Source organism: Sturnus vulgaris, chromosome 5, assembly GCF_052056855.1.
Source record: "Sturnus vulgaris isolate bStuVul1 chromosome 5, bStuVul1.hap1, whole genome shotgun sequence".
Classification (NCBI taxonomy): Eukaryota; Metazoa; Chordata; class Aves; order Passeriformes; family Sturnidae; genus Sturnus; species Sturnus vulgaris.
Window position 1 is genome coordinate 25693590 of NC_142247.1, and position 72089 is coordinate 25765678.

Consider the following 72089-nt stretch of genomic DNA (forward strand, 5'->3'; position numbering starts at 1 on the left):
TGGTCGTGGTTCTCTATAAATGTTACAGACATCCTTAGTAGAGGATAATGGGTCTTACCCACCTGAGCTGCTCACCACAGTATCCTGCTGGAAGGGACCCTGTCACAGCCAGCTAGGGATGCTGCTAACTATTTTGCTCCAAAATTGCTATTTTGATCCTGGGACACTGTACGACATCTCTGTCTTTCCTTCCAACCTTTTAGCTGCTTTTTCTGTTCATAACTCAGGCTCTCACAGGAGGTGAGTTAGCTCTATCTGTATGTCTGTGTGCTGCCTAGCAAAATATTGCTGCACACAGTATACCCACTCTGGAGCAAATGTATTGTCAGTAATAATCCAGGAGAATGAGGGAGGAGACCTGTGTGGTCTGACTTCAGCCAAAGTGAGAGTTCATATGAAAAAGACAGAGCATTACATAAGAGTGGTTTTTTCTTCACTTCTTTTTTCTGCTTTTCCACACCTTGACCTTACTGTACCAGAGCCTGGTGCAGTATATTTGCACTGGCTACTCACCAGGTTCAGCTGGGTGGAGAGCTGTCAGCCCACAAACTGGGGAAGCCAATGCAGACATGGCACTGCATTTAGCCCTGGACAGGCATGGAAAATATTCTTGCAGCAGTTGTTGCTCAAAGCACAATTTGAACCCTGGTAGAGGGGACTGAATAACTTCTAGTTTTCAAGAAATATAAGTGACAACCTATCAACCCTAGCAATTGGTTTCTATCAGCTTTTATTGGTTACATATTCAAAGCTATGTTCAAAAGGAAAAGGGCAGAAAACGTAATGCTTCAATGATACTGTCATTTGCTGGATTCCCTTAATAAGCCAGCTGTGAATAGATGAAATTGCTTTGTGAACCTGCTGCATGGAGCACACATTCTTTGTAGCTTTCTCATGCAGAGGAATAGCTGCTGAGGTTAGAGGAGCAACCAAACAATTCTGCCACCCATAGCCCAAGTTCAGGTAACTCCTTTGGAAGGGTGTGAAGAAGGAGTGCATGCAGTGAGGTTATTTTCACCTCTCTCTAGCCAGGCCATGCACCTATAGCAGTGATGAGGGCAGGAAGCTAAGCCAGATAGGGGAGAACAAAATAAGTGCCAGTTTGATATACGAGTATGTAGCAAGTTTTAAGCCTGGCTCCTGCCCTTTTCTGTGTGTAATAAATGAAATGACCTTCCAGTTAAAGTGTAAGAGATTGAAAAAGACAAAGCAGAGCAGTGAGGCCCTTTTTTCTCAGTGTATACCTACATTAGAATTCTGCTCTCACACTCTTGCAAAGGAAAACTGTAGCTTGAAGAGAAAACAACATAGCATTAAGCCATCCTGGTGTCAAATATTGTAAAAGAAAACAGTTAACGACACTGCATTCTCATTACCAGCGTTGCCTATAATAGCTTCCCTCCCTCATACCAAACAGGATTTCTTAGTGCTCTTTTGTGCTTAACTCACCAACTTGGCAATTCCACCCAGCCCGATGCTCATAAACTGTAACTCCTTTGTCATTCCCAGGTATTTTCTGTGGGTTTTGATTTTATTGTGACCTGAAACTATTTTATGACTGAGTTCTACTGTTGTTCTGTGTACAGTGGGTAATGAAACACCTTTATCAGTATCTGCATCTTTTGGTTCTTTCTTTTTTTTCTCTCAGCTTAATGACATTGCTGTGAGCACCACTGGGACTGTTATGCAGATGTGCTGCATACTAGAGAAGTTGCTGCTTCAGGATAAGTCATTACTTTTTGTTGCCCCCACAGGCCTGGGAAAGATAGCTATTACAAACAACTTCCTGCGACAGTTACCTCATGAAAAATATGTTGTATGTCAAATTAACTTCTCAGCACAGGTCTCAGCTAATCATACCCAGGGCATCTTCCTAACAAAACTCGAAGGGTATCCTGAGTTTTAATTAAAACCAAATATGTAATTGTGCTCAGTTTGCTCCACAGAGATCATCCACAAAATAACATGAAATGCTCGTCTTCCATTTATGAAAGAATAAATGAAAGCTGATTTGTTTCTCTATGTAATGTTTATTACTGGGGAAAATACATTTTAATTGACGTTGACAAAAAATCTGATTTATGGCATATATAGAACAGCACATAGTCCAGAAAGCACGTCTGCTTAACTTTATCTTCTTAGATGTTTTTGCTTTAGGAGAGTGAATCAGCTCCCTGTCCCTGGATATTCTTCAGTCTAAAGCATATTAAAGGGAATCACCAGATTGAGTCCCAACTAGTAAAGAGAGCCATCTGTTAGGGAAAGATCTGAGCAGTAGGCAATATATGGTACTTGCCAACCCACGGAGGGCAAAAAGATCAACTGGAAGAATGGCAGCATCCAGGGGATTATATCTAGAAAATGGCTAGCTCACCAGCATCTAAATCATGCATTTTTAATTCATCACATGGCAGACAAACAAGTCAAATGTTAATTGGCATGATAAAAGGGAGCTCATAGCATATTCTGCACCTTTCAATATGGAGAGCTTTGCTTGCCAGACAGCCTAGACAAAACCTCGAACTTCATATTTGCAATGAGAAATGAGATCACACCTCAATCAACGCAAAAAATAAATAAATAAATTTTTTTAAAGTGAAAGAAAATACTGAAAATGCTCAGTACAAGTATGAATCTTTAGGAATATTGGAGATTATATTTTTGGTGCTAAAATTTACTGTAATTGTAGCTTCCCTGGGCAAACAAAACTAAGAATTTGGCTCAACTGTGACATAAATAGTTCAAGTACATAAAGAATGCATTTTAATGCACACTGGAGTTTGATAAATGCTATTATGACAACTGGCAAGCTCTAGTGAATGGAGAAATATATCCTACCAATCATACAAAGGACTAGACATGCCATAAGGGTGTTTGCTGTGGGGCTCACAAGTCATGACCATTTTAATCTCTGAGTAGTCAAAACCACTTGCTCCATGTACTTTTGCTTTATATTTGTATTTTTCTATAAGCTATGTTTTCAAAGTCTGTAATAAAAAACCAAAATGTTAAAGCAGCCTAGACAGAAGATTTGGAATAACTAGATATCCAGAAATGATCTGACAAGGTCATCATAAACTGTCTGAGGAAGTTGCACTGTTTTAGCCTGTAGTAAAATAGGAATTTTCTCTCAAAAGAGAAAAGTTCTCAGAAGGGGATTGTTCTCTATTTATCAAAGTGCATATATAAGAGTAGAGCAGATTCTAGCAAGGTGTTATAGTGTAAAGTGCAAAGTGAAATATAGGGATGGTCAGTTTTTGATTACTAGCATTTTGATTTTCCAGTTCATAAAACTTATTTTAAAAGTCCATGTGTTTGGTTGACTGACTGCAGTGGATTAGCTACAAAATGAGTGAGATCATGCAGATTCTGAAAAATGCAATATACATCTAGAAAAATCTGTTAAATACTTTTTAAAGTGCCTTTCATGCTGTTTTCATATGTGTTTCTGAGCCAAAACCTGCCAAAGGACCTGAAAGGTGGTCTTCCAAAATGATATTAAAGAAATAGCCAGGTTTGGTTTCTTTTATGAGAAACACCAGCAATCCAGTTTAGCTAGTTTATAGCCTAGATGATTTTTATTCCGTGATTATCTCAAGATCACTCAGGATTATTTCTTAGACACCAGGATCATTTCCCAGAATTACTTTAACTTCTTCAACTGAAGCAGATAGTGAATATTGCAGAAGTGCATCTACAAGCATTCCTGGAAATGAAATCAAACTATATTATGGGCACTGCAAGCTTAATTTTAAGGTTTCCAGTTAGTCACAGAGACTTGTAAAAGTAAAGAACTGAGGAACTATTTTTGTAATAAAGGTCACTGTATTTTATTAACGTTTTAATTGCTACACATCTGCTACTAAGCTAGAAGCCCCAGCACTAAGGATGTTGTGTTTTATGTATTAATCAACACAATCTAGTGCTGTAAATGTCAATAATGGAATAACACAGCACCCAGCTTGGCCCACATGGTGTAGGTGGCTCTCATTTTGAGGTGAAAGTTAGGTGTGTGGAAACAATTTGAAAAATGCAGCCTGACTAGTAAAAGTAGGCTGTGGGTGGTCAAGGCACTAGGGAACCCCCCACAAAACCTCTCCAGTGCAGATACTGATGGGTGAGGACCAAGGGCGAGGCTGGATAGGGTGCAGGGCTCTCTTGGGGCACAGTACTGGAGTAAGACAAAGAAAGCCAAATGAGTACAAATCCATCTGGACAGTCATCAGCTGGGAACAGGGAGGTGGTAGCCCCAGAGAAAGAAGGAGAAGTGAGTTAGTCATGGTTTTCAGGCAGAGTGGAGGCAGCAGGAGGCTCTTCAGGCAGAGGTGCACAAGGTACCTTCAGCATAGCAAACAGTGCCAAACTGCCTGATCAAAGAGGCATTTAAGCTACATTCAGCTCAAGGCAACCTTCTAGTCTACAAAGAAATCAGCTAAAGGAGAACCCAACCTGGATCTGTCAGCGTGATTCAGCCACTGATTATTTCATTATTTCATTAAGTATGTGATCAAATGACTCAAACTTTCAGGCAGTTTGTCAAGTGACTGAAAATGAACACTAGACGTCTGACTGCATGACTAAAGTCATGTACTGAATTAAACAGTCAAATAAATAGGGAGTTTAACAGTGCACAATATGCTTTCAAAAATGAGATTTCTTTCACCCCTCATGACAAAGACTGGCTTTCCCCTCTTTCAACAAATGAGGAAAGACACCTTGTACTTCTTTGCCTGTGCCTGCTTGGTTCTTAACTTATCCAAATCCTCACTGCTGAAGAGCAGTGAGGGAAGGGCAAGGGTTGCAATGTACCCTCTTCTGTGTCAGTCTAAATACTCCAGCCTGGAACATGAGATGAGGAAGAATGCTCTTCAGGGGCTGGAGAAACAACTTCATCTCTTTCTGTGGAGCTTTTCTTCTGATGCCTCTGTCCAAGAGCAGATTGCATTTACCCACCTGCTGGAGCAAACATGGGTGGAGCGATTTCCATCTTTGATTACAGCTTCTGTTTTCAAGGTTTTTGCTAAGCTCTTTTACCATCCCTTGGTGACCATATTTAATTAATTCTTGAAAGGAAGAGGGATGTCTTTGCCAAGAAGCTTCTCTCACAGACAGATCTTTTCAGGGTGCACACTCAGATCCCTGAGTGGAAACTTAGCTGCATGCAGCAATATTTTCTCTCAGAGCTTATAGGCAGGTTGTACTGTTAAAGCTATGTCTTCATGCCTGCTTGGAGAATGTGAAATGCTGTACTGAAAGGCAAAGAGCAAACCAGCACCTTTTCAGGCTTGTCTGCACAGCCTTCTGGTGAGCAAAGGACCTCCAGGTACAAGCCCTGTCTGAAGAGTTAGTGACTAATGCAAACCTTTCCTGTGTTTCTTCCGAGACAAAGATGAAGGAAAGTGACCATCCTTATGAGCATCACTGAGCCCATCAGGCACTGCTGGAGCTGATATGTGTTGCTGGCCCTGAGATGCAACCTTATGAGAGACTAGAATATAGACAGAAGCTTCATGGTGGGTTTCCCAATCTGCAGAAATTCAAAAAGGTTCTCTGTGAACTGAAAAATGAAACATGTCTGTCTTTAGGAAAAGGCTTTTCCAAAGACTTCTCCATGTATATTCCTGTGGATTTCTTTAGTGCTCAACTTCAAGCAGAACACAGCTTGCAGGAATCCTCTGAACTCCCAATCTCCCTTTTTCTTTTGATGCAAAGAAACTGCTTGAGAATTCACGGCTGTCCAGCTGTTCCACATGGAGGAAAAATGACCTGCTCTGAGTACTGCAGGCGGTTCTCTTCATTGCCAGAGAGAAGCTGCTCACAAAAGGCATCCTGTTGGTATTTCTGCAGGGCGCCCTCATCCAGAAGATTTTAGAACATATCTTACTCATCTACATGAGTTACCACTTCCATTTATTTCAGGCAAGAGGCAGAAGTTAAAATGAAAATTAATGTGTTTGTTAACTTCCCTCTTATTTATGTTTGTTAGCTTTTCTCTTATGCACAGTGTACATTACAATGAATTAAAAAATAATAATAGCTAATCACGGCTTGGCAGGGATTTTTAATGGATTTAATTTTTCTCTATCATGCATACATGTAATCTTTAACATTCAGTGTTTTATGGGCTTGTTATCACTTGCAGTGTTTGCAATGTGTGCCTGGAGTGCTTCCAGAAAAACGGTGGGAATTACAAATTCCCTCAAGACCAACAGGTGCTGATTCCCATCCCCAGGCCAAGCAGCACGTGTCCTGGGTCTGGCTGGTTTAGTGTGATTCACTTCATGGGAGTTTTTGTCCTTCCCACAACCACTTTGAGGGAAGGGAGCATTTACTGCAATGACTTACATCACATAATCTGTAGGTGGCCTGGAAACGATGCTCAGGCTCGGCCCTTGAGCTGCCCTTGTTGTGCTGAAGCTGACAGACTCCGCATGCTTTTTGTCAAAATGAAAGGTGGCTGCCTTTCATCGCGTGGTGACATATTACATACAAAATCACCACATTATTACACATGAAATAGGAGAACCAGAACGTTGCCCTGTGTGGGCATGAGTGATGTACGTGTCAGCTGTGGAGGGGATCAGGGCAGGCTGGGGTTCATCATTCTACCCACACAGGTCCTGCCACTGTCCGGGGGGGGGGGTGGCTTTTTATAAAGCATGAATCCATTGTAATGCTCCAAAATAGTGAGGATCGTTGGCCCGTGCAGTGCAGAAAGCACTGTTGCTATGGTAACAAGTTCTGTATCATTTTTTGTGTGTTTCTGTAATAAAAAACTATATATATATGTGGATTATTTTTATTAGGTTATGGTACCTTCAAAAAGCATTGCTCAGCTTTTTACCTTAGAATCAAGAGTTTAATTTCAGACTGGGTCGGCACCAAAATGATGATGGTTATTATTCCAGATGTTTTTTTGGTGGCCTTTGTGAATTTACTGGCAGTCCCAGCTCAATAGATAGTGACAGGTGTCTACACTATTAGTGTCTACTACAATTAGTACTAATTGGTACCTCTATTGGCAGTAGAGGTTGGCTAGGGATTTAATGGAGATGAGAGATGAACATGCTCTCTCTGAGTTCTTCCCTTCTTTCCCCAAATAGGGAAGTAAACACATCTGAAATAAGTCTTCATGGTCAAAGTAAAGAAGAAAGTTTCAATATTTATTACTTGGTTTGTTCCTGAGTGGTGGCTTAATGGAAGTATTCAATCTCTGAGACTTCCAATTTGGCACTTCTCAGGTGAAATTTTCATTACTAGTCTAATTTTTTCCAGGTGCACTTCTGCAGCTGCGATGTATTGTGCCATAATTTAGCACCTGCAGTTCTTTCTAACAGCAAGAATTTCCAGCCAGGAAAATAAAGGTTGGGTCCAGCCTTGATTTAAATAAATAAGATTTTAAAAAACAACCCTATCACGAAAAGAGCAACAACAAAGTGCTTTTAAAGAAGGTTTAATCAAGCAAAAATGTTAGCAATACAATACTCTTTGTTGATAAAATTTAACAAAAAGAGGAAGGAATCTCCGTGTATTGCATTTAAAGGATTTTCTACAGGACCTTTTGTTTGCTTAATTGTTTCTCCCTTTTGTAGAGAAATCTCACCCATTTGTTAATTTGTTTCTTTTCTTCTTATGTCTGACAAACTGCTCTAACCATGTTAAATTGTTTGCTTGTGATAGGGGAAAGGGTTTTTTCATTTATGTCTGTGAAGTTAGTTGAAAGTCTTAGAAACGTGAAATTTATAGCAAGTTCAAAACAGGCGAATTACACTCCAAGTAAGTGTTGGCAGCTCTTTATCTTTTCCTTGTTTTCCATATTTAATTCCACCCTTGAAAGATGGAATATGCATCATTTCCCCATCGTCTCTCTCTGGTTCACATTGAGTGAAGTGTTTTGAATTAATTATGTTAAATTATTAATAGCTCAAGATTTGAAAACATTACAGGATTTGAGTAATGTTTTATCAGGCAGTAGCTGTATGATAATTCTGACGTTTTCATAGAGTAGAGTACACTTCCAGCTGATAGGTAAAAATTATGGCTGTGCTGAAAGCACTGAGTTCAGTTCATTGTGAAGCATAATAAAGTAATGAGTGTTTAAGCTGCATATTAGAAAAAAAAAGCTCCTGTTAATGAATAGACTCCAGGAGAAACAATGAAAGCAGGATTTCTTAGGCCGTGGAAAATGAACTGTATAGATATATAGAATACTAAACGGCTCCATATTGGGAGACATGAATGGCATAAGAAGTCTTTTCTGCATCTAATTCCTGTGATTCTCTGAAACCAGATATTATCTGATATATCACCTCTATCTGTCAATAATTAACTGATGGCTAACTTACAGTCCATTTGTCAAGGAAAATGGAAAATACTGTTAACACTAGGCCCTCAAAACATGGCTTTGAGCTGCTAGAATTATTCTAGCAAATACAAAGTTTATCTTCTGTTAAATCTCCCTGACATTTTAACTAGGGCTATAAAATAAATGGTCATCTAAATCAAACTGTATTAATTTCAAGTATTATTTTGAACCCATTTTATGGCTCTACAACCATCCAAGAGCATTTAAGGGAGAGGCGAGACAGCTGACAAAAGACCCTGGAATTAGTTCTATAATTATTTGCACGGGGAAAATGGCTTCTTTCCACAGTCAGACCACAGTGTACTTCTTGATACATTTCACCAGCCTCGGGTAATAAGCCCTGTGGAGGAATTAAAGAGCCAAGAAATATAGGTTAGACTCACAAAACACATGCCAGCACTTAGCACTCATTTCAATCCCCCCCAGTGTTTGCATCCTGCCTCCCCTGCTCTGACTCCGGCTCCCTGGCTGCCTGTGCTTCCCTGCTGGGAGCTGGGGACCCAGGTTCAGGCCACCCCTCCACTTGGGCAGGGACTTATGTCATTTCTCAGGAAAGCTGCCCTAACCAGGGGTTGACACAGTTTCTGTTTCTTGGGTTAAGCAGCCAGCTATTACAAGAGTGGAGGGGTGCCTAACTTTCCTTAAGCTGATTTTGCCTTGCTCTGATACTTGAAGTCTCCTGGTGTATAAGGTCTTTTATAGAAGTGTTGGCAGGCAGTGGCTTGGAAACTGTTTTTCTCACTATATGGAGAAGCCTCAAGCACCCAGCTTTGAGCTGTGGTTTCCTTAAGAAGGCAAAGTGCCTAAAAGCTGTGTGTGGCATGACCTACATCTTCACAGGGGATCCAGACCCATCTGAGTAACAAGCCTTAGTATAACAGACAAAATATGTATACATCTGTCCTTGTATATCTAACCATAGAGGATTGTATTTCCTAAGGTATTTAGACATCTGTTGAGTCATGTAACTGCTAAAGTGATTTTCAAATGTACCTTAGTAGGTTTGACAGCCAGTTCTTATTTCAAAGAGTTATTTAGACAGCCAGTGAGATATTCAAAGCATTTATCTATTTCTCTGAGTATTGCACTGAAAAATCTAGCCCAGACTCTTTTGCAGGGAGAAGCATGATGCTGTTAATATGCATCTATAACTTTAAAACACCCATTCACTGACCATTTATAATCTGTAAGTCTTGGCACATGATTCAGTGTTCACAAGGATTCATGCAGGACTGGGCTTTGCCAAGATGATCATACATTCTTCAAGAGAAGCAAATTCTTTATTCGTCTTCTAGCCTGCCTAGTAAATCCAGGTTGTTTCACCACTTTCACCCTTGGTAGCTGATATTTCAACCCTGCCTCCTGTCCTATTCCTAGACCCTCCTCTATGTTAGACATTTCCCAGGGACCTAACACAACCAGTTAAGCTTGAGAAGAAGGACCAATACCTTACTCTTGACTCCTTATCTTGTATAGTACCCACACTGGAGCATTATCCTTTTTTCTAATACATCCAACCTAACATTTTTGAGGGGGGAAAGAAAAAGGGGGGAATTTTTTCAAGGCCTGTAATTAAAATTTGTCATGTCATACTACATGCAGAAATGCAGCTAGCTCTCTTCCATTTATGTTGTTACTTCACAGTGTCCCAAGCATTTGTGATGCAATCAGGATACAGGCTGATAGAACTAAAGCAGTCTGCTCCGTGGTTGCCTTTAGTTCAAGTTCTCTCTGTCTTGTAATTAGCTGGAATGAATACATCCCCCCAGCAGCACACTGTGCACCAACACATGCTTTGGAATGAGATGCAGGACTCAAAATAAAAGCATTTTACTCAGGATGCCAAAGAGGCTACTGTAGATGCAACACCGAAATTCACTTATTATAATCCTTCTTGCCTAATTAATTCCATTGATACATTCAAGTTCATCAGAGTTCTGTTGACAGTCTTTAACAAAGGGTTTTTCTTTTCCTTTTTTTCTCTTTGTTTAAACTGGAATAGTTTTATTAGCTTGTTTACTTCAGAACAACATGCCACCTTTGATTAAACTCCATGTGGATTTATAACTATGTCCTCCCCATGTTTCTGTGACCTTTACGGCACATCTGATAAAAATAAAAGGTCATGGATTCCAAAAGAACTGGTTCTAATAATAATGTCAGGCAGGCTCCCCAGAAAGTGTGTGATTTTCTTTCTTTCTTTTCTTTCTTTTCTTCTTTTATTTTGTTTTATTTTTCCAATGTCTCTCTCTCTCTCTCTTTTTCTGCTTTTTCAAAGTAAGATGAAAATTAACATGAATAAAATTAATGGTTTAATTTTGCAGGAGAAAAGAAGAGGGTTTACAGTGTTCCACCAGGGAAAAGGGCTTTTGTCTTTGTTGATGACCTAAACATGCCTGCCAAGGAGAAATATGGTGCCCAGCCTCCCATTGAACTGCTGCAGCAATGGATTGACCATGGCTACTGGTTTGACAGGTGCAATAAATATTAATTAGTGTGCTTGGCTACAGAGGAGTAATGATATACACTGTTTCTCTGAAGCGTTAAATTGTAGTGTTAGTCTTTTATAATTCCTCATCTTCTCAGTCACAACAGGAAAACACTCTGAGTTACACGACTCCCTGTACAGGAAAAGGAATAAAGGCTTATATGTTGCAGTGAATTACAGCATGAGAAAGCCAAGCCTATAAGGGAGAAAGGGACAACATGCATTTTCATGTTTTTGAGAAAACACCATCAGTATTTAAGCCAGCACAAAACACTTTCAAATAAATTTTTAGTTCCTGGTTGTTAAGGACTGAAACAAAATAATTTGTCTTTCAGCAAATGACTTTGAGGTTGGAATGCAGCTGAAGATGCTTTTCTAAAGCACAGCCAGCATTTAGAAGAGTGTGTAATAGACTCAGGCATTTTTCTGCATGATTTGTGGTAATACTGTTCATTAGAAAGACTTCAAATTCTCCCTTGTTTATGTCTCATATATATGAACACTGTTTAAGAGTGAGCCTACTTAATCTGCAGCTTTAAAAAAAAAAAAACAAAACTAAATTGGAACAGGAAAAGTAAAATAGCACCTAGTCTAGCACTTAGCCTTTACAGAGCTCAACTATTAGAAAAATGTAACCATAGTTTATGATACATTTAATTATATACACCTAAGGTATAAAGCTGCTGCACTTTACCCAAAATAATGGGCTGTTAATTAAGAACTGGTGCTTCTTGCATGATTTATTATTACTCTAGTTCGCAATTATGCTTAAACCTCTCATTAGACACATTACTGTACTGAAAATCTTGTTTTCTAGTAATGCATATTTAACATTGTATTACAACTTTACATGGCAGTCTCAGACTGTGATCCCTCTGTGCTTTTCAGGAGAGAGGCATGAAAGTTGACAGGTACTGTCTGCATTTCAATTGGAACTCCTACCTTTCTCTTTACCCTAAATCAAATAAAATAAAGGCTTCAGCTTTTCTATAGTGCAATACAAAAGAGTAAGGAAATAGAAAATGAAAAATGTGGGTGTTTTCAAATCTGATGTTTTCTCAAAACTGTAGAAGGTTTCTTAATATTTTCAAAGTGAATTTGCACTTGAAGCTTAAAGCATTAGGTAGAACCCTTTTACCATTTTATACTGAACTTGGGATAGTGAAATTGAAATGCATGAAGTTTGGCGGGTCCAAAGTCCCTTGTTTTCTAACGAATACAGCAGAATTTCTTTCCTTTTAGGAGCAATGAGGCTTTCCATTGTCAGAAATGCTCATCCTCCCCTACCCTCTGTATAAGCCATGAGATGGAGGTTAGGAAGAAACAGATGAGGACAACGAGAAAACAAACTCATGCCATTTGAAACACAAAGGTTTTGCTCCTTTATATACTCAGAATTACTTGTGCTTGTGGGTGCATCTTGTCACTTGTCAGCCTGTCTGGATGAGCAATACACACAGAAAGAACAATTCGAGCAAGATGGTCTTCACTGGATAAAAACAACAAAGCATTAGTTACCTGGGAGGCAGGAAGACTAACATGTTTTCTACCCCAATGACAAGTTTATAACAAGCAAATATTTGCTGATAATGTCTGACAATATAGCCACAGGAAGAAGCAGATGAGGTAATTCTAGGAAGTATCCTTTAGTGTCAGAGGGAACCATGGCTTTCTAAGGTGATTAAACTGTTGGTGGCAAAGCCATTGTGGATGCTAAATAGGAAAGATTTGCTAGTAAAAGACCCACTACTGCCTCGGAGGCTGCTTTCTGTCACACTATCTGCGAGGTAACTGCAGACAAGGAGAAAAGTTCCTGATTTCATGCAGGTAAGAAGTCCCAAGGAAATCACGCTCCTTGTTTTCATTACCCGGCAGTTCCTGCTCCCTGAGAGCTTGTGAACCAGTTTTGACACAGCGATTGCACTCTCAGAGATGTCAAAGCACCCCAAACACGGAAAGTGTGACCCCAGTGAGGGATGGATGGGAGTGGTGCAGAAGCAGGGCCACAGGTTGTGTGGTGGGCTATTTGGGGTGGGAGGGCTATGGGGGACATGTTAGGAAACTTGAAGCTGTAGAGCTGGATGAAGGGCTGAAAGGTCCCTTGGTTCTCCAGTCTGTGAAACAAGTAATTTTTATTCTAATAAATATTCAAGAGAGCTTTGCAACTACTTGCCTGGCCATTCTGTTTCATGGCATGTTTTCATTTCTCTACTGGTCTGTCTTTCCATAATTTCCAGTCCCCTAAAGATCCCCCTCCAAACTGCTGGAGCCTAACATACCAAACTCAGACTACTTTGAACATTCTCAAACACTTGTGTCAGAGGGAAAAGCAGATGGTGTAAACTTATTTATACCAGAATTATCCCACATGAAGACTCCTCAATTAATTGCCAGCTGGATGTTAGTAGCTCCATAATCTTTGCACTACCTACACAGGGTGAAGGAGCAGGAGCCAGGACTTAATATCTGACCTCTGGAATAACCTTTATTTGGCAGAAGATCACAGTTGAGGCTCCTTTGAGGAAGCTCCTTTCGTGGCATGAGTAACACAGCACTCTTTAAAGGGGATAGTGAACAGCCAGAAGGAGTTAACAAACATGACTCATTTTCTTACAGCTAAGGGTGTCAAGACTTTTCATCTCCTTTCTGGGAATTTGTTTAAAACCTGTTGTGAACCCACAGATACACTTATGTTTGCTCATCTAGGTTTATTTGTTTGCATCTGTGTGTATCACTTTCAAGCCTACTGGGGGTTTGTCTTGAATAGGCTAATGAAATGCTTAGATGAACCTGTAGTTGCCCTGTGCAAATGAGGTGTAGGAGGGAGAATCACAGTGCAATAATGAGGGAAAGAAGATCTAAGCTTAGTTTTGGATGATGAAGCCTTGCTGGCTGGAGCCACATGTATCGCCAGCAGAAGACAGGTGTACTCCACAGGAGAAGCAGAATAAATCTGATTCTGAGCAGTATCATTATCCTTTTGTATCCACAGCACGTCCGACCGTGTGTTCATTTGTACATCTGTTGTATACCAAGGTCTTTGTACTCCAGCAAGCCTTGAGTTATGTAAGCAGTTGCAGGTCTACACCTAATAGACCATATGTTGCAAACTGGCTCTGAAGTGCCAAAATAAAGAACATGAAACAGAAAGATGGACTGTAATAGGAGTGAAGAAATGCATGGGACATGTGGAAATGAAAAGGAACAAATCCTGCCTTAAGATACATACTGCGAGGTGGTAGCTTTTCCCGTGATAACAGAACTCTGCTTTCCCTGATGCAAGGACAAAAACCAAACATTTGTGTGAACCTCTCCTTGTTTTGCTTTTTTTCTCATTTATCTTCCTCCCTATATATGAACCTTGATTGACCCATTTACCAGCACTGTCCCTGACAAAAATTGTATTAACAAGGTTAAATTTAAATGCAGTACAGCTGAGTCTGATTTTCACAATCAGGTCCTACAGCCAATGGTTGAACAGACAGTCTTATATCCTCAATTTATATAGCTTTAAAACTATGGCTTTTCCATGATGCAGTTTTAGTGATGAATAAGAAACTTAGTGGATATACTTTTTATATGGATCACTCCTGATTTTGGAAGTTTTTTTCATTAAGCAGGAATTGGCCTTCCAACTTGGTGGGAAGGAATGTGTAAGGGAAGAATTTGATAAAGGGAGGTGAGATGTGCTCACTGAGTCCTTTGTAGATCATATGGGTGAATTACTGAGCTGTTGGACTCTTGTTGGGGATGGGCAAATGAAAGTATGGCAGCCAGACAAAGATGACAGAAGGCTTTTCTGAGACACTTCTTTCCCAGGTATCCCATAAGACCCAGGAGATATTACACAAAATAAAGGTCAGAATTCTGTGCAGTTTTTTCCTTTCCTGTAAATATCACACAGGTATCTCCTGGTTTAATCAAGAACCAGCTGTTCATCTGTCCACTACTTGCTTCTAATCACTTTAGGAAAAATAAACAGGCATGTATGTATATATTCATGTCTTTCTTTCTCTCTCTCTTTCTCTCCCTCTATATATATATGCATGTACACACATGCACACACACATATATATGATTGTAATAAATATAACATCATACAACAGCAAATATATCTGTGAATGTTTGTGCCATTTTATGTAGATATGAACACAGTAGGGAAGCAGTCCATCATGTGGGACTTTCCATCATAGCAGTTTTCATCAAATTAATGGGTTTTCTTTCATTTATTTCATTAGAGCAAGTCTTTTCCTCCTCCATGCCTTAAGAATCCTGTGGCTTTGTTTGAAGACTGCAGCAGAGTCTAACCCAGAGGTAGCTGCAGTCTGTTCATATTGGTAAGGGATAAAATATCTTAACTCACCAGCCCTGGCTGGTGAGGACAAGAGCTCTAGAGCATTACAGTTTGCACTGCAGACCTGTGCAGCTGTACTCAGAAGAGACAGGCAATGCTGCTCTGCCCTGGTGCCAGGCTGAGCCTGAGGGTGAACTTCCTGCTGCCCCCACTGAGCTCATGAGAAGTAGCTTGAAGCTACTGGAAGGGCATTCATGGCAACACAGGGCTCTGCATGAGCTGCAAATCCTGCCTAAGGATCTGTGCAAAGGCTCAGTTGTCTGTGCCATTGTGTTGTCTCTGTTGCTTGTGCTGTCCCAGTTAGTGTTACCCAAGCTAACTCATTTAATATGGATTCAAGCATGTCTCTGGAGACAGGAGTTACAGCAATGTCTGTCGAGCAAAGCAATCCCAGGGATGTACACATCTGGGGTTTGGAGTTTTAGTTCATCTAATGAACAAAAAAATGTCATGAAATGTGGAAAACTTGTGTGGAGATTGACTGACTTCTCTGCAACTTTTCATCTTCTACACCCTTTCTCTATACCCATTGCTCTTCTGTTCCTACTCTTCCAATTTTACCCCTTACTTTCTTTCCAATGTCTGTTTTTTTTAAAAAATGAAACCCCCGAGTCACACTTTTTCAATTTTCGATATAGCATTTCATACTTCTCTCTCTCATGTGGTTCTGAGAAGTCATAGATGTGAAACCAACAACATTTGGTTCCTGGCAATTGTACCTGCCTTCTCCAGGTTGAATTCAGTGTTCAATCCCCAATGTAGACAGAGAAAATAAGCTGAGCTACCTGAAAGAAGGACTGTTGCAAATGGTTCGGGTTTTCTCTGTAGAACACAGAAGAAGAAAAACATTTTCCCCTTACTCCCCATGTAATAGATACCATGAATCTTGCTACAAAAATAAAATATTTCAGAAGAGTCTGAAAATGTAAAATTTGTTATTTCTTCGTGCAGTCATACTTATCATGAGATTATGAAGTTAAATTTATTAATATCATATTTTGAAATCTTCCACAAAAATAGGAAAAGAAAAATATGTTTCAGTTCTTTCTTGGATTTTAGTTTTTGGAGAATATTTGCACGTAGGAAAGTTTCAGAGTTTTAATCCCTCATCATCTAATGTGCTATTTTAGAAGTATGGAATGGAAGAGAGTGCACCATTCTTCTGCTGATTGCAATTGCCCCCTGAGAAAGCTGGTTCAAACTGTGTAAAGGATAGGAATGGGGAGACAAGATTCATATTAGAAACCCCTTTCTTTCTCTTGATTTGCACCTTGCCACTGAGCTTGTAAAACCTCTGTGTACACAGAACTATAATGGAAACAGGCTCATCTCTGAGGATTCCTTAATTTCTGATTTAAAGGAGGTTTGAATGTACTTGTCCATCCCTGCTTAACACAATAGAGCTTGTATAGACTGTAAGAGATTTAGATGTGGTTTTTTTCCTCCGTCCCTCTTCTCAGTCACACACAAAACCTTCCTTACATGATGCAAGATGACATCTTTTGTGCTGCCCTGGTCGATTCTTCAGATAGCTACCAAGCAGTTACTGGCTGTTTCATCCTCTCAAAGGCAGCATCCAAAGGCAGCTCCTTGGTCTCTCACACAATCAGTGCAAAACTGGGCAAGGATTTTAGCTGCATTTCTCTCTCTTCTTCTCTTGCTCTCAGTTTCTTTCCGTTTCTGTAATGTATTGTACCCACCACTTTTTTTTAACTTCCCTTGATATCTTACCATCCCTCTATAGTTTGAAAGCACAGACTCCTGGAGGTCACTGATGAATGAACAGCACTTAAAAGTTATATATAAAGCTCAAAATTATTGTCTCTGAAGTGATGGTTTCAGAAGTATTAGTCTTAACATTTTGGGAGTGTGGTTATTTCTACTCATGATATCAGTGCTCTTGGATAACAGTGTAAGCAGTTTAAAAGAAAACTGAGATATGCAAACAAGACCATCTCTTCAGCCCAACCACAATTATTTTAGTCCTATTACTCACTGAACAGGACCGTCAGTGTCAGACATTTTTAACAGCAAGAACAAAATTCTTGCCAAGAAATTAAGGTGTTTCTTCCAAGAATTAAGGATTGTTCTGTGATGTAAAAGAAATTGAAACAAATCCTGATAAATAACAGAAATCACTAAATGAGTAGTTAGAACATTTTTAATAAAGCTTTTCTATTGAAAACTGAAGAAATATAATTAATATTATTTGGTTTCTGTGTTGTTTTATTTTCCTGTTTAATTTTTTAGCAAAATGCTCTATAATAACTTAGTCTGTTATTGCTCAAGTAATTCCTGCTGGTTTATTTCCTAGTCAAAACTTCTTGCAAACTCAATAGTATGATTATATATAGCCTTATACCATATATAAAACCTTATATATAGCTATCATGAAACACACACTTTGAGTCAGAATCTTGTTTACCTTCTCCAGTGTGTTTTCATGTCCAGTCTGGGAAAATTCCAGAGGCAGAGAAGGGGGCTGCCTGTAAAGAAAGGTTACATTTTGGTAATTTACTTTTAAAATGAAGCATTCTTGATAAAATGGTAGCCAGCTTAAAAAAGCCAGTCTGCTTACAGCCTCCTAACATGGTGGGGGATTTGCAGGAGTGTTCCTAGGAACAAAGAGTACAACGTGAAGCCATGAATGTGGTGTGACACTGGAACAGTTTCCCATAAAGTTGTGGGTGCCCCATCCCTGGAAGTGTTCAAGGCCAGGCTGGATGGGCCTTTGTGCTACCTGCTCTAGAGGAGATGTTCCTGCCCACTGCAGGAGGGCTGGGAGCAGATGATCTTTAAAATCTCTTCCAACCCTGTGTTTGTTTCACAGCCCAAGGAGAGAATGATGCAGAAGGAGGTCCAAGGACAGAGGAGAAGATGCCTCCTGAATGCTTTAAAAGAGTCAGATTCTTTAAATTGATAAGGAAACTGAATCAGAGAACAGCAGGTAGGAGTTGGGTTACTTTACATATATATATACTCCTTGTGCAATATTTATGTGTCAGAGCAGTGTGGTTAGAAACATCTGCAAGTCCTGTTGGATATCTTGATTATTGCACATTTGTGGAGAATTGCATGGCAAATCAAAGACCCTGCAAGTCTTGTACAATGGTGAGGTCTTGGGTTAAGCAGTGAAAAGGTGATCAGTGGCCCTGAGAACATGGCAATCACACCCTGTGCCCCTGTCTCTGCAAGGGGCAAAAAGGAGCCTCTGCAAAGGAAGCCTGAGAAGGAATCAGAAGACATGGAGTTGCCAAGCACAGCTGAAGCATGAATAAACATTTATATTCATTTTATTTGAGAATTCTCACCAACTGTTAATAGTCATTTGCAGGAGAAAAACAGTTGTCTGACTAACACTGACAATTGGGAATCTTGTGTGCCAGCAAAGAAAAGTACATTGATCTACACTGATCTCTCACCCCCACTCAGACTTTGCTGCCCCTCTCTCACTGCTCTCTGCCTTTAGCCCTGCTAGGCTGGGGTGGCAATCAGACTGTCAGACAGCACCACGGTTCAGATCACAGCAGTGACTCTGTCTTCTGCTTTTTTTCATGCGTGAATAGAGCTGTGCAATCCTCGCACAGCAAGCCATAAAGAAACTGAACCACCAGATGGACTGGTCTAGCACCAGTCATGCTGCACTTTCCTATAGCTCAGACTTCATCAACTTGTGCCCTCATCCCAGCATTCCCCCAGCCTCCCTTCCCAGGGTATTAGTTTTATAAATGGAATAAAAATGTGATGAGTCTTTCAAGCCTTCTGACCCTACAGTCCAGGCTGTCTCCTTGCCTACTGTACATTTTCAGTTGAAATTTAGCAGCAGTATTTTGGAGAACAGAGTTTCGGGTCTGTGGCATGGACATGTTTTGATGATTGAGCTCCATGTTGCTACTGCAGTAGGGTGTAGGGAGAGGAGGAAGGGGAGACAAAAGGAAGAGTTGCTCTGAGAAGAGACAAAAGAGAATGAGTTGACTAAATTGCTGCCAGGGTAATTTAAACTAAATGAAAGAAGCAAAACAAAAGCAAGGAACAAGTACTGATTTTCAAGAGAGAGGCTGCAATTTTTTAGTAAAAAAGGGAATAAGTCTTTGCTCTGTTAGTCTGGTGTAACTGTGGGCAGTGATGATGGCAAAGACACCAAAGAAAAATTCCATAGGAAGGAGTCAGCTCCAGTTTAAGGGCAGAGGGAAAGAGGGCAGCTGGGCTAGGGCTGCACATACAGACTTTCCCCTACTACTGGTACTGCATGTCACAAAAGAATGGCCTTTACTGAGGAAACAGTGCCCAGTAAACTCCAGTGCCTTGGAGGACACACGTGTGTGAAACACATTTTCCTGAATGGTGGGTCTGCCTGTCTGAAGGCAGGCAGGAGGATGGGAGAAAGCAATTTATTCCTTTAATGTTTTTCCTCTGTCTGATTGGCAGACCAGAAATTAGGCCTGTTCCAGTAATTTCTCTGAGAATGCAAATCTTAATTCGCTGTTTGTTAAATCCTTAACTAACGTCTGAGATCATTATTTTAAACTCAAGCTGCCAGAATAAACACTGTCAGGAATCCATTTGCTTTAGAGAACAGTTCTTCCTGACAGCAGCAGAGATGCAAACAGTTACCTTTTAATACCAGGCTGTGAAAAGCTCAACCCCCAGCCCAGCCCCCCACTTTCATTTGCAGTAAACAGCATCGCCCATCCTTATTCTGTGCTATGACTCTATTCTGTTTTCTGAGGCACACTTAATAGCAGAGGGACAGCATGGTGTGCTGTATGGTCTCCATTAAAGAGAGTTTGTGGTGGGACAGCAGGCAAATTCATTGGGTTTGAGGTTTTGGCAAGGACATGAAAGAAAAATTAAGTCATTTTTGATTTTGATGTAGGAAGGCAGGGGTGTGGTACAAGTCAAGGACAACTCCTTGGCTGCAGCTACGGCCCCTCCTGGTGGTGGAAGACAAACAGGCTTCCCTGTCCTTTTCTGATGGGACCTCCATAGATGCTTTTCCTAACAAAAACAGGACGTGTCCTTCCTATCAAGCTCCTTTCCTCAGGAGTTGGCTGAGCATTTTGATGCAGAGTGGACTCTTTTCTGAAACCATATCCAAGCTTAAAATCTTAGCAACCATGTATCTTCCTTTCTCTGACCATACTGACAAAAACATGACCAAATTCTGTGTCAAGGATTTGCACCCCAAAGAAGTGAATATGACTGTGCAGAAGAAAGAAAACAGTACTATGATTGTACGATTTTTCCAATAAAAGTAACAAAAAGCCCTCATAGGCATTCATTAAAGTAATTTCTCAATGATTTTCAGGGTTTTAAGCCATGTATTAGCTATTTCCCACATTAAGGTCATAACCAATGTCTGTTTAATGTGCTGGTCTGTTTAATGTGCTATTCTATATCCAAAAGTAACTAAGAGGAAGAGTTTTCATGGGAAGAAATAATACTTTCACTGTAGGCAAATGCAGTATACCCTGCTAAGCTCTCAGCGAACTTGATATACAGCCCTTTTCAGAAAAAGGGAATTGTCTCTAAATTGTTGCCTTATTTTATCCTTCAGTGGGAACAAAACTGGCCTTTAAGAATGAAAAATTTTAATACATCTCTATTAAAATACACTCTCCTAATTGGTATTGATCTTCCCTGTGGTACCTGAAATGTGAGAAATTATTTCAGCAGGATTTGAGCTAACAGAATTGGGAAATGGAGAGAAAGATTGACACCAAACAAGGTGGTGGGGAAAGGTAGGGACTGGCAGCATGTATGGCTTCATTGTCAAATAAAGAAAATGGTTTTAACATTATACATTAAGTATAAAACAATCTGAGATTGAAATGGAAATGATAAATAGCTTTAGCAGGAGAGAAATAGAAAAAAAATATGGAGTAATGAAAAAAATAAAGAGTCTCTAAAGAGGAAAGACATCCTTTTAGTGAGCTAGCTAGGTGAACAAGTTTTAAGAATAGACTTGGTTGGGAACTTAGCTCATGTCCAACAAGATCCTGTGAGGTGCTAAAACACCCTGTTGGGAGGTCAGAGGCTCTGGAAAACAGCCAGTGCCAGAGTCCTGCCAAGAAACACCTCTGCAGGTGGCAATGTCCTACAAAGAGGTAAGATTAAAAGAATTCCTGAGCTTAGTTGAAGCACATCTTGGCATTTTTATTTCGTTTTTCTTGCCTCCCATTCATTTTATGAAGTTCAAAATATCCTAAATTCCACTGTGCCAAAAAAGCAGAGACACGCTCTTCTAATGCAAGCAGTGCTTGACAACCCAATGGGCTGCATACAAGATAACACTGTTTGCTAATAATACAACCCCAAATGTATTTATCTTGCAACAGAGCACCAGGTAAGTAATTAATTTAAAAGCTGATACATACAGCTTTCTTGAAATGGAGAACAGCATTAGTTCTGAAACGTAAGATTTGTAATTTAGTAAAGATATTCAACATTCTGTGGAAAGCCTGGTTGATTGCACTTTTTCAAAAGACTAGTCTCATCCTTGTAAACAGAACAAGGCAATAATGAGGCTCTCTGTCACTGTGTCATAATAGAACACAGAGGGCAAAACTTCATTACACTCTTTTGACTCCCCTTCCATCAATATGAGAGAGATAAACACAGGGACCCAAAACACTCCATCAGTTTCCAGATGCACTACTTAGTTGCTTGGTGAAAAGTTCATTCTTTTTCTGTAATGGTGGAGGGAAACCACTGAGACAGGAGAACCCTCAAACATGAGCAAAGTGGACTGTAGATAATTTTTCACAAAGTGGTATGCAGCTTTGATGTGCATCTTAAACAACTTGAATGAGTGCATTTTTTTTTTCCTGTTTAGCCTTCTTTGTATGTATTATCCATCCATACCCTTTGGCAGTTGTAGAGTTACTTGGAAGATAGTACTGCGGATAGTTGCTGAGTTTTGTCTCTGAATTATTTCTCTTTGCCAACTAAACTTCAGACTGTCTACATTATTTGTGACTGATGTGAATGTAACGGGAGGGGAAGGATGTTTGGCACGCACACTCAAAAAGGAGAAATCAAATTTTGCAAAGAGAATACTAACTTTTTTTTCGTCTTTTTTTTTCTTCTTTTTTTTTTTTTTTTTTTTTTTTTTTTTTTTTCCCATGATCAATGCAATCCTTGGCAATACAGGTCCTGGTTTCTGGGCTCTGACATCCAGTCAACAGAGGGAGCACTAGTTTAATTATAAAACCCAATCTCCCCCATTGCCAGTGTTGCTGCTGGCTGCACAGATAAGAAGGTCATTTTGGAAAAGCTGTGCAAGCCTTTTCCCCTAAGAACTGGTGGAGGACAAAATCGTTGCCAGTGGTACAAAAAGGAAACCTACTGAGGAATCATTTGCAAGCCATTGTGTGCATGTGGCACAAAAAAAAAGGGACACAAACACGCACGTAGACCCACCCGAATATGAAGCATTGCCCATTAAAACAATTGGTGCCTCCCAGGGAGCTGCCCAATCCTGGAGTTCAGCTGCTACCCATGAACAAGCAGAGCCCCCTGAGCCAGTGCAACCTTGTATTGGATCTGGGGCCATCTGTCACCTCATTTAGTAGAACTGGTTAAAAAGGGGATGAAATTCTTTGCAGAGTCCTTCTGGTGAATTTTGGCTTTTTTTCCAATGAGGACTTAATTGCAAATCTTATTTATCCAGTCTATAGGTCTGTCACTCTCTGCATGGTAATATGATGCAAACTGCAACTGTGAGCTAAAAACCAAATTGAGCCAAATTAAGTTCTGCATGCATCTTTGTTTTCTTCTTTCTAAAAAAGGTCTTTAGCATTATTTTGACAGGCACTTGTACTTAGAGATTTGAACCCCCTAAATATTTTTTCCTGTTCAGGGTTTACTTGCCTGCATCTTTAACTCAAGTTTATTCTTTCCACAGTTTTGAAGGAGAAATTAAATGCATCAAATCAATACATATATATCTATACTTCCTAATAATTGTGTTTGTATGAAATTGGGAAGTTTTAATTAGGAAATTCTCTGGTCCTGAAATCTATCACAGAAATGAATAAGGACACTTTTCACAGAGGAGTCACAACATTATAGGGAGACAAACGTGGTTGTATCATAAGAACCCTGTGGACACACTCATCTCTGTTTGCCTGGGTTTTGTTTGGTTTTTTTGTTTGTTTTTCTTTTTGGTTTTATTTGTTTGTTTTCGGTTTTGTTTTGTTTGTATGTTTGTTTGTTTGTTTCTGGGGGTTTTTTGTGGTGCAGGGTCCTGCACAAAATAACACAAGTAGGGGAATAAGGCCCTGAGGTAATAAGACAACTGCATACAGTCAACACTGAGCAAAAGCTTTGCTTTATTTGGATTTGTAGTGTTTCAGAAAAACCTTCCCTCCTCCTGATTAAAAGCTTATATCTCTGGCTTCTCTAGTGTAGTTTTCCAGTCTTTCCTATCTGTAAAGACTGGAAGAGCCCTTAAAAATACCTGAAAAACATAAAAGAAGGAAAAACGGAGAAGATGCAAACAGGAGGTTGATAATGCAGGATGTAACACCTAAGAACAATGAAAATAGAAGAGACAGCCATATATGGATTAAAAAGAAAGTAGTTTTCATGCTAAAGTTTTGTTTCCTCTTATCAAGTATTTCTTCAAATTGTTTCTCTTTCTCTTATGTTTTGATTACATCCATATTTATTCTGCTGACTGATCTGACTTACAGTTTCTGTGTCTTGATTGTCTAGAAAAATGATCAGAGGGTAGGTGTTTTTAACTCTGGAAAGTTTTCTTTCACACACATTTATCACTCTCCCTGGAGACCAAGGACACAAGGAATGGGGGCTACATCCAAGCTCACTTTATCACCAAAGGATTCCTAAGAACTGCACACGCTTTTAAACAAGATCTGGCTGAACTCTTGACTGACAGGCTAGAGGTGCTGTTTGATATCAGTGTTTCCAGTTTCCTGCTGATAAATCTGAGCTCTGATGTGGTGCTTTGAAATATCAATATAGATGTACTTTTAATTTTTTTTTTTTTAATTTTTAAAATCTTCTCTTATTCCATGTCTGACCTTGCTTCTATTCCATTACATTTTTGGGCAACAACATACATGAATAACTGAGAAGTGGCTGCTGTTTATGTAAATCTTCTTACATTTTCCCCAGAAAGGATTTTTCAGCATACTTTCTGGGAAGTATGTTCAGTTTGAAATAGCTAAATGTAATCCATGTATTTTTGTGATTCTGTAAAAATGTAAGTAGAAATCTGTATTACAAAGGGAAAAAATGGGACTGGAGGGTTGCAGGGACAAGGATTGGTGAGTGGAAGAAGTTGTTTGCAAGATGCTTGTTACACTCCTGTATCTGAGCATACTTAGAGAGATGAAATGGGAATGCAGTTTAGACATCCATTTGAAAGTATGCTGCCCTGGCACATGGAGCACAGGGCTGCTGAGGTTGTCCCCTGAATTATGCTGGACTTAGGAAATGGTCAAAAGCAAGGAAGATGAAGGTTGTGTGCAAGGTCATTCAGTATTTTGCACCAACCCAATGGAAAGCAAGAACACCAGAAACTGAGACTAGGCTTGAAAAAGCACTGAGGGCAAATGTGAAAACACATACTTTTGTGTCAGTCACCCTTACCTCTCATCATTTCCTACTGTCAATTTCTTAGTATTTTCTTTGCAGAAAAGCAAACTTATAGGAGTGTAGAGCTCAGAATGAGCTCTAAGAAAGACTTTAAAAAATACAGCTGTAGCTTGAAAATATCTCAGATTCAGAAAAGTGTATTTGAAAAGGTTGAACAGTTGCATGGCAATTATTTGATACCTTGGAATTTGAAGACAGCAAGTTTCCTAAATCACATTACATCAATATATTATTTAGGAATCAGTGTCATCCCTAGAGCATCCATCAGCTAACTTTCCAACATGACCAAAAACTTCATGAAGATGAATACCCCAGCCCTTCACCCAAAGGGGCTTCCTGCTAAATGTGGACTTTCCAAGTTGCTTTCAGTGTGCATTGTTGCAATCATTTCAAACTAGCCTTGTAATTTTTACTTCTGTAAAGTGGCCTCATGAATCCTCTTTGCATCACATAAATAGCTGGTGTGAGAGGTTAGCTGTCATATACACTATTTTGTTCTTTCCACCTTGTATGAACTCTGTCATTTCAATTGGCAGCCAGCAGTAGAAAGTTTTTGATCAAACTGAAAATCCTCACATTTAAGTGGAGTTTGTTTTGTGAAAGTTGAGGGAACAGGCTGAGGAGTTAATACACCCACTCATCATCTAACCTTGACACTGGCAAACACAAAAGTACAAGTGAATAAAACTACATCATTTTCTACTAGTTTCTGGAGGCTTTCAGATCATTGGTCCTGGGATTTACTTTGACACTTCAGCTGTTGCTAGCATACTTGTGTGATTATTGTACATAATAATTGATTTTGAAAGATTCATATTCTCTGGGTTTTTTTATTGATTGGTAAGGGGTGATTTTATTGAAGGCAGAAAAGTACCTCAAGCTATTTAAGGGACATGAAAGTCAATGCAACTATGGGTACAAGTCTACTGGGTCCTTTGTGATAAAGTTGTAGACAGTCAAAGCTGGTACAGAGAGAACTTTCCTTCCACACCGACGGTAATGATAAAATCAGCTAATGATTTCAGACAAATCCTCAAAGCCTTGGAGCTTCTAACAGTCAAAATGTTATAAAAGATGCACTGATGCTTCTTTATTTTGCTTGTTTGATTTTTAACTTGATGAGTCCAAAATATGTTCAGGTAAATCAAATTTGGCCCTTGGAACATACACTGTATAATGGAAAGTCAAAATTGCTAACAGTAGTGGAGAAATTAGGTGTTCAGTCCAGCTCCCTGTAAGCTTAATTTCATTTCACAAGTCATTACTGCTAGTCTTCTCTATGGCTTCTGAGACAGAAAAAGTCACCCATTCATTTATTATACAATAAAAAGCAAACTCTATATTTGTTGTTATTCAGAACTTGCTTTGAACTGTTAAATGGTGAACAGTTACCACACAACTGAAAGGCCATAACTTCCACGTGGTTCTTCTTTTAAAGGGAGAGAAATTACTTGTTTTTAATTTAGTGATGCTGCCTGCAAAATAGTCAGTTAAATCTGAGAGCTATGGAATACCCTCCTGCTAAGGATGAGGAGTTCAACAAACACTGCAACCATGCAGCCACTCTGTCAAACAAAGCCTCTCTGACTCTCTCAAGATGATGTGTTCAACAGGTAAACCAGTAAAAATTAGGAGAGAGAGTTCATCTCATTTTTGGTAGCCCTTGCAGAGGAGCTTAGCATCATGCAATAATGCAGGAAGAGACAAGTAACATGAGAGAAAAATATGTCTGATGACAATTCGTGTCTTCAGGCAAGCTCACTGCTGAGAAAAGAGAACAGGTGTGTGCAGTTTGTAAAGGTCTAGAGAGCCTCTGATGGATGAATAATGGGGCAACATCAAAAGCACATTCCTCGAAATTATGGAGCACCTGATAAAGGGCTCCTGGATTTTGGAGGTTTCATGATATTAAGAGAGAGCTTGTGCAGAAAGTGAGTTGTCATGGTATTCATAATTCATCACTGATGAGCCATGATCTACTGAGCAAACAATCTGGAGATGGAGGGCCCTCAGCCCACCATCAGACTTGCTCACTGGCAGGTCAGGGAATTACAGAATGGTTTGGGTTGGAAGTGACCTTTGAAGGTCAACTAGTCCAACTCTCCTGCTATGGAAGAGACAACTTTCACCAGAGAAAATAGCTCACAGCCCCATCCACCCTGGCCTTGAGCAATTCCAGGGATGCAGCATCCACAACTTCTCTGGGCAACTTGCTCCAGTGTCTCATCATCCTCATGGTAAAGAATTCTTCCTTATATCCAATCTAAATCTAATCTCTTGTAGTTTAAAACCATTTTCTCTTGTCCTGCCCCTGCAGGCCTTGGTAAAAGTCTTTTTGTGTTGAACCACTGCAATAAGGTCCCCAGCACCTACTTTTCTCTAGACAGAACAACCCCAAATCTCACCCTTTTTACAGGAGAGGGGTTCCAGTCTTCTTTCTTTTTTTTTTCCCCCTGAGATTTAAACAGAAATATTCCCTGAAATTATTTTCTCTAATATTTTCTTTTCTCATGTCTTTCAAATTTTGCATCTTCTCTAACTCTGTTTTTTTCTCTCTATTTATCAAAAACCTGGTCACCTTTAAAGAATGGAGTCTCATTTCCTCGGCTTCTGAAATGTAGTAGCATTTTGTGGTTGCAAGGGAAGCATTTGTCTGCAATGGAAAGATGACAGATACAGGCAGACTGAGCTGCAGATATATATGGATATAGCTATTGCCCTTCCTAGTGGCTTGATGAGTTATCCCAGGTGATAGCTCTGGGATTATGTATCGCTGTGACTTTTTGGCTAAGTGATGACTCTATTACAAGATGACATTCTTCTACTTCTATTTTAATTCCTCTGTCTCATCCAGGATATAGGGGAAACAGGGTGGACCTGTGACTAGAAATCCACCACAAGTCTTGCCATAGAGATTAAAGTTTGCCACAGTTTTGCAAAAAGGCAGTTCCTAGATGCTGGTTTTAGCTGTATTCTTGACTTTGATGGCTGAGTAATAGTGAAACTCCCTGGGAATCTATCCCTGGATTCTTGAGACCTTTTGGAATATACTCAGTCGACCCATCACACTCATGCAACCACTGAAGGAGGAGAATGCCTCAGCTCATCCAGCAGAGTCATGTAGCAAAATGTGGTAAGACATGCAGTAAGGCTTAGCAGGGAGCCTTCAGGTTTTGAAGACCTACTAAAAGCCAAGTCAGTCTTATCTCTCCACAGGTAGAAAGGCTTTGTCTCACTTCTCATTTTTTCTTTGGAGTTTAGCAGGTAGGCCAGAAACAGTCTGAGAAGTGTCCAGTTGTGGTAACTGTCTCCACAGAGTATCTCAGACTCAGTGATTCAGATGAATATAATTGCTTTCTTCTCTTTTCTGGGAAAAAAATTTTAAAGTAAGAAAAAGTAGTCTGAAAGCCCAAATAAAATATCTTGGAAAGGTGGTGCATTACTATGGAAAAAGAAAGAACACATCAAAACTGAAGCTGAATGCAAAACCAGTCAAGGGGCAGTCAGAAGGGCACGTGTCTCTATGCCAGCAGGATAGAAAGGGCTGACATTGGAGCTCATGGTCCTTCCAGGGTGACACTATGGATGGAGAAGAAATACACTTTACTACTCAAGGCTTATTACAGACCTAGTGCACTTGCCTGTTAGGCATGTTAACACTACAAAATTGCAAGTAGAATCACTGGAAGCAGCATTGTTTTATTAAACTGTTTCACCCAATGTAATATAGTCTGGTTTTTAGAAGCAAATAAATATCTCCAGAAGAAGTTTTCCGTTCTGCATAAGCACAAGGTTCATTTGCATGGTTTAACTGGCAACATGCATGCTCCTGGTGATTAAATCCTAGCTGTAAAGCCCCTACATTATAGTACCCTATAGCTGGTAATTGTGTCTGGGTGCGGGTGTCAAGAGCAGTCTCAGGCACGTCCATGTACTTTTTCATCCTTTTATTGATTCCTTGGCACCTAAAAAGCCACAGCTGCTTCCATTTCAGGAGATGTACTATAGTTCTTCTTTTAAAACAGTATGACACAGTTCAGTAGCTGGAATGGGCTGCAGAGCTGGGACTGCTAGATAGCTTGTTTTTAATTTTCTCCACAGGAAAGAGTAATGTGTAACTTCTCAGCAGAGTAACTGTCACAAAGAAAGAGGATAGAATAAAAGGCATATTTTGGCTCATGTCAAGATAAAACTGAACAAAAAAAGGTCTTTCTTGCAGTTCTGTCTTTATAACTCTGAAACTGAATTTATATCGAGATTTCTGGTTTAAATGAGAAACCAGCCTCAGACGCTCATTGGAGATTTTGGAGCAATTCAATCTTTCCAAGACTTTCAGTGTGTTGGTTTCTGTATTTTGATTCAAACAGATCTCTAATTAATACTGTAAAGAGTCCTGTAAAGAAACCACTATCAGCAAAGAGTGCTGATGCAAGCATAGTGAAGAATAGTTAATTGGGGAAGAACTTCATTACACTTTTACACTTTGCAAACTGCCTTTCACCAATACCTGGGTGGCAATCTTAGCACTCGTGGGCAATGGCTAGCAGGGCACACTGGAGCAATGGGGACTTGACCTCGTTGCTTTATTTTCTAAAAATGTTTTAGCAATTGCTTTTAGACATTCGGCTGGCATTAGAAGTAGTGATTTCTTTTTAATTAAAATCTCTTAAAAACTGATGTGACAGGATTCTATGAAAAAAATAAAAGAAAAAAGAAAAGAACTGGAAAATTAATTAACTAAACTAGAAGGTCAGTTTTGAAATCCTGCTGCAGCCTAATTAAATCCTAGACACTGACATTTTTGGCTAAAGATTGCAACCATAGTAATTAGTGTTGCAGGAAATTTCCATATGCCATTGTGCCAAATGAATGAGAGTATTTCATAATTGTTCCTATAGGACTTCTTACAAATAGCTGGGAGGGACATGATCCTATTGTAAGAAAAATGCAAAGGCAACACAGTATTTTCATTCCTGTAGTAGAGGCTCTCCAGGTCAGTAGTGTGAAGGAGGGAAAAGTCTGACACATTATAGAAATATTATAAATTATTATTATTATTATTACTATATTGGTCTCTCCTTATTGCCTATTTAAAGAAACAACCACTATTTAAATAAATAGGGCAAGCTGTTAGTCAGAAGGCTGTGGATAAATACATGCTGAATATGCAATTAAAAATCATGACAGTGAACAATTTTATATGATAAAACAAAAGATGCTGCTAATTATTTTATTTTATTTGCATGTATTTTAGTTAACTCCACAGAGAGATTTCTTTTTTTTTAATCATTAACTTTTTCAGGACTGCTAAGGATTTGTTAAATGTCAGGCAGTAAAATTAAAATGTCATTATATGACATACGGGTCAAGTAGACTTAATAAACTTGAACTACATCATTCCACATTTATTTGTAGCTTTTCCTTTTCTATTGAAAATATGGTGAAAACGTGGTAAAAATATGAAATATTTTTTGTACAGTCTGTTTGGCTTTCGAATAAAATGGGCAGATTTATTAAGATCTTTCTCTTCTCAGAACATTGTGCAAACTTCACTCAAAAGGAAAAAGACTGCTCCCTTCTTGACGGGCACTGCTGCAGGAGGATGATTTTTGTAGCTTTTTCTTTGACAAATATGCCTCTTTAGAGAAAATTAAAGCACGAGAATAAGAAAATTACCAATATACCACATAAATAAAAAGAGTAAAATATAAATTACTTTTTCACATGAAAAATGAAAATATAATCCTGCCATGTGGAAGGACCAGCCTGAGGAATTGGGAGGCTGGGCTCATGGATCTTGTATGTGTGCCTGAAATGGTGCTCTCAGATGGCCCAGCTTCATCTTCTTGTTCTAAGGCACTGCTCGTTACTATTATGTCCCTTTTTTAGTCTCCACAAAAGTGTAATGATTAGCACTTGGAAACAGTTGACAGCCTTCTCTGTGGCCAGTTAAACTGCAAAATGCTCAGCAGTGAATCACCGTGTGAGCGAGGAGAGAAACTTTCAGAGTGTCTACAAGCCCTGCTGGCCTAACGTCCTCAAGTCTCCACAGTCAGTCTGCAGTTTCCTCTTTCAAAGACTAATGTGATGGTCGGTGACTGACTGTGGCAATCAAAGAGCATTCAGGTGCATGTAGAGAACAATTTTCTGGTTGATCTGTTCTTTCAGGTGAACTCATTCAGTGAAGTGACATTTCATACTTCTCTTAGAAAATTTCAGTATTTTTTCTTTTATTGCAGGTGGAGAATATGTGTTTTTCAAGCTATTGTTTCAGGCTCTATGCAAACTTAAGCCTTTGCACAGTAAAGCCTGGTGTAAGCAGAGCAGGTAGGTATGAAATGAAGTCATAATGGCAGAATTTCAGACACATATGGTCCTTTAAAATTCAAAAAGTGGACAAAGGGCAGGTGTATTTCAACTGCCAGGTGATCCAAATTTTGCACAGGATCTCGAAGTTTTAGGAGACTTACATAAGGCTCATTTCATGGCATTGCCCAATCCGTAGTCCACACTGACAATTTTTGAGCTACACTGACCATTTTCCTATCCAGCCAATCTCGCCTGAACTTTAGAGTGCTTTCTGGTTTTGGGGATTGTTCAGCTAAAGTGATGGGGGGCTTCCTACTCTTGGAAGAAATGTAGTTTGATAATTTTTTTAAAGTGTGTTCCAATGCTAAATACTGTACAAACATACATTTAAGTAGAAATAAAATTAACAAGCCTGGGTAGATTTTACAAATATTTTACAAACATGGCACATGTCTTTTCTGAGTGCAATAGCATTGATTTTCCCTTTAGGGAACTTAGTTCAGCAACAACCTCCCTCACCAACCATCACAAACCCATCCTCCGTTATGCAGGTAACATTATCCTTCCAAAAAGCTGTAAGGAAATTTGCTCTTGTGGCATCAAAATGAGCTGTTGATCACAACATATTGTGATGGCCATGGGTTTTTTATCTTACATCATTAGTGAACATCTTTATCCTCTTCTAGGAATAACCCCCCATGCTTTTTAAAACACTCAGACAGAGGAGGAGGCGATTCTTTCCCTCTACTTATCCCCCATGAACTGGAATACTACATTTCCGCCAACAATTCAACTACAGAACAAAATTTCAACAAAAGTGGGCTTGTGATCTGCTGGGACACAAGAGTCAAATTCAGCACCAAATTTGGGGCAACAGATATTTTTTTCTGCTGGCAAATGTTGCTGTTTATTTGATTTTGCTGTTGGGAGACACCAACCACTGGAATGCATTTAGGTCAGCCAATTAGCAATACTGGATTAGAGCACAGAGCAAACAAATTTTGTAATAGATTTTGCTGTACAGCACTTTTTTAAAGTAAGAAAAAGTAGTCTGAAAGCCCCAAATAAAAAGTCTCAGAAAGGAAGACGGGTACCTCACAACTCTGAGGTTTATTTCCTCAGCCCGAAATGGCCACACTGACACTGCATCATACACAGTTTGTATATGATGAGGGTACCTATACTGTTTCATTGGCTTTGAAGTCTGGGAGGAGAAGAGAGAAGGCTGTGGAAGGACTTTGACAAGCAAAATTTGTCTTTTTGCAGCTTTCAGAGCACCACAATATATTTTCACGAAAGACCTGTTTGTATGAAGCTGTCTGAAAACATTTTCAGCACAAGTGTAGGCACAGTGGTACAGTCTCTGGATTTTGAGTGCACATTTAAAATGGAAAAAACCTTTCAATATCTTCAAATAGCAGCAGGATGCTGGATAATTTACATGCCTCATGCAGACAGGCATAAAATCCAGCACCCTGAAACTGTGCCTGCCACACACTGAGTGCTAAGAACTTACTTGTGTTTGTACCATGTCTGAGAAAAGAGGCTGCTAAACTCACTGAGCAACAGTGCCTTTCTTGAGACAGAGTTCATCCTCTCTAAAGGCTTTGGAACAGATGAAGCTGAGCTAATCATCAAGAAACCCTCTAATCTCTATCATTACTTAGGTTTTCATGTTAGTCATTGTGACAGCTTTTCCCCCTTGTCATCAGGGGGAGAAAGCAGTGGTTGGCGCTCTCTGGCGAGACTGGAGCCATTTATGGCAGGCTGAGCTTTTCCAAGTTAGTATTCAGGAGTCATACACAGTCAGTGAATGGAGAGACAATCTCAAAAAGGTGTCACGAAGGGCCTGGCACAATGTGGGGCTTATGTCACATTCCTCTTGGCTGACTGTCAAACAAAGGTAGAGCCAGCCATTACCAAAGGGTATTAATGTACAGAGAAATACAAAAATAAACCAGCTACTTAGGGCACTAACTATTACAGGCAGAGAAATAATACGATAAATCACTGAAATGAAGAAAGAGTGGCAAGAGGCACTGAAAACAGAGATATTTTGTCACTAAATTGCAACATTAATAGCGCTTTGAAGCTTCACATTTAAATTGCCTATTTCTGACACTCAAAATGCACATTAGGAAAATGATGCTTATTTTATAGTTACTCATTAAAAGGAAGGGGATAAATAAGATGGAGTTTAAAACTATAAATCTCTTTCATAACGAACAACCAATAAGAACATGTGAGGAAGACAAATAAATGGATAGTGAAAGAAAGATTTTTAAAATGCTTTTGTAATCTGGGGTGTAAATGAGCAACTGTCTCATCTGATTGAGGATAAGTAATTTTTAGAAGGTCTGGGTATGATTGTGAATGCAGGAGATACTCATATGCTACTTGATAATGAAGAAGAACTAGAAATAGCAGAAAAGGTTGTTTCTTTTCCTTTGCAATAATTCAGGCATTGTGCAATTATACTATTTGTCTCTTTTGTACATGATTGCAATGCTACATGTATTTCCCCACCTACAGATACATCAACTCTCCCCACCTAACAAGGCATAACTGCATATTACCTCTGAATAGTCTGTATGACAAATTAAGGAAAGAAGCAGAAGGAACTTACACATCACTGTGGCATTTAGTCTTCCTGGAAAGGTCTTTCATGATCACCTGTGTAACTTCCCAGAAATCGTTAATGGCTGCCCGGTAGCCTGCTGCAGCTTGACTATTTGCATAGCATCTGCATTTATCTAATCTTTATTTATTTTTAAAGACTGCAAAGTTACAGCTCATTTGCAGTGCTTCAGGATTTGAGTATTAAACAAAAATGCAAATACAGCAGTAAGTCCTTAATGAGATGTATCCAGCTCATTTTTTTCAACATTAACTCCATTCTTTATCTTCTTTGAGCATCCACAGTATAAACTATTCATCAGCTCCAAAATTCATTTTATTATATCGTCAGCTTCTGCCATATATTTTACAAGTTTAAATTCTGATTTTATCCACGGTAAGATTAATAATGATGTTTCAAACTGGCATTTATTGTCCAGAGGAAAATAGCTCAAATAAAAACTTTTCTTCTGCAACTCAGAGTTACCGAGCCAAAATGCAGTGTTACAAACTTCTGGGTTTGTGGTACTTGACTGCTATTTTGCACTAATTTGAAAGATGATAAAGTCACAAGGTAAGGGAAATGCTAGTTCCACACACTTGTTGCCATAAAAGGAGATCTGCTTGAGGCAATTTAAATACCCTGAGGAAAATTCCTACCTTTGGATGTATATGAGCATACACCACATTTTTAGTTTCTAATTTTATTCTTCTAATGACATAAACCAAACGTTTGCCTCCAAGAAAAGGAAACATGATTCTCTGATTAATAGTGCAGTCTGGATAAAACCCTCAGGCCTGGGCCACTGAATCACTTATGATGAAACCTGTGTCTCACCCTAGGAGTTCTCCTTAGCTTCAAGGTGTGCAGCAGCTCTTCCCCAGAGCTGTCAGAGACCTCCTTCACCCTCCTCATTTTTGGGCTGGATTTCCAGGGCTAAGGAGAAGAGATTAAATGGAGTACTTATAGTACTAGTGCTTAATTTTTCAGTAGTAGTATTTCTGTATTTTGGTCTCTCCTGGAGACAATTGTCCTGGAGAGAAGAGTGTGAGGTTCTGGATGCCCATAAATACAACTTGTAAGGGGCCACAGCCTCTCCCCATGACTGCCAACAGCACCCATCTTTTCTCATCACTTTGATAGCAGCATGAGAATCATCCATAATGTAGTTTGCTGCCACTGCTGCAGAGTAATTCATGCCCAGAAGGATGATAAGTTTTTCATGTCAGGCTTTCTCAGCATTTCCTCTGGGATTATGTGTTCTGCAACAAGGACTATCAATCTCTCCACCAGCTTTGGGAGATCAGCTCTGTCCCTGATCCTATTGATGGTCCTCATTATACTGCTTTTCTCCCCCACCCAAATTAGGAAATGAAAGACAAGCTTTGGAGCTAAAAAAATACCAGAGTGTTTCCTGTTTCATTGCTGCTGCTTCTATTGCAGCAATGACACCAGCTAAGCTAATATGCCAAAGTCAACTCCACTGTGAGCTACAGAAACCCTTATTTTTTCTTCAGAAAATGTGCCTGGTTCAGTTTCAGCTTAATTTTTAGAAAACTGCGGCCTCTTTCCTCCTGTTCCCTCCATGCCTCATGCTTTAATCTGCAGGTTTGTACATACTGTAGTTTTGATGAACAGGCTGCACTGTGTGGGGTGCATATTGCTTTGAGAGCCTCCTAGCAAATTTTTATTTACATCCATTACAAGCAAAGGCTATAAGACCCTACAGGTTTCTCTTTGCAATTTTAAAATGCGTTTATATAAGTTACTGAATTTTATGCCCAGGTTGGCTCTGATGGTTAACGTGCTTATTTGAGAAACAGAGCCCAAAACTTTGTCACTGTGACAACTTTTACAGCATCTTTGGTATCTTGCTTGGGAAAGAATAAGGTTTTGCAATATCAATTTGTTGGTCTTAAAATCCTCAAGAAAAAGACTTCATTGACGCATCAACAATAAAGCTGATAATATAATATGTATGCTAATATAATAATATCATAAATATTATAACATAAGTAATACAATAAAGATGGTAATATAACACGGTCCTAGGGTTTTTAATCTCTAACATTTTCTTTGGATGCTACAATGTTTCTGAATTTTCACTGTGGAAAATTTCATAAGTGTCTTGTCTTTATTGTTCGTTCATTTGCACTAAAGAATTATCAGCTTCACAAACTTCTTTGTAGCTCCCAGTGGAACTAGCACAATTATAAAGTTGTGCCAAATTGGCTTCTTAGCAGAAGGTATCTATTGGAAGAAAACAAATCTCTACATTAGATTCCATCATGAACAAACAAATCGTTTTAATTGGCTGTGTAATGAGATGGCCTTTTGTAGAATATGTGCTTGGAAAGTTTGCTGTTACAGTGGATCTCCTAACTTCTGCACAGGATGAGCATGACAGCAAAACTAATTGTAAGAAGTACAGTATGGCTGTGTTTTGGCTTTTGAAATGTAGATTATTCATGTATTGCTTTTCATTATCTGTTTAGATGTTTTTAATAATTTATCAGACTCTAAATTCCCACTATTTGACGAAGTCATGTACTTGGGGGTTTTATTTGTTTAAGTGAACATGGCAAAGTGGTATCCTGCAGATATAGTCAGCTTCATCTTAAAATAATTTGTATTTCGCCAATTCCTTAAACATAGCTGATTTTAAAGAGACAATTTCAGGGTTTCTAAGATGTTATGTTTAGACTGCTTAATTCTACTGCAACCTTTCTGTAGATTACTTTACTAATTGTGCCAACCAGTGTCTTCCTGGTAGTGGAAAAGGGAGAGCTGTTACCTTCAAGGTTATGGGATCCAACACCACTAACGTCAATAACCAACCCCAATAACGTCATCACTCTTTGTAAAATCTTTCTCATCCCCTCCTCGTGGTGAGCATGGCTGGTTTCCTCAGCAGCACCCAGCCCCACAGCACAGCAGAAGTGAAAGCACACACACAGTGGCAAGTTCCCCAGCCACTCTCAAGGTCACGGATGTGGGCACGCGCATGCAGGTTGGACTGAGTGGAAGGAGAGTTTTAGGATATAATTGGAAGGTCACAAAATCCCATCTGTCATGTGATTTTGTTGATGAGGCAAGTAGTAAGAATGTCTCATATAGTTGTGTGCTCCTATCCTCAGGTTCATAGAAATTGTCACATGAAGACTTGACTGGAGCTTGAAAAGAGGTCACAGAAAAAATCAGAAGGGTCCTTATAGGATGTACAGGAATATTTTATCTGTTTTCCAAAATCTAAGCACTATTTGTTTTTTTCTTGTTAGGTTTATCTTTCTAATGAAAAACTCTACTGTTGTTTTGTGCAATTGTACTCCCTTAAACTTTGATTATGTAAAGCATATCCAAGCATGCTCACATATCTCCAGCTATTGAGTTAAAAGGTATCAGCACTAGCCCTGAAATGGCTTCAGCATGGTTTCAGTATGGTTTCAGAAGACATGACCACAAAATTTTTACGAGGTAAAGACTTAGAAATGTCTAAATAATGAAGTTGTGTCAATGGAATTAAAAATCAAGTTGTAATTTTAATGCAACTATTCCATCCAATATTTTAAACATTTTCATAAGATATCTTAAGCTAGCACATTTCTCTTGTCGTTATGAACAATGTATCATAATTTCTTTAACTTCTGCTTCATTATATGTTTTTGGATACTTTTATGTATTCACTTTTAATATCTAGAAGATAGCACTCCTGCTTGGATTTTCTTGTCTTCCAAAGGATCTGTTGTCTAACATTAAAGAAGCAAGTAGAAAAGACATATTTGAATCAAGAATTTTAGGTAGATCTTTAATGTCTTCCACTTCAGTGGAACTGATCCACTGAGATTTAAAAAAGTATAGCTGGAACCACATGAAGGGTCCCCTTAACATGAAAGACAAGCAGGTGGTAGTCATGTTTGGGTATTCAACTGTAACCAAAGTTCAAAGTTGATGTTAATAACAAATTGCTTTTTGTGAGTATTTTAGTGCTATGTGAGAAATGGGATTGCTTGCTTCCTATCCGTGCAGGAATTGGTTTGAAGGGAAGAAAAAAAAAAAGGGTGAGGGGAGGGCAGGAGAACAGAGAACCCACAACAGCAACAACAAAACACTTCTGTAATGTTCAATAGCACCTTTTAAATAGACAGGTCAGAGATTAGGCAGGCCACAGAAGTCAGCAACTTTTATGGCTTTGAAGTTGCTTCAGAGTCAGTGGGCAGCACACTGCTGGGTTGGTCTGGCTACTACTTTTGCTGTATTTTACTGGTACCTTTGGGGCATTTGTTCAGGAGTGGGGGAGAAGTCAGAGCTTCCATTGTGGTGTCTTTCAGAGGTCCTGTGTTCACCAACACTAAATATTACTCCAATTTTATTTCAAAAGGAAATACCTCTTGCTGCAGTAACTAAATGCAATATCAGTCATGGTATTTATCATTCAGCTGACACTTGCCTTGACCTCACCTCTTCAGGAATCCAAAGTTTGTTGTTCTTCTTATCTAACAAGACCTCAGCAAATTAAAGAGATGGGCAATCACCAACCGTAGGAAGTTCAACAAGGGAAAATGCCAGATTCTGCACCTGGGACAGGGCAGAATATCCTGCTGGTATGGTAAAGACAGACTGAGGAATGAGATGCTGGAAAGCAGTGCCATGGAAAGGGAGCTGGGAGTCCTGGCTGATGGCAAGTTGAACATGAGCCAGCAGTGCCCTGGCAGCCAGGAGGGCCAGTCCTGTCCTGGGGTACATCAGGAACAGCATCCCCAGCCAGGCAAGGGAGGGGATTGTCCTGCTCTGCCCTGGGGCAGCCTCAACTCGAGTGCTGGGGGCAGTTTTGGTGCCACAATAGAAAACAGACACTAAAGTGTTAGAGAGCATCCAAAGGAGGGCCACGAGGATGGTGAAGGGCCTTGAGAGGAAGGTGTATGAGGAGTGTCTGAGATCACTTGTTCTGTTCAGCCTGGAGGAGACTGAGGGGAGACCTCACTGCAGTCTGCAGCTTCCTTGTGAGGGGAAGAAGAGGGGCAGACACTGATCTCTTCTCTCTGGTGACCAGTGACAGGACCCGAGGGAATGGCCTGAAGTTGTGTCAGGGGAGGTTTAAGTTGGATACAAGAAAAAGTTTCTTCTCCCAGAAGGGCACTGGCACAGGCTCCACAGGGCTCTGGTCACAGCACCAAGCCTGACAGAGCTCAAGGAGTGCCTGGACAATACTCTCAGGCACAGGGTGTGACTCTTGGGGATGGTCCTGTGTGGGGCCAGGAGCTGGACTTGATTATCCTTGTGGATTACTTCCAACTCAGCTTATTGTGTGATTCTGTCATTCTGTGAGTATTAAGTTGCTGTCTTGCTGCTGAAGCTGAAGCTGGACCCCACCTGATGCTGGCATGGAGGAGCCTGGGACACCAGGGCACATCTTCACCCCAAAAGATCCAGTACAACAGCAGTCCCTGTTGCATCCCCCACACTTCAGAAGTTGCAGAAATCTAGGAATTGGTATCCTAATATCTGTTCTGTATGAAATTACATTTACAGGTCATTTGGATGTGTTTGCAAGAATCAGATATGTTTGAATTATTTACAGGATGTGGTGGCTTCAAAGAACCTAATTAGAGTAGAGTAGCCTGTGTTAGGACCTGAAAAGGCAAGCTCCGTGCCTGCAAGTAATTACTGCTCTAATGAACAAACTCAGGAGAGTGAAATGCATAAACAGATTCTGTGGGATCAGTGTACAGAACGTATTTTCAAGTCCAAGGAGCATGGCCGTGTAATAGCTATGAAACTGTAAAAGTATTAGTGGTAAAAGAAATAACAGCACAAAAACTTTATAGTACAATATAGTCTATTCAACATCAAAGAGGCAAAGTATCTTTTTCAGTATGAATTAATAGAAAACCAGTATTTATTCACATACAATGTAATTCAAATATTTGCAGAAAGTACTGTATTTTAATTTTACAACAAAATTAATCATACTTAGCCTCTGTGCTGCTGACACATCTGTTATCTCAAGTTCTTTGTCTTCATTTCAGCAGTCACAAATTCTGCCATAAACCTTAAGGACTTTCATATTCCATAATTCAATTTATAGCAGCTTCAGTTACTATAAGAAGTGTCCTTATAAAAATGACATCCAAACACTCCTTACATATACCTGCACCATAAATGCCACATGAATTCGCTCATTTTTAAAGTCAATTCAAGATTCTTTGATCAAGAGTGGAGATTTAGCCTGATAACTTCAAGTTAAACTGTGTTATTTCTGTGCTTAAAGTATCATCACTGACTATAAAAATTGTAAAACAAAAACTTAACTGAAAATTCTCCAGGGAAGTGTTTGAGTCAGACTGCAGTATGTTCTTGTCTCTACTCTGGTGACAGAAAGAAAGATATGGGGTTTTTTTCAGTAAACTGAATGCATATCTTTGAAAAATCTCACAGGAAATTGTTATTTATAGCACTGAGCTTCCATTTTAAGATGAGTATTTTTTTGTTTGTTTGTTTTTGATTGCCAGCAATAATAAGGATGCAAAGCATCAGATCAGGTCCTATAATGGGTATTTCTTTCTTGTTGGTGTTTTAGACAGTAATCGTGAACTTCTGTTGAGATACTAAGGCTGAAATTTGGACCAGTTCTGATCATTAAAAGACCCTGGTCCTAAACTTATCATGTCTGTAAAATACAGCCATATTGGTGATCAAAAATCCCTCAGCTGTGGACAGCTGTAAACCTATTTACTTATTACTGTTCCTAAATCCCTGCAGGGTGAAAGAGAAATGAAAGATATTATAGCTCTCTCATTCTTTTATTTTTTTTTATTTGTGGCATGTCTGACCTGCACCTCAGCCCTTCAGTTATGATTTTACTGTGCACCATTTACTACGCACAGGTAACAGCAGCCTACCTTGTAATCTCCCAATCAAAATCTAAAGACCTTCTGTATGTCAGGGATATTCTGTTATTAAACCCCAACATTATTAGTTTTTCTTTCCTTTTGACAACAGAAATAGAAACGTGTCAGTGAGAGAAACTCCTCAATTATATGGATTTTTTTGAAGGGCAGATCTGAGCCTTCTGAACCTTATCCTATTTTTAACAGTTTGCTACAAATAGGGAAGAAGTGGCCTGGCTGGTTGCCAAATCCTCCAAATCCATCTTAAACACTCATTCACTGGCTTTGTCTAGACTAGGGTCTGTAGGGGATTCATTTGCAAATGTTTGCTCACCCTTTCTAACCTGTGTAAAAATTTGGGCACTTTTAAGGCAGAATGCCTCTAACAAATACTGCTGTGACCTATCTACTGTGTCTCAGATGTCCATGGCCCTGATCAGCTACTGAAGCAGTGGCTGTGAGGGCATTGGGTATTACTGCCAGACACCAGTTCCTTGTTCCTATGCAGCTGAAGTCATCACATCAGTGGATTTTTATCTCTCTAAGTGCAGCATCAGCTCCAGGTACCACTAGTTTGGTCCAAACTAAGCCAGCAGATACTGCACTGAGGCAGAGGAAAGGCATGGAAAATCTCTGCACATGACTCATCCAGAACAAATTCTTTGTGTGGTCTCTGTTTGATCAGCCTAGCAAAATTCATAGACCATGGGGAGAGTCTTCTCTGAGGCAGAACTGCAGGACTATACCTGGAGCAAATATTCAAGAAAAGAAAGCCCTCAAAGAACATGGGGACACATATGTGCAGCCAGGGTAATGAACCAGAAAAAGGGCACATGGTCCTTTGTCTAGCCACGTGCATGATCTTCAGGGATTCATTTAGGCACCCTTCATGCAGAGCTAGACTTTGGGTCTACTGAAAGTCACAATCAAAGCCTGCAGGTGCCCAGCCTGTAGAAGCTGTAAATGTTGAGCTGAAGGTCAATTTCCATGTTTTACTGTGTGTTTCTGGTCCTCCTCTTGAAAACATGGCCCAGCTGTAAAGTCCTTATCTCAGGGACCTGGTCCTAAATCTTATAGGTTGTATATAGTCTCTAACCACTCCCATTGCCCTTCGGACCCCAGTACATAGAAACATCATTTATGAGGATGCTGTATAAGGTTTTTCTTCCTTATGAAGAATCTCATTGCTGTGAGTGGCAAGGTGTTTGTCACCAGCATGCAGAAATCCTCCTGCCAAAGAGAAAATTGCTCACTGACTACCAAAGCCAGAGGAACAGAAAGAGGTGGATCTATGGAGGAGTGAAAAAAGGGAGACGCCAACCCTGAGGTGGATTTTCCTTTCCATCGTGAAAGCCATTCTCATTATTTTTTGAGTCCAAACAGTTGCATTACAGGACATTCCCTTGACTGGTGTTTATCCCAATTTTAAAATACAACTTTCACTATGTGTTAGAGCCCAATAATATTTATAAACATAAGTGTCTGCATAGCTTCACCTCTGACCTAAACTTCAAGCTGCTGAAGTGGAAATTAATTTCTGTTCTTAACTTGGTGTGATTCTTGAAAACGATCTATAGATTATATCTTCACTCCAGAACAGGAAGGGTGGGTCAAATAAAAAGGGGAGTGGAGAAAAAGCTGTTTCTTTGACAGACATAACTGTTACTCCAACATGAAATTCTGCTTGTCCTCTGTTTTAAACAAGTGGGTGGATACTTTGAATCCCTATCAAGAAAAAAATACGTGATTCTGATTTCTTATTTGAATTAATTAAGGGTTTTCTTAAAATGCTGGAACATAAAGCTTGAATTGCTAAGACACACAGTTAAGTCTTGATATATTACATTTTTCTGCTTTGCAAATATATCTGAAAGGTTAGCACCCAGTGAAGCATGCAGAATCATCTTAATGAAACAAAATCTGAGGTGTATCTATAAAGATTTTTATCTAAATTAAGACCTATGTTTAAAGTGCAGGTGCAGCTTCCCCATTATGTGGATGGAGTTTGCCATAAACGGCAGTCTTGAGTTATTGACATTAAAGAACAGGTGGAACAAGCTTATCCTGTTTTAATTGGACTATAATACTCTCTTTTTAGAAAGCAAAGCAGACACCTTGGCATCACAGGCACAGAAATCATCACGATTTTCTGCTGCCCAGAAAGGTTAGGAAGCTGCTGCTTTCTTCTTTTCTTGCCTTTTGATCAGGTATTTACAGCAGAAACCTCACATTATATTTCTTTCTTTCCCAGCCCTGGTGATTTTTAGTACGTTTTTTTCTTCCACGGGCTGTGAAGCCTGAGCTCTTTTCTGGAAGAAGAAAGTAACCATTATCTCTTGGTGACTATTCAGGCGTGTCTGCAGCTTTTGTTGTTATACCCAAATTAGCTTGACCTGAGCTGCTGGGCAAATTCTTGAAATACCATACACTTAGTCTCAGAATTAAAAACACACTTAGTGGTGTTTAATTTATGCAGGGGTTTTTATGTACAGATATTTGTACTTTTTATATAGATGATATCTGAAAAGTGGAAAATGGTTTGAGCATAAAGAATGGGACAGAGATTCATGGGATTCATGTCCTCCTCCCGCTGCTGCTCACGTCCCATTTGACTTTTGAGCAAGTCATTTGCATCTCTTGGCATCTGTTTCCCAGTGCATATAAAGGAGAGTTTACAGCTACTTCAGAATAATTCATTAATAGCATTAATATTATTTCCTATCTTCCCTGTATTGTTCCATTGGGACAGAGACCCTGTGCCTACACAGTAACTGGCAGGAGAAACTCTACTACAATTAGTATTTGTACAGTTTAGAGTTTGTAAGTACTCAGCTAATGAAAGCTTGTTTGCCTAAACTATCCCGCCATACATGCAGATGTGACACATGCCCTGGCAGTGAGACATCTCATAAAAATGGTGATTTTCCGTTGTCACTCATCTTTCACCTGCCTCTGTTCCACTTTCAACTTCCTTTCCATTGGTAAGTGGGGAGGCAACTCTTCCCATTTACAGCAAATTCAGGCCACAGACACAGAGTCTGCTCATTTCCACTTTCCATGTTACAACCTCGTGATCAAATACTTCTGCAGTGCTGTGTGCTCTGCACTCCACACGAGGATGGAGGAAAACTCAGGGTTTCTTTGGAGTCCTTCAACACCTTTCAGATTTGGCCCCTTGGCAATTAATGAATGGTTTGAAAGCTTGCTAGGAAATGTTCTTTAGCACTCCAGCACTTCTTCATTTAGTACTTTGCAAGTGAGTTGTAAAAATTTGCCCTGGAGACAGGGAAATGCAAATATAAATTAGATGGAGCACTAATAACATTACATTACAGAACAATGCAAACCGTTTTTGACACCCCACAGAGAAGAAATCCATGCATTCCTTTCTGAATCATCTTTATGGAAATTTCTGTAAACGTGGTGTTATTAAAAGAGAGTAGCAATTATTTTCTTCTTTGGTTCATCAGTTGCAGGGAGGGGGAGAATAGGCAGGGGAATTAATTTTGTTTTCTTCCCTCTTCTCTTTTTCTTACATGTCCTTGTCCGAGAGCTTTCACGTGACAGGAGCCAACAGCACGGAAGCCACCACTGACAGAAGAGAACAAAAGTGGAAAAAGTGGTCAGTATTGTTAGAGATGGGGCTCCATAGGTGGAAGTAGTTAAGAGAATAGCAGAAGCAGAGAAGGTTGCAGCTAATAAGACTGCTCAGGAAGCCAAAGCTATTAAGACATGTTGACATAACATTTGCAAGCTTCACAGGGGCCATCGTTATAATTTAGATTTAGTATTGATCAGTTCAGCATCAGGGCTGGAGGAAAACTGAACACAGGGTTCTTTACAAAAGTGATACTTCAGATACTACCTTCTTATTAACACAGAAAAGCAGAAATCCCCCATGCCCCGTCTGACCTGTGACTGCTGTCCTCTCCCTGGGGCAGACAGAAAGTTGCAGTCACTTGGAGTGGGTATAATCTTTCAAAATTGGAGCTTCAGCCATAGCAAGGACATTAAAAACGTGCCTGTGAAATATAAGTTCAAAGCAACACATCTGCACATGCTAGCAGCTCCCTGCTAATGAGACCTACTGGAGATTTTGCAAGCGTATCATTCAGGATGAAAACCGGCTGGCTGTGCATTACAAGGTGTGCTGGGGAAGGGATCTGGTGATTTAACACATGGTGAGAAAGCAGCTTCTGAGGCTCATTGGATCAATGGGGATTCCAGCCTTATACCACAATTATATGCCCTCTCTCTAACATTTGCCTTTTACTGTGCAGTACCCACGCCTTCCTTTTCTTTCCCCCTTTCTCCCTTTTTTCCCTCCCCTCCTTTTGTTCCATCAGTGCATTTTCATGCCTTTCTAGTAAGCACTACCAGAGCAGAAAATACCTGAGGTTTACAGGAAAACCAAAGGTAATTCACTCAGCAGAAAGTTTCTTTGTCCAAAATGATCTTTTCACTGTCTTCTGTATCACTTGGCAGTGTTTAAATTCCCAAAGAAAATTGCTGCTGGCAGTTTGACTAGTGTGCAGGGAGCAGGTGCTCTCACCATGCCAAACCCTGAATTAACATGTACCTGGCAGGGGGAAGTCCACCTCATCCCTCTCTGACCCCCAGCAGTCAAACACCCTTCCTGTGGTGCTGAGATTGGTGGAGATGTTTTCCCCAGCTCCAGATCCAAGCTCCAGATCTCCAAGTGAGCACAGAGGTGGGATGGCACTGTCTCCACTAGCTCCTTCCTAGTGCAAGAAAAGAGTGGCATTGTTCTGGCTGTGAGCTCCACACCTGCTCCCTAATGGTGGATTTTCTGAGTGGTTGTCCTTGGCCACTCACCACACACACTGTAGGTCTTGGTCCCTCTTCTAACACTGCCCAACACAGTTTATTTGGGGATCCCAGGCAACATGTCAGCTGTGTAGGGATTGAATTTTGTGTTCACAGTGTCCCCCCTGAATGTCCAGCCCTCCACAGCTTGCACTCCTCACTTCTTCCCAACTCCAGACGTGGCACAGGGCGCCTCTGGCACTGAGCAGATGTTCATGGTCCCCCGGGCAGAACTGACAAGGGCCTTTCCTTACACCTCTCCCCTCACCCTTCTGGGCTGCTGGCTCCACACTCACGTCCTGTGCTTTTAAACATTTGATGTCCACTGGCAGACAGGAGCCACTGTTTGGTCTTAGGCAACTGTGAACTGCTACTGGGTTCCTGGAAACAGCTGCTGTTAAAACAGAAATCCCTGACATTACACCAGCATTTAGTGATTAATACTTAGTGAAGCACAGCCTCCCATTTCCTTGCCAGTGAGGAGAGATAAGAACCAAGGACAGTGAGACCCATCTGGGTTTAGCCCTGATTCCTGGGGAATCTTTCCAGATCATTGCCACTGCCTTCCAGCTACTCCTCCAGCCTCTACCTCCAGAAGAAATCATCTTCCCACTGTCACTTCCAGCTCTTAGGTCTCTAGTGAGAACAGGAAAATGAGAAATGTCCTTCTGAAGATGCACAGAGTAAACCAGGATTGTTCGGGGGACCTAAGGTGTGGCTCAAAAGTAAATTAAAACTTTTAATTAGGAAGGACTGATTCTCTGCCAATCCCTAAAGCACCAGGCTACAATGAACCTTACGGGGTATTTTTGAACACCCCTTGGCTTCAGAGACGTGCAGTGCATGTGGCCAGCAGGCTGGCAGCCAGGCAAGGGGCCGGCAGGGGAGCACCAAGAGAGCCAAAGCAGAGCATGTCAGTCACCTCAGCTCTGCACCTCTGCCCATGAGCCACGGCAATGAACTACAGCTGAGCAGGGAAGCAGCAAAAGGCAGGGGACAAAGGCCAGGGGAGGGAGAGGGGCTGCCAGCATCCTCCTGCCTTTGCATTCTGGTGGCGTGAATTGGGCTGTTTGAGTGCCCTGCCGCAGAGAGGGAGGCTCTTTAAATGAGACTATTCAACCCTTTATGTCTCGTCCCTTCACCCACAGTTCCCCAGCAAGGAGCAAAGACTGCCCATAAATTGCAGCTGAAATCCATAATACCACTGCACTAGACTGTCATCAAATGGTTACAGGTAAAATAACGAGACAAAAATGAAGGCTGAAGAAGGATTTTTATTGCTTTTCAAAGGTCTCTTGCAAGTTGCTTGCCTTTTATTTCAAAGACAGTGCTGAAGAGCATAGAGAAAGCAGAGGAAAATACAGCCCCCACATCTGAAGGGGGAAAAAACAATACTTTATTCACCACTCCTGTTTATAATGTAATTTTTCCTACATTTTGTTTCAGTACACCTTTTGTAAGCATTTCTCTACTGATTTTCTGGACGATTATACTAAATGTCAAAATGTCTCTTTGGGCTCATAAAATGATACCATAATAAAGCATCATTTCAACTTAGAATGGGTAAAACAACCTATAAAATAAAACGGAATTTTGACATTAATTGAGAAAGTTACCTGCTTTTTTAGTTTCAGCAGATTCATGTCAGCATTAAAGAAAAAATAAATTAGGTTACAGTTTATTACAACATGCAATGACCTTTAAGTAATTTTATAGCAGTTTATGGTTCTGCTGCAGTCTTCTAATCAGCATTGTGTCTGAGGGAAATGATAAGCAGACTTTCTTATTCCTTCAAAGTTCTGTTAATTTGAATCCCTACACGCCAAGCATTCTTGCTGCAGCCAGGTGAGTCAGCTCATAGTACAGTTATTTGAGCCTTGTAATGTCTTCCTGATGCCTTTTTTATTTCACATTTATTAACTTTTGAGAGTTTCAGGCCTTTTTTATTGCCAACCAAATGCGAGTAAAACCTGAATTTGGCTACTACAGCATTCAGACCTGTTCCTCTAACTTTGTACTCCAGTAAATATTTCTGCTAAAAACTGCATAATTTTCCATCAAAAGACTTTCTTGTACTCGCTGCCATTTATAGAATGAATGTACCCTCAAGGTAAATTTATACTGGCAGTCTTGATGCATGTTTACAAAATGCACTAGCACAACGCTACACAACACTACACAAGCACATACACAGAAACACACGCTAGGATGGTGTTCTGAAAAGGCTTTAAAATTATTATTTTTAGAAAGTCTTTGCAGAAAGACACCCTGCAAGTTTTTCTAAGTTGGTTTTGTAATTTTTTTTTTAAAAAGGAGAGAAAAATGCATTAACCAAATGCTTCTAGCTGAAATTAAAATGTCCATGATTCATTGCTTGAGTATAATAAATTCACCCCTTCTGTTTTTTTCTGTGATCTAGTTATAACTGTCTTAGAATATAAAAGAAGATACACGATTTAAATTACAGAGGTCAGAATTGAACATTTTTGAGAGTTCAATAAAAAGGAGAAGAAAATGGTGATGAAAAGCTGCAAAGCAAAGAAGCCAGCAACCAAAAATCAGTGAGGGACTGATCCTGCTGCCTTCTTGGTATGGGCTGGTAATGGCTCCTAAGGTGGAGGACCTCAAACCTCAACTGACTTCTTAGATCAGTTTTCTTCCCAGCATATATCTGATCATTTCTCTTCATGTGTTAGAGCTGTTATTATAAAGCATTATATTTTCCACTGTCATACGACTAAGAGAAAATATTTCTAAAGCTTAGCAGTAAGAAGATGTAATAGTTTAGATTCTATTGTCATCTTTAATCAGCTGAAATATTTAATTCCTTTTGTTACAATGAAAATACTGTATTTCTCTTATTGTGTCCAGAGAATTCTGGCGAAAATTATAAGTTTTCTCAGAAAAAGTAGTGTTTGACTATTTCTCTGATGAGGTGAAAGGCCAATTTGCTTATAGTTTCCATGCTTCATTAAAATTCAGCTTCTGTGCTGTGTAATGTGGGTAATATTAATTTTCTAAACATTGATGTACAGCAGCTGCTAACTAATTTCCATAATGGTTGTTCTATTCTAAGGGCATTAAACCTGAAACAAGGTGGATCCAAATGGAAAAAAATGTAGATGATTACTGGCCATCTGCCAAAAAGATGCTTGGGGACGTGAAATTTCTGGAATCACTGAAGCTTCATTTTGATCAAATATTCATATTCTGAGCCATGTGTCAACAATTTTACCGTTTAAAGACAAGGAGGTTGTGGAGGGGAATATTGACACCATTCTTCACATGGGAGTTTGCTTTCAGACTTATAGAAAGGAGAATATGTTGTTAAAGAATGGAGTTAACATTAGGAACATAAAGAAAGGTGCAAAAGAATCAGAGAATTTCTTCCCTTGGGAAAAGGGAGAGAGGTCATAGAAATGCACTCAGCTTTGAAGTCAAGCATAACCATATGCATGACCATTTGTGAAATGCTTCGTGTATTTTCATTTCCACAGAATTATTATACTGATACCAATAGACAGAACTATTTTTTAAACTCGGGGAGCCACAGTCCTACCTTAATAGGCTCACATACTCAGGAGGAATCTCAGGCTTGGGGTCCTGAACAGGTAAACCAGCCAATACCTTCTGATTGCTTTCTCTCTGTCATCCTTTACTGTCTGCTCCCAAAACACCTGCTACTGGGAGAAATTGCCTGCTGCATGCCATTCAGTCCCACCTGCATATTGCTAAATGGTTCACCAAAGATCCACTTGTGATCAGTGATTAGTTTCTCCAGCAGACTGTTTTTCTATTCCTCTCATTTTTCTCTAGTGGATTTGATAAGTGATCTCAGTCAAACACGCATCAGCCCCCAAGGTAGCAGAGCGTGGCTGTAGGATTCATTGTCATTACTTCTCTAGTTTGGCTGCACATCTCGGTTGCATGGTGCTACACATGACTGAGGTGTTCGGGTCCTTCCCTAGATTACAGCAATGTCATTCCCAGAGCTTTTTCGCTTGGGATTGTCAGAGATACAACCCAACTTCAACATCAGACCATGCGTAGAAATGAGGTTTTATACCTGTTCCTTAGTCCTGTAAACCACCAGGGGTTTGCATGTAGGAAATGTCAAATACAGCTTGGCAGTGGTCTATTTGTAACCTTTAATTCCCTTGCTGTCTTGGCTCCCGATTTCAGCCTTCCTCCCCCTCCCTTATTCTCACCCCAGCAATGATTAGGTCAGCCACTGATTGGATTTGGCTGTGTACAACCCATGGTGTGAAATTTTTCATGAACATCAGAAACAGCTGCCCAGCTTGTCTGGGAGCTGCACTCACCACTTCTGAATATTTCTGTGTCCTACCTTCCTTGTGGATGCCTTTCCCTGCACGTGTGCAGAGCTAACAAGAAGCTGCTCCACTGACGACCTTCTGTTACCTAGACAGAGCTCTGTGTGGCAGTGCAAAACATGGACTTCATACTCCCAGCCCTTAATGCTGTGTTTAGCATCGACAACCTGTGTCTACTGATGCAATGCATGCCAATGAAATCCCCATGACAAATACTTTTTTAAAGATATTTATGGTTCTTTGTCTTCTGGTTTTACAACATTAAAATTCCAGGCTGCATGCAATGGTGCATTTAAGCAATCTCCCTCTGGTCTAAAGCAAGATTAAATCAGGGCAAGAACCATGTGGTATTTTCATTTTCAGTAGCCTTAGTGACTTAACTTACTGGTTCCCAAAGCCAAAAACTGAGATTGCACCTTTATGGTTAATAGTCTATAATGAATGTTTCTTTTGTTAATTTAGTCAACTGTCCCTTTCAACTGATTTATACTGTGGCCCCAGTAAAAAGAAATGGGAAATGCAGATCTAACTAATAAGACTACTCACTCTCTTACTTTTTTTATATTTATATCATTTGAACAGAGGTGCGACACTTTTTTTTACAGCTCTTTTCTGAAATAAGGAGAAAAGTAATGATTTCCAGCACAAATGCAATATTTCAGGAAATGTAGATACTTTTGTAAATAGGGGCTATGAACAAAGAAAGAAAAAAAGGACTTCTTAGCTTTAAATATAACACTGTAATGAAAGATTATAATCTAGAAAATTAATGACTGTGTTTTACTAAGCAGAACTGATTCTCCCTTTCTGCCCTCAGAGTGGCCATTTGATTTTAACCCTGCTAAGAGCATCACATAAATAAAGGTGATGCTTTTAGCATCACCTGTTGAGATGAGCCTGGGGAAAAGGCAGTGGGAAGGCAGGGCTGGGGTGGGGACACTGCTCTCACTCTGCAGGGCTGCTCCCCATCACTCTCTCCACTTGCAGAGGACTTGAGGACTGGTCCCCATTGGCCCTTAATACACCTGCTCTCCCCAGGGAGAAACAAGTACAGAAATTATACCCATGTTTTCTAGGTAGGAAAAGTGAATTTTTGATGCAAAAAAAATATGTATGAGCTGCACAGGCATTGTTTTGGCAGAGAACAAGCTGGGAATGCCAGTACCTTTTACAAGGGTTGTGCTCAAAGCGAAGGTGTTACCAACAAGGAAGGAGAAGATCGTTTTGTGTTCTCCATTAAAACTGTTTTTATGGTGCTTTCTGTTCTGTTACACATTTTATTAGGATAATAATTTCAGTAAACTACATCTGGCTTTCCTGAGGGTGGTCCCCTCATGTTAAACAGGCTGTCTAAAAATATCTCCTCTTTTTTTAATGTTCTTCCTTTTTATCTTCCTTTTGATGGCTTTTCATTTGAATTATTTCCCTTTTTTTTTTTTTTAAGATTACATTAGCACGTTTCTCCCCTTAATTCTATAATCTTTTCAACTCTAGGTTCCTTTGTACTTTGTGCTTTTATACCCTTTTCTTCTCAAGTCCTTTTCATGTTTCCTCCCTTTTGTTTTTCCCTGGGAGCCTTTATTGTCATTTTATTCTTTATTTTTAGTCTTAAGCTGTACAGTAGGAAGTAACGCTAAGAAAATTGAAAAGGAAAAAGCTGCATAAGCCAATGTAGTAAAGAACAGTCATATAGTGAGCAACAGAACAACTTACAAATGAAGGCACAGTGGTGAAGCCCATATACTTTGGTCTCTGTGGTGCAATACTCATGAAAAATAAAACTGCGACATTTCTAAAAAAAAAAAAAAAAAAAAAAAAAAACAAAAAAAAACCCCACAAAAATACAAAGAAAACAAAACCAAAAAAGACAAGCCAATAACCCAATAAAAATCCTACACCTGTGTGTGCCTATGACTTTGCTATAAAAATGGCCAGGAAATGGACCTCTTCCAGATGAGAATCAGAGCTAAATCCCCCATGCATTGAGATAAATCTATTTTGAAGGCACAGATGCAAGAGAAATTGCCTGAGACTCCTACCAAGTGATCAGAACCTGACAGTGACTGATTTTAGCTTGTGTGGAAGCTGACTTACTGTTTTATGAGTTAACAACTTATTGTTTAAATGCTTTAATGCTGATTTATGCCAAGATTGCCTGCTTTGTATAAAGAGGTATAAAACCAGCAATCTTTTATATAAATCACATTCCTGATAAAGTCTCTTTTCAACTGATGAGACAAACATGGCCAATTAATATTGGGAATCTGGCAGGTTGTTGCCACTATTAAACTGAACTATCTCTGTGTGCATCAAATCCCTTCCTCCTATTTTACTTTTCCATGCTGCAACTGAAATTGAAGAAAAATGGATGTTAAAAGGAGGAGACTGAGCAGCAGCTCCCAGGGATGTTGTTGAATGGAGCTGAGTGCTCATGCAGGCTCCCAGTCTCACCCATCATGCCATGGCAAATGGAAGCTGAGGACACCCAGCACCTGCCCAGAGCACTGGGACTGGGCTCTCACTGTCAAATCTCCTCATCATTGCTGACAGAAAGACCCTTTCTTGCTTGCTTATTGTTTTGCTGTCCTCCCTTATGAATTGCTCCATCAGTGCTGCTGGTTCTCACCATGCCCAGAGCCACAGACAGTTCCAGTCTCCACTGTTGGAAGAACTATTCCTTCACTTCTGTACTCTAGGAAAGCCTTTATATCAGAGCTTATTTCGAAGGGTTTGATGCCATTAAGTATTGTTAAGACGTACATGAAAGTAATCCCACTGCTTCAACATGACTTAGTGCAGACTATCAGCTGAAACTATGAACTTCAGGAGGAAAGAACAGAATTGGATTGTGGGGTAGTCACTTCAAGAATTTTCTCATCAGTATTTAGATCATAGAGGTCAGGAAGGTTCTAGATATATCTAAAGCAATAGGCAGCAGGCCTGGAGTGAAATTCACTTTCTGGTGTCTAAAAGTAGTCACTCAGCAGCACTGGTGACCAGCAGGGCAATGTCCAGGTACAGACAGTCTCTTATCCATAGGCTTGAGCTGTAGCTCAGGCTCAGGCTTGTAACTATTTCACTGATCATCCCCTTTTGCACCAGGCCACTGTGGGAGGCAGAAGGCACAAATGTAAAAGAAAAGTCTAGATGGCTTCCACTATGGATGTGTGGGGAGGATGTGATTAGCCAGCTGCATCCAACTGTTCTACAAATACGTGCTCCCCAGCCAAAATTCATAAATAACCATCTAAGTTAAGTTCTTTAGTTAGAAACCCTGGCAGAATGATGCTGTCATAAATTTTTATGGAGGTATAACCAGAGATCATGAGTTCTTGGGTTATGATGTTTATTAAAATGTTTATTGGGACCTTGTGGTACTGTAAGAAATGGTATCATAAAACAAATTGAGCTTTTTCTAATCAGCAAAACAACACAAAACTGGGGTATCTGAGAAAGATACATTTCAATTTCCACTCAATGAAAAATTACAAATATCTTTCTTAAATTCTTCAATCAATTTGAATTTAGACACTGTATTAGCAGGGATGCCTTTTCTCATATCTCATATGTGTGTCACCATTTATGCCGCAATTATTTTGTCCTACTTCAGAGGTGGCCCACCCCTGTTTAAAATTTTCAGCAGTCAGGGCTTATAAACTCAGAGGGGACTCATTGCAAATATTTAATATGTGTTAATGTTTTATTCAGACTGTAACATCCTAAATTATTTTTCATTTGAGCTAGGTGTTTAGAGAGTTAAATCCAACATTTTTGAGGATCATGTGGTTTATCATAAAATCTTGCAGCCCTGCATTCTGTGAGTCATGGTGCCCTAGTCATATCCTATCCCTTTTGAGATGCAGGTCTATCTTAGCACATCTAGCTCTGAAGACATTACTGATGTCCTCTGTGTTGGGCTGTCATTTTTCTTCTCTCTGCTTTCCTGTTTCCCTTCTCACAAACCTCTGCTCAACCTGTCTGCCAAGACTGTAAATTCTTTTTTTTGCAGTAGCTTTCATGGCCAGAGCTCTTGTCAGCTTTTCAGGGCTGGTATCGTGGTGCTGCGGGGCTGGGGCACAGCTGACAGCTCCGGCTCGCTCCCCGTGGCTTCTCAGCAAGAGCTTGGGCTGGCAGAGCGTGGTCAGAGCCAAGACATCACAGGGGTGCTTTGCTCGGAGCTCAGAAATATTTATGTCCCGTGCAGAGGCAAACCCACTGTGAAACCAGCACTCAGGGGCAGTGTGGAAAGGCGTGTGTTGGCTGGGGCACAGACAGCAGGGACAGGAATTTGGCCGTATCTGGGAGGCGGGAGAGAAGGAAGCGGACTGAATGGTGCAGAGCCTTGCAAAGTTTCAGAGGTTTCCAGAGGCTCCGGAAGATCTTTGATGATGGTGCTAGGGGTTGATATAGGTCTCCTCCCTCCTCCCCATGAATCTGTGCCCTCACACAAGCGGCACGGGGAAGGAGGGGAAAGGAAAGGACATGGAGAGTGGCCTTGTGGCACGCGTGTCTGTCTGTCTGTCTCTGTCCAGCCTGCTGAAATCTCTGCCAGCACCGCACCCTGACCCCAGCCACAGGGCAGAGACACATCCAGCTCTGCAGGAGGGAGATGTCTGCTCTGAGAGCCCATCCCCTCCAGGAGAAAGGACAGGAAAAAACGGCATTTGTGCCAAAGCTGTGGCAGCCAGGGCCGATCACGATTTTACAGCCACCTCCTCTGCCTGTGCCTGACCTTTGCACAGCTCATCTGAAGGTGAACAGATTATTTGAAATTATATTTTAGCTTTGGAGACTGTCAAGTGAGTTGTGCAAATCACTTTAAATAACATGAATGGATCTGGAAGTAAATTTGATCTATTTATCAGCATTTAATCTAAACTTACTAATATCTGTTTCTGAACATCTACAGATACGGAATTGAGGTGTAGAATAAGTGGTGGTTTAGGCTGAGCAAATTTGTCCTAAAAAACCTCATCTTTTCCACAAACAATGCCTTCATTTGTGGAAAGAAGGCTCATGCTCACCCCAGCGTGAAGGAATGCTGAAGCTGCTGTCACACGCACTGTCACATCTCCAGCCACAGTCTTGCACGAGTACACAGTGCTCATTTTTCAACCACAACTTCTACAGTTTCCTGCCTAACACAAGCTATGAAAGGGAGTATCTCTCTTTGACATGCAGATTTTCTGTTTACATATGTAACTTCTATCTTGGAGTACAGGAGGTCCATCCCCATCAGAATTTTATAAACCTTGCTAAGATTTTTTCATTATAATTCTCTCTTAATGGTAATATGAATAATGCAATGGAGTTAACTACAAACTTCATTCAAATTTGTTGCAACATGTAGCTATTTACATCATGCAATAGCTATTATAACGTATGAAAAAATTTCCACAATTTTTCTTTCCTATTTTTATTTCTAAGAATCTGGAAGGCATTGCCGATTTCTCATGGGTTTGTGCACTGGCACAGTAGTCTTCAGTGGGGATTTTGCTGGTTAATCCTTGTGGAGATTGGCATGTGGTGACAGGAGCTAAGCATGAAAAGGAGCACATTGGAGAAAGTTAGGATGCTAAAGGCCTTTTTTCCTGACACATAACAATTTAATAATCTTAAATTGTTAGTATTATCTTGACGATGGAAAGGGATTACCTTGACCTATAGAAAATGGCTTTCCTTGTGTTGTGTCAGACAAAGCTCTCTTCAACCTCCCTTATATTCCACATGCACATTCACCACCACATCAGAAATTTTCTGTAGCAATTCCTACCTGCTAAAGCTTGCCTTTGTCCATGAGTCAGCCCTAGGGTGAAGTTGGGAAGATTTACAAAATTCATGTTGAAACTTGGCTAGAAGGTAGCACCTTGTAACTGACCAGAGAGGTCAATGACATCAACTTCTTTGTAGAGAAGATGCTTTATTTCTCTTAATTTAGATAGCACAGAAGTCAACCAGGATGCTCAGACCCAGCCCAGAGATACCATGTGAATATGTCATTACAAGCCAAAATTTGATAATGATTTTTTTTCAGCATTGCAGAAAGACAGACCTGGGAAATCATAGCAGCATTTGCCCATGTTATTCTCTAAATATTTCCTTGCTATTCCAGTTCAGTCCCACCCATAATTAATTTCCCTGTCTAACAAAAGACAAAACTGGCCTTTTTTTTTCATAAAATGGGGGCAGGGGAGGGAAGGCAGGTACAAAAATAGGAAAAGGACAAAGTTGTGCACTGACTCTGAGAAACAAGATCGGGCAAGGCCAGAGTTTGCAGAGGAAATGGATAGCTGGGGATGTGGCAAGGGAATACCTGGTGTAGGTGGCATGGGGGGAGCCGTGGGTGAGACAGACAGGACTAAACAGCTATGTTCAAGAAGGTCTAGAGGGGAGGAAGTGTAATCAGTGTTAATTAATTATGCTGTGTTTATTTTTACTCTGTTATTCAGTGCCCCAGGTGCTTTACTGGTGGAGAGGGAGGGCACACTAATAAATTGGTATTGCTGCTTATTATTATGTACTAATTTGTAGTAGCAGTTTGTGGGCTTTTTTTTTTTTTAAGCAAGTCAATAAAGATAATATTCCTCAAAGGTGTTTTCCAGATAAGAAGGCAGTTTATCAGTACTCCCAAATTTCATCCAGCTGTCATTAAGTGTGTCTCCTCTGCTTGTGAAGGGCTTTGTAGCTGGGTCAGGGCTGCTGGAGCCGGCTGCAAGGTTGCTAAGGGAACCGCTCTGTCCTGAGATTCTTCTTATGCATCAAACTTTCATCTTGAAAAATTTCTGTAGGCAAATCGCTGTGAGATGAATGCTAATATGCTACACAACTGGGACAAGTGGGATGAGGTATCTGGAAGGACTGAATCACATTTGTTTGATTTCATTTTCGTATTAGGTGTGTGCACAGTTGCATATCTAAGAGGTCATGAATATATGGTATTACACATGCATTTTTACTCCTGATATAGCGTACCACAGGGATTGTATTTAATAATATTTGGGGTGGGGGGGACACCTAGAGTTTAATGGAAGGTGTAACGCCAAAAAAATCAATATAAAGGTTAAAAGAACAACCTTAATTCTGATGGGCTTTGGATCAAGCTGAAGTGCAGTCTCACTCTAACTCAGGGGGTAACAGTCACTCAGAAAAGCAACACAGGTTGAACTGTACTGCTCTTGGAACTGAAAACTTTTGGACATGGATTTGAAATAAACTTGTCCTTGAGAAAAGGCAGTAAGTCCTTTCATGTGTACAGAGTAGATCGCATGTTTCTTTTTCAGGTCTCACCTTACCAGAGAGGTCCATAGATAGTCAAGTGCACTGCACACCATTTATCTGCCTCAAAAAGTAGAAGGGTTGAGTCAGCCCGGTTGGAATTTAAACCTTTGTTTCCAGGGTGTCTGGATATTTCAAAGTTGATACTGAGACTACTAAGCCAACCCCTCTGGCTTGGTTCATTATACAGTGGAGCAGCTTACAGTGAACTCTGACCTACAGTGAAACTGTTGAAAGTGAAAATACAGAACAGTTCCAAAGATGGTGCTGGCTTCTGGCAAGACTATAATTGGTTCATAAACAAGCACAAAAGTTGCAGAACTTAGTATTTTAACTATCCTTTTCTTCAATCCTTTTAACACAATATTCAGATTTTCATTTTAAATTAGTCTGGCATTGAAGTGACATGTTTATGACATAGGATACAGTCCATTAAGAGAGGACTGTGATTCCTTTTTGGCCTCAGAAGCTCCCTTGCATTTCCAGCAAGTAGCTAATGGGCTGATTTAAAATCAGTAAAAAATTAAAAATTAAATGTTTAAAAAGATTCCTTGTCAATCAAGATCACAAGCCCTAAAGAATACAGGTTTGACAGACCATCTGACTAGTATAAATTGCTCAGCTCTGCAATTTCCAAGACCACAAAAATCTGCTACAACGTAGCAGATGTGTTTGGGCTGAGGAGTCTGAGATTGATGCGGTTCATAAAGGCAAACAGGTAACTTTCAAAGACTGGCTTACATTAGCCTTCAGCCAATGGTAAGAAGTAAGTTTTGACCTATATCAGGACTAAGACCTGCAGCATTCCAAATTGGAGTAAATTAAACTTTGTTTTATATCACCTGGCTCCAATGAAAAATGAAGTTTACAGGCAGAGCCAGGGCATGCACCTCCATATACGGAAATGGGTGGCACTGGAAGAGACAATTATGAAAATTTTTTTAAAACACGGTGTTTTCAAATTATTTCATTCAGAAAAGTGGCATTGTTCTTCAATTATGATAATCTATGGATATAACTGATGAAAGGTTTGAAGGGGAAGATAATATCTTTTATTAGACCCAGCAGATAGTTGGACAAAGCAGACAGCCTTTCAGCTATGAGAGCCATTTTTCAAAGCTGAAATTAATGCAGCATCTTCAGTGTTAACAGCAACAGTGATCTGAGGTTAACATGATTATGTTAAATATTTAGACTATTTGGGCAAGAAAGTGGAGGGTACCTGAGAAGCATGTGGGTGGTGTGGGCAATGAAAAAGCTGGTAAGGTCATTGACTCCTAGTGGGCAAAAAGGGAAAAAGACAGGTAATTCATTGCCTGTGAAAGATAGACGGGGTTGGGGAGGGAATAAAGCTATAATAAAGCTAATTGGCTATAAAGCCAATCTCTCTATTTAGTCTGTAATTTTTGGTGTCCAGCTGGGGTGTGTATTTTACTTCCTACACTCCTCTTCTGAAGGTGTTTTGCACATCTCCCTGGATGGCTAGGCCTGAGCAGGCACATATGAAACTGCTATTTTGTGAAAGAAAGAAAAAAAAAAGAGAAAAAAAGAAAAACAACACTTCTGTTAAATGGAAGCTTCTGTCCTTTACTGTTCATCTCTGTGAGTTTTTCCAGTGTGTGGTTATTGCACTTTTACTGCCATGGAAACAGCCTGGTAGCTGCCTCACTGGACAGTGCCTAGTGTGTTCTGGGATGTGTTTGTGGAGAAATCAGAGGCTTTGATGGTCCTGTAAGGGTGTATTTAACATTGTGGACGTGGAGATATGTTGGCAGGTCTCACAAGTGTTGCTCAGAAGCAGCATGGCTCATAGAGCCATAGGAATTTTGATTGGAAGAGTGCTCAATTAGTCCAAAGTCCTGCTTAAGCAGGTGTGTGGCAAGCACCAAATCACACTTTGTGGCTCTGTCTAGCCAAGCAAGTATTGAAATACTTCAACATCTTTCTGGGAAGCCTGTTCCACTGTTGTCCTATGCTTCTAATGAATGTCATTCCTGATGTCCACTCCAAATCTTTAAATCTGTGACTTTGTGGCCATTGCATGTTTTTATACCATCTGCTTCTGCTAGAAGATTGTGGCTCTGTTGGCTTGGCAATTCCCTTTCAAGCTGTTGTAGACTACTCTTGGATTCTCCCTCTATGGCTCCTCTTTAGCAGACCAAACTCAGCTCCTTCAATCTTTTTTTATTGGCCATATGCTGCAGGCTCAGGACTGTCATGGTGCTCTCCACCAAAACTTCCACAGCTTTTAGGAGGTGCATTCTGCATCATCATCCATTTTTCTGGAGAAGATACTGGACAGTATCAGCCTCATTATCAAACATTTGAGCACTCTTCTTGCTGCTGTCTTGACCTTGAGACATTGATTACTATCTTTTCAGCCTGGTGGCCCAGACAATCTTCAGTTCACTTAGGAGTCCATTTGTCCAGCCTGTTCTTCTTCAGCTTCCAGACAGGAAGGATACAAGCCCACATGCACCACTCAGTATCCACGTCACCAGTTCTTTCACCACAGGAAGGAATCAGCTTGCCTAAACACAGGATCATAAAAACATTGGAAGGTTTTGGTTAAAAGTGAACTCAAGATTGTACTGTCTAGGATCTTGCTCAAGGCAGGGCTGATTTCAAAAGTGAGATCAGATTTCTCAGGGACGTGCCCAACTGAGCTTTGAATATGCTTGATTATTCCAGTGACCAAAATTGCTATTTCTATAGCATGTACTTTTGACAGGCACTTTCAAGAAGCCTTCTTTATACTTACCTATTAGGTGGTAGAAAACAACAATCAGACTTCCTTGTAGGCTTCTATTCTCTGGGCCATGATCTTTCCAGTCATCCTGGAGACCCTTCCCAAGATACATTTTAATATGTCAGGGGATTTTTTAATACTGTTGATGTAGGTGTGGTCAAACTGGTGTTCTAGTGTCAAGTGTCAAAAGGAGGAAAATAATCACCATCCCACCTGCACCCTGCTAGCTGTGATCTTTTAATGCAATCCAGTACTCAGTCCAAGTTCATCTCCATAACTGTGATTTGTTCTGATAAATCTGTTGACTGCTCCTCATTGCTACCTGTCATTTTTGTGTTCAGAAATGGATGTGCTCTGTTATTTTTCTAAGGACTGAAGTGAGGCTGATCAGCCTGCAGTTAAGTTGTCTTTCTTAAAGCTGGGGATCACATCAGCCCAGTCATCAGAGATCCCCCACAAAGACTACGATTTTTCAAAAATTATGGCAAGCCTCACAAGCATATCAGCCATCTCTTTCAGCACCTGTTGAGGAGTCCCATCCAGACCTATGGATTTTAATACACTTGGCTTCCCATATAGCACTGGTGTGTGCAGACATCTGGGAGCAGGTTTTCCCTTAGACAAAAAGTCATTGAGCAGCTTTTTCCATACTGTCCATTACTAGGTTTTCTTCCATTCAGAAATGGACTCACATTTAGTCTGAGTTTCTTTTCATGTCTGACATGCTTGTAAAATCACATCTTGTTAGCTTTTATGTTCCTGTCCAGTTTTAAATCCAACTGGGCTTTAGTCTTTCTGGTTTTGTCCCAACATGTCTGAGCAGCACTTTTATACTTTTCATTTGTTGTCTGCCCTTGTTTCCACTTCTTATGTGCTTTGCATTTTAGTTCATTAAGAAGCTCCTTGCTTAGCCAAGTGGACCTCCTGCCAAATTTCCCAGTCTTCCTGAACAATGCCCTGAACCAGTGGTGCATGTTGATGGCCAGGAAATTTTCTTTGGGCAATGAGCTGAGTGAGACTGGAGGGGGTGGAGAGGGTGGGAGGGAATGCACTGCCAATTTATTTTCCAATAGAGGAAATAAATGCCAACTTTCTTCAAGTGTGGATGATAATTCAGTTATTTTCAAGGCTAGGATGTTACACAGGTAGCTGCATACAATCGAGGTGATTTTTAAAATGAAGACACTTTGTATATGGTAGCGTTGTGGTTTGGTTACATATGGGGTACATTTTCACAAAATTGCCTTACAGGTGATGATCCTTTTTTGGGAGCTCTGGAGAGGGGGAGGGTTGGGTAGATGTAATATTTCTTCAAAGTTAATACACTGGCATTTCAGGTCCTGAGTGTACACCCCAACATTTTTGCTTTAAGTTATTGATTGGTGGATAAATAATTGCAGGAGTGGGTGCACTGATCTTGGGTTTGTGTGTATTTCATCTGTTCTTTAAGCTGCTGCTTGTGACCAGGAAATTAGTGTTTTACAGAAAGTGATTAATGAAGCTGTGGTGAAAATCGATAGGTATTCTAGGTTTTCAATCCAGGTGATGAAGTTTTCTTAGGTTTGTTGGTAGCTATTTAGAATCTCTTCTTCATAGTGACTCCTACAGCATATTGGTGAGTAATATGCAGAACACTGTTCTTCCAGCTGTGAAAATGCCTGAAGAAATGTTTGTTATTGAAGGCAATGTTTGAGGGGCTAAGGATAAAATGCATGAGCTGATCTTGGTGCCAAGCATTATTTCTCCACAATGCTCTTCTTCCTGACGGTATCTTTCTCATACTTGAGACTGTAAAACTGGATCCAGGACTGCAGCTGTGGTCTCGCTGGTACTGAGTGTGGGGTGACAACACTTCTCTTTCCAGTCTTGCTGGCTGCACTCCTGTTAGTACAGCCTGTATGGGGCTGGTCTTTGAGGGCTCACTGCTGAATCAAGTACAACTCCTTCTCCACCAAAGCCCACAATTCCCTCCAGGAAATCTTTCCAGTAAAATATTAGGCCAAAAAAAGGGAATTTAACGCCTCAGTCTTTACCATGCACCCTTAACACTGGGTTTCCTGCTCCACTGAGACATTGGGGGCCCCATTTTAATTTATTTGGGGTTTTTTTTGCTACCAACTTACATCTATCTGCCCTTCACGTCCCCTGTTAGTTTCAGGTTCAGTTTAATTTTCTTAATTCCATCCCTGCAGGCTCAGGCAATGTATCCCTATTACCCCTGGGTATCTGCTGCACTTATTCGGGAGTTTCCTGCTCATTCATGCTGGTCACCACCTTGTTTTCCTGACTTCCTGCTAGTCTAGAGACAAAATGTGAAGGGGGACTTACGTTTAGAAGAAATCTTTCTCTTGGCTTCTAAATCTGATAAATTCAGGCATCAAGAAAGAAAAAATTCATTCTAAAAACTTTCTTTTTGTTTTCAATTTATTTGATCGAAATAATATTAATGATCTCTATTAAAAGAAACTCTCTTTCTACAAAAAGATGCCATATGGAACTAAAAATCAACCAAAGAGGCAAAAGTGAGTCTCTTCAGAACCTTTTCGAGTCAAGACAAAACTAAGTTGAAAAACACCTTCTATAAACCTTCAAAAAATTCATGTGGAAGGAACAGCTATTCTAGGTCTCTTACTTAGGCAGGTTGGTTCTGAGAAGTCTGCTGAGGCATGTTTTATTTGCCCTTGCAGTTTTCTTTCCCTTATATTTAAACATAAGTTTTATGTTTTGGGTCTCAGTGGCTTGTTAAGATATTTAAAATATATTTTAGTTTCACACCTAAAATAATACTCATGACATTGTATGTAAGACTTGATTTTCCACAGTGAAGCTCCTAGAAATTAAGTAAAAGGAGTAAAAAATTTTAAAAGACCTGAAAATCAGTTATGAGCATGCTTGTATCTTCAGCTAAATACAAGCAGAATAGAGTCAAATCTCAGCTCTCCTGTGGTGCCATCCCAAGCCCTTTGCTCAGGATCAGGTTGAAGAATGGTGAACACAGTCCCTGAGGCAATTCACAGGTGTCTCATCACATGCACACACAACAGTGTGATTTGTCTTACAGAAGCAGGACTGGTTCTCTAATCTAAACTAAGCTACTTTTTTATTTCACATTCTTTAGCAATTTGTAAACTTACCATGGGAGAGGGAGAAAGGGTGTTGTGTTTTTTTTAAAGTTTATAGTTCAATGTCTCTTATGCTTTAAAGAAAATACCATAAGGGAATGTCAACTCAGGCTAAAAAATGCTAACTGCCAAAAAATCTCCTGTGACTTGGGTGAGGATGTTGTAGACCATGTTAGCAATAGAGACCCCTCATATTGCAAGAGATTGGATTTAATTTCAGTCTGTACTATCAATGTTTCTACTTCTACTGTTTTCTGCCCTCTTGGTTGAAGGGAAATTATGTACAAAATGAAACATACGTGTGCAAAACAGGAAAAAATAAAGGAAAAACCCAGAGGTGTCCAGGACTGAGGAAAAAAACCCAATCTTCTAACCTGTCATTAATTATTCAATTTCCATGTTTGTTGCAGATGAGTGATTACTATCCTGCACTTTTGATAGGAGTGTAATATAAAGAGATGTATAAGGGGATTCCTTGAGACAGCAATATGGAGAGTATTGAGAAAGATGGAAAAGGAAAGTGTTTCACAGATTCGTCTGGATTTCATTTCAGTCTGCATTAACAATATGTCTACCTCCAATGCTTTTCTGTTCTCTTGACTTGGTGATATTCTTTCCTTACTACTAACCTCCAGTTTGAGAGCTGCATGAATCTTCCCAGTCTTGTCACAAAAGTGCTGCAGGTACAAATAAATGTCCATTCCCTTCATGTTATTTCACCCCCAGTACACCTACACTGCTTGGGAACAGAGTAGAGATTGTTCGAGTATTTCAAGGTTAAGCAAGCAGTGATCTGCTGGCAAGAAATTTAAGTTCAGATTTCAATAAACCATTTCCTTTCTGAGTCAACTGCCAAAGTTATAACAAAGCCAAAAACTTTGAAGAGAGCAGAACAGATGGCATATGGGTTTGCAGACCTCTGCTATGATGCTGATCCTAGTTGATGCCAAACTGTTGTGCCTTAACTGTCTAATGTGGCTACCTTGCAGAGAGCACGGATGCTGAGATACAGACCTTGATGGGAACCAAAAATGAAGGCAAAGTATCTTCTCAACCAGAAGTCATCTGGCTCGACTTTGCATCCTGCAAATTAGCACCTCAGTGTCTATCATTACAAATCTGGGGAATGACTTGGCCCCACTAAAGTATTTTCAAGCAGTTAACTACAAAATGTAACTGGCACCAGTGCCTGAAATCAGCTAATTGCTTGACTCTGGAAATGGCATATTTATTCCCTTGCTGTGAGCTCCATGGGTTTTCCTGCTTCTCACATCATTCATCTACTTTCAGTCTTGCAAACTTCAGCCTGTTCACCTGCACTGCTGCAGGGAGGTCAGAGTGGACGCTGAAAACCTCATTCAGCCCCAAGACCTTTCATTAAAGTCTGCATGATACTCTTACAGATGAGCATGGTGCAGACCACTTACTGACAGGACAAATGCAAGAAAGTCCTTGCTAGCAACGGGGTAAGTGCTTTTGGGATGGATATCAGTCTTTTTGGCAGCCCAGATGGCTTCCAGCAGGATGGAAGTAGGAAATGCACTGAGATCCTTAGCAATGAGGTGAATGAAACCACATGGGTCTCTCTTCCCAAGTATCAAGTAACAGAACAAAAGGATATGGCCTCAAGTAACACCAGAGGAGGTTTAGATTGGATATTTGGAAAGATTTCTTCGCTGAAGGGTTGTCAAGCATTGGAACAGGCTACCCAGGAAAGTGGTGGAATTGTCATCCCTGGAGTTTTTTGGAAGATGTGAAGATGTCGTGCCTAGAGCCATGGTTTAGTGGTGGACTTGGTAATGCTGGGTAACAGCTGGACTCAATGACCTTAAGGGTCTTTTCCAACCAAAATGATTCTATAATTTTATGAATATACATGAGGGCCCTTGGAGGCACAGCAGTGCCTGCAGGAAGAACATGGATGGTCACCTCTGCTATGCTGACTGTCAACTGGAATCATACAAGTACCTGCCTGAAAGCATCACCACATACCAAGTGTGCTGAAAATCTGTCAGTGCCTCCATTTTAAGTCAGAGTTACCTGAGAGCCTAAGCAAAAATTTCCAAATGTACTAAAAAATATCACGTGTCAAGAGAAATAAACCTCCACTTCAGGTGCGTTGCACTTGTGAAATAACCCAGCCTTACTCCTTAAGAAGGCCCCGGGAGATCAGCTGTGGTCTAAGCACTCCTGCTTCCCTTGGCTGAGGAGTTTAACTCCACTTGCAGCTGTATCCACCTTTAGCACAGCAGCTGGTGCAGCAGCCCAGCCTGTGCACTGCTTCCATGGAGGGATGCTTTTTGGGAAACGTTAGGAGCCACCTCTGCTCCCATTCAGCCACAAAGCTCTCTCTGAGAGCTCCTCTGGGGCTCTACACTCAAAACTTGATCACTCCACTTGGTGCTGCTTCTCTCTCCTTCATCCTTCTCCAGCCATCCCTGCTCCTGTCTAGTTCCTCTGCTTCTCATGAAGAGACTTGCAGCAGCAAATTCCTCTCCCCATCCCCATACATACACAAGGCACATGCTTTCCTTTTGGCTGATGCAGCAGAGATGACAGCATGTTCAGGCCCTGGTCAAGACAGCTACTCCTCAGTGAAGACTAATGGTTATAGCCATATGATAATGCTAAGAAACAACTGTTCCACATCTCACTTCTGCTTTAAAAAAAAAAAAAAAAAAAGTAAATGGAATGCAGAAAATGTCCCTGCAGTTCAAGAAGGAATCATTAAGGTTGGAAAAGGCCTCTAAGAGCATAGTACCCAGTCGTTAACCCCACACCACTGTGTTCACCACTAAACCATGTCCCCAAGTGCCACATCTAGATATTTTTGGGTGATTCCATCATTTCTCTGTGCCATTAAAATTCTTCAAAAGGACAGAATTTGACTTTCCAGATTGACTGAACCCTGCTACAAGTCTCCTATACCTGATTTTTTGGTACTCAATAAATATACTGAGACTATAAAAACCACAATAATTCTCTATTAAAATGCTCATGCCTTTGTGCATCACAATGTACCATGTCATTGTTTATCAACAACAACTGCAGTACAGAACATATCAAAATTGTACAGTAAATAAAAAATGGTAATAAATGACCAGTACGACTCTCACACTGACTACATGTGTGCTCCTCTTAAAAGTTTATCATATATTCAGTCCCAATGTAGACAGCTGTGCCTTTCTGGTTAAATTAAAACAAAGATTGTTCATTTCCATCTCCAAAATAACAAACATGGGAAATAGAAGGTAGGATAATGCTCTCTGTAAAAGAATTTGTAGACATAAGAAGCAATAACACTGCACAACCTGGCTCAGATTCTGTGTGTTTACCCTCACAAAAGAAGCAAAAAATAATCTAAGTCTCTCTCAATTAAAATAAATGCTGTTATTTATAGTTGTTCAATTATCAAATTTTCTCTACCTTGGACTGTTCTCTGCCTTTCAGTGTTTGGCATGACTGACACCTTGGATATTGATAAAGCATTATCTTTTCAAAAACCTTTTACAGACAATGTAAATGCATGCCAGGTTTTGAGATCTTTCATTTGTCTTGCACTAATCTGGTTTCCTTTTAAATACGATCTTTAAAACCCACATCAGAATATGTTAATGAAGGAAATACAAAACTGCTTTACAAACTTGTATGTCATTCCAGGCAAGAGACAATTGCTTTCCACCTGAATTTTAAGGACCACAGCTCAGTGACAGCGACTGGATGTTCAGAAGATCTTAAACATGCAGGCAAAGAAAAACCAACAACATGCCAGCAGTGCTCCTAGGGACTGAGGTAAAGTAGAACCCTCAAGGCCCAGCTCTGTCCAATCTGTCAGAGAATGCTGGGGGAAAAGGCTGAAAAATGTAAGTGATTTACAACCTCATTCTCGTAAAATGAGTGTCATTGTTCTTAGAGGCTAAAAGAGTGGTGGAAGTATAGTGGGCTACTGAGCTAAAAATGCAGTACAAATGAATTTCCATAATCTCACCCAGGAAAGTCCTGCAGCTGGGAATATCTTAGTCCTGCAAAGCATTAGGCTACCTTTGATATACGTTTCATGCATCTGTTGAATGAATTTGTACTTCAAAAATACATTTTTAATGTAGAAAAATGACAGGCAGGACTTGGAGATAAGGGAAAACATAAGGATTAATTTTGTGTTATTTCACCTTCTTTTCATTTGCCCTTTGTCTGCCATTCCTCTCCTTCTCTAGGATTTGGGCACTAAAAGCCAGTGTAGTGATTAAGACTATTTTTGTGTGGTTTGTATAATTTTTTTTTCTCCCTTCTATAATCTGCATGTCTCACAGACAATGCTTGAACCCCAAGCAATTACTTCAGTATTGCTTTATCATATGTGTCAATAAGGTTTAATCTGCTGCCATTCATTGAACTGCTGAATCTGGGCTTGGGAAAAAAACTAAATTATCTTTTGTAAAATATACACACCAAACAATAATGATAACCAAAACTCCCACAAATATCCCCCTATGGTCCTTTTGGAGCTTCTGTTCCTCAAGCTTCACAAGTCTTTTTCTTTGAGTCATTCCTGCAGCCTATCCTAGTTTAAAGCCTCTGTATAGCACAGCTATTTGTGCTGCTGCAAATCATGCTGATTTTTTATTAGTGCACCTGCAGATCCCTAAATCTGCTGTCACAAATGCCCAACGAGCAACTGATAGTTTTGCAGAGTTTGAGATTAATTTTTGTTACAGGTGCCTAAAAACACAGATGGGTATCTAGTGGGATTTTTCAATGCCCACCATCACCTAGATCTCATAGCTTTTATAATTTTGTCTGCATTTTCAAAAGAGTTTTAACTCTTTTTCAGGCCTTTAGGATCAAGCTGGTACACAAACTAAAAACCAAGAGAGGAATTAAAATCCATTTTTGCAAAGTTGGTGACATTTGAAATTTGGAACATTTATTTAGGCACTGTTAAAAATGGAAAAGCTCTCCTTCTATTAAGCCATATTGTTTACCTAATAAATAAACTGTGGCTTCTGCTTTTAAAAGAAGTTTCTATTTTCTTACAGTTCCTCATAATATGCCCCTTCTGCAGAGCTGCTGCATCATTCATCCAAACTCACATAAAGCAACGAAAGAAAGTGTAAGTACATGAATAATCAGAACAGTTCTTATTAAATCACTGGACATTGTCCATCCGCTGATGACAAAGACCTGATATAATTTGGGGGGCTGTACTTGGCATATATCATGAGACATCTACATTCTGCAAATATGCATACGTATAACTGGAATTTCTTACAACGATAGAAACAAAGCTCTGAATAAATTTCCGCAGCTTAGGATCATATAAAACACGCAGGTTTTTGTAAAGCCTCACAAAGGTACATAACTCACTTGTACTGCCGTCTCTTGGCTGCTGAAGCAGGCAGGAGGCTCAACATTCTTTGGACCACCAGACATGCACAGCTGTAATTGCTCTTTTTCTAGCATGTCAGGACCATACCTGGCAAACTCTGGTACTTGACTAATGAATAGCAACCAGCCCATTTTATTTTGTACAGAAAATGGTTCTGGGCAGAGTTTCAGCTGACAGATCTTTCCTTTGACATCTCCTGGTGTCCGCTACTTTTTCTTCTCCAGCCAGTCAGTGAGGAAATTGTGGATTTTGGTAGTAACCAAGCATTAAATGAAAGAGATTAATACAATCAAGCATAAAATACCAATGTAATTGAGCATAGTGGTCTAATGCCACTCCTGCCTTCAAACATACCAAATATATGCAATATTTAAGACTGAAATTCTTCTTTTTATCTTGGCTTCCTCAGGAAATGAAGAAATACATTTCCTTCTCTCTCTCCAAACAATTTTGAACCCTAAAGGTCAAATTTATTTAATAATAATCATATCTAATAGAAAGATGATGGTTTGAAAACATTCAGCTTTGGTAAGAGGAAAGACTTCACTATTACTTCACTCTAGTGATTGCATATAACCACCTTCTCCCTACAGACAGGAGCAATCCCATACCTAAGGCTACTTCCCAGCCCTCTATCAGCATGCCACAAGACCAGAGCTTACCTGAAACCTCTCCTTTCCAAGGGATTTGGATCACTCATATAAGTGGAAAGATTTTACTCACATCTACCATAAGAATTTTCTTTTCAGCAGGCAATTTCATTTTCTGGAAATTTCAAACAAGTGAAAAGATCAGTGTGTACTTTCTGCCAAAGGAATGCAAAGCACTTAACCAAAACAATTAACATTGCAATGTTAGGTACATTATTCCCAGGCCTCCAGGAACATGATTTTATTTTAAACATGGTATTTCAAACTATGTATAAGAAGCCAAACCCTAATATTTATTTTACATCAAGAGTGGTCCTTGCACCATCCTTCACTGATCCTTGCACCATCACATGATGGAGTGCAGCAAATTATATCCACCAACAGCCAACTCCAGCTGCTAACAGGTACTAATTACAGAGAGAGAGAGAACACTATTTTGCTACCTGTTGCCATAGCATTTAATGGACTCTGCTCCCTCAAACCCCAGTTTCCCATCCCTCCTGGCCCACAGGTGCCATTAGTAGAGAATAATGGTTCCCAAGCTGAGGTCTGCAGATCACAGATGAGCTGCAAAGCCTCACTTTGAAAGGTTTCCTAATTGGCAGCACACACGTGTTTTCCCAGCTGCTGCACAGTGTTAGTGCTCCTGCCTTAGCTGGGTGAAAGCAGGTATGTTCTCCAGCATGTGAAAGGCCCATGTTAGGTCCAGCTGCAACTTATTTGTCTGGGGAAGTTAGAGCAGAGGGGTTCAATAGAGGAATTTCTTGTTGAGCAGCAGCAATATGTTGCTTCAATAACAAGCTGTGTCTAGAGGCAGTACTTCAAAACTTTCCTGCTTCATGTTATGAGCTTTCAGTACTATCAAATCAGGACAAAACCTGCATGTTGTCATCTACTTGTAGAACACACTCGTGGTATTTCTGAAATACAATTACACAACACTTCTGTTTGTTCATGTATTTGGGTTTTGACTTTTTGTCTGTGTTTTCTGAACATCCATTTGTACCTGGGGAAAGTGATATTTATTTGAAAGAAGCTTATTGCTGAAAGTCAAGGTCAACCTGTGTTATGGTTTAAACCCAGTAAGGAACTAGCCCCCACACAGCCAATCAGTTATTCTCCCAGAAGTTGAGGGACAGCATGGGAAGCATAAAAGTGAGAAAATTCATGAGTTGAGAGAAAGACAATTTAATGAGTGATGAAAAAACATGCTCACAAGCAAAGCAAAGCAAGGGATTCATTCACCACGTCCCATGGGCAGCAGGTGTTCAGCCACCTCCAGGAAAGCAGGGCTCCATCACATGTAACGGTGACTTGGGAAAACAATTATCATTGCTGTGAACATCCCCTACCCCTTCCTTCTTCTTCCCCCAGTTTTATATGCTGAGCATGATGCCATATGGTAGGGGACAGCTCTTTGGTCATCAAGGTCAGCTGTCCCTGCTGTTGTCCCTCCCAGCTCCTTGTGCACTCCCAGACTCCTCGCTGGTGGGGTGGGGGGAGAAGGTGTGTGAACCAGAAAAGGCCTTGGCTCTGTGTAAGCTCTTCTCAGTAACAGCTAAATCATCCCTGTGTTATCAGTACCGTTCCCCCCACAAATCCAAAACACAGCCCCATACCAGCTACCCCAGAGATAAATAACTCTATCCCAGCCAAAAGCAGCACACCTGTCAGATGCTGGGTCTCCAAGACACAGAGCTAGCTATTGCTAGCATGTGCAGTGGCACCATGAAATCTTTCTTCTACTGAATTGTTTTACATGGAAAAGATTTGTTTAGTTATGTGTTAAGAAATATGAGATGGCCTGTTTTCTGTACTTGTTCACCAGTATTGGATCCTGCTATTGTTTGATATACAGAAGATGGAACATACCTGTTTCAAAACGCCTATAATAATTCTATTTGCACAGTAGCAAGAATTTTGTGAGAATTACTAGTCACAGAGAAATACTAAAAAGACAGGAAATCCTTAAAAGCTTTTATTACCAGCAAAAAGTGGCCAGCATATAACTTGATCTAATAAACCTGTTCCATTATTCTGAAGACATATCCATTATACACATAACAGCTTTTAATGGGGTTCATCATATTCATCACTCTGCATGAAACAATTTTCTACTCTAGTTTTTCAGTGCATCAAATTTATAACTTTGTAGACTATATTTTTGTATTCATGTCATCAGCTAAAATTTACACCGTATCAAAAGAACATATTTTTTAAAAGTTGTTGAGCAAAACATTATCATTCTCTAAAATTCATCCTGGATTAATTTTCCTTCTGTATTAAATGGGTAATTATGGCAAGAAAGGGTCTTCCTCCTCATCATCTCTTTCTTCTCCCTTCCTCCTGTTCCTCTTCACCTGACAGCACCTTCATTCACCCACCTTCTCTCACATTATAAAACTATGAGTCCTGAGGTATTCCAGCTCCTCTCACGCCCTCTGTGGCTTCACTGGTTTATTGTTACATGTCTGTGCGACACTGAGGGCACAAATAGTCACCACACACTGAAGGAAGCTGAAGCACTCTGAAGAAAATAAGCACAGGAATTAACTACTTCAGGGAATTGATTTTTAAGAACCAGTGGATAAGAACCTCTGCTTTCCTTCCCCAAATCTCAGACCCAAGTGTCAGCTCTCATAACTCTGTTTTTTAATCAGTTAACTTTGATGAAAAGTTTAGCTGAGTCCAGTATGCTTGTTCAGGAGAAAAGGACACCAAAGTTAGCAGCCTTCACATCCAAGCTGACAAGAAAACATTGAAGTTTCGGAGATGTCTGGACTATTACAAGTGAAAATAAGCCCCAGCAGTGAAATCCATTAAAGAAAATCTTATGCCATAGCTTTTCACTGTCCTGAAAATCTCTTGTAAAGGTTGTGGGGTAGGCTGATGAGCTGTCAAGGAAGAAAGAAACATTGGCAAACTCACATCATCTCTCCAAATTCCTGTCTGCTGGGAAGCTTTTCCAGATGATGACAAACGACCACTCTGCATGGAAAACTAGACTCAGCCGCTATCCCACACCCAGGTTCAGGATAAAGTAAGAGAAGATAGAAAAAGGATCACAGAAAAAAGATCACCTTTGTAAAGTTCAAAAGCCCT

General features: G+C 40.1%; 1 long non-coding RNA gene across 1 annotated transcript; it reads right to left on the bottom strand.

The window, feature by feature from the left end:
• Positions 1 to 7531: 7531 nt before the first annotated feature.
• On the bottom strand, positions 7532 to 33858 carry LOC148223594 (uncharacterized). The gene is made up of 3 exons (XR_015804172.1): positions 33767 to 33858; positions 17633 to 17693; positions 7532 to 8705 (listed from the first exon to the last, which is right to left on the bottom strand). It is a non-coding gene; the product is annotated as an uncharacterized LOC148223594 (long non-coding RNA).
• Between the last annotated feature and the right edge of the window lie 38231 nt (positions 33859 to 72089).